Source organism: Salvia splendens, unplaced genomic scaffold, assembly GCF_004379255.2.
Source record: "Salvia splendens isolate huo1 unplaced genomic scaffold, SspV2 ctg183, whole genome shotgun sequence".
Taxonomy (NCBI): Eukaryota; Viridiplantae; Streptophyta; class Magnoliopsida; order Lamiales; family Lamiaceae; genus Salvia; species Salvia splendens.
The window spans coordinates 1-55,626 of NW_024598822.1; the positions used below are offsets into that span (position 1 = coordinate 1).

The window sequence follows — 55,626 nt, forward strand, 5'->3', positions numbered from 1 at the left end:
TAAACTCCTTTAGTGGCACGAATATCTCGTCTTGTGATTGTTGTGGAATTGAGATACAAGTCTTGCCGGGTGAAATTACAATTGAAAATAAAACAAGGAAAATTACACGGAAATAACTGAACAAATTACACGTAAGGGATTGTGGAAAGCGGTAAGCCGAGTCGAGGAGTCCTCTTTCCGCAAGACGAGATACAACCGGTAGTGCTCACGGTTTTGCGCGTGTCGTCCCCAAAGATAAAACGGCTTCGTCTCTGAAGTAGCAGCACTGCTAGCAGCAGAGCTCCGGCGAACGGGAGTGAGGCGGGGGCAGAGCTTCGAAGGGAAGTTTATGCAGAGAGGGAGAGAGCGTGTATGCAAAATGCTTGAGTATGTTGTGTCTAGAATGCAATAGATGCATGCCTATTTATAGGCAAGTCCACCTGCAGGGCATTGATGGAGTCAACAGCCATTATGTGTGCCATGATGGCTTGACTGTAACCGTAGGGGGTTATTGACTGGTGCACTAGCCAGTGGGAGCTGAAGAGACACGATGCACTTGAACATGCTACACGACGGGATACACCATGGACCGACGGGGTCCATCGGGGACCTTTTGTCTCCCGTTATTCGTCGGGGTCCAGCGGGAACCTTTTGACTCCCGTTGTGAGTCGGGGTCCAGTGGGGACCTTTTGTCTCCCGTTGTGCGTCGGGGTCCAGTGGGAACCTTTTGTCTCCCTTTGTGCGTCGGGTCCAGCGGGACTATGACGTGGACTAGGACCCGTCGGGGATAACGTGGAGTTTGGGTTGGTGTAAAAAGAACAAGCGGGGCACGAACCAAGCTCAACGACTAGCTCCAAAGACCAGCCCAAAGACCACCCAAAGACCAATTGTCAAGAACCAAGAACCAAGGTCAAAGGCACCAGGCACCCGGTGCACGGGGCACGGGTCACAGGACACGGGTCACGGGACACGGGTCACGGTGCGCGGCTCATACTATAATTATATACTTAATGTTGTTTGACAATTATATACTCGTACTATAATTATGTGATAATTAATGCGGCATCCAATACAAGATTTTATACAATAATTAATCAACCTTTTTAATTTACTTCATTTTCATGCTATGGGAAATAGAGATTACTTTGTCGCACGTGAATGCATGAAAAGCTGCAGCTGGAATCTCTCTCACTGTATTTCTCTCAGTTAGAGCATCCACCATAGAAATAGTTCAGTCATAGCTTAGTCACAAACTCATCTTGCCACATCAGCAGCACTAAAAACTTTTCCTGCCACATCATCAGGACAAGCAACTGGACAAGCAATAGCCCAGCCATAGCCTAGCCACAATAAACAAAATTATAAAAACAAATACTCCCTCCGTCCCCCAAAATTCGTCACCATTTGACCGGCACGGGTTTTAATAAATGTAATAGAAAGTGGGTTGAAAAAGTTGGTGGCATGTGGGTCCTACTTTTATATATTAGTTTTATAATAAAATGTGAGTGTGAATGAGTTAGTGGAATGTAGGGTCCACTACCAAAAATGGTAAAAGTGAAGGTGACAAATTTTTAGGGACGGACGAAAAGGAAATAGGTGACAAATTTTCAGGGACGGAGGGAGTAATTTACAATCACACAAATACGGAATTAAATGTACGACACAGATACGGGAAAACTCAATAATATATTAAAATTAAAAAAGATTAATAAAAGTACATTAGTTAAATTTTTTTACATAAATCTAAAAAAAACTCCTCCACACTCGAGCCCCCCCGCCTCACTCCTCGCCTTCGTCGCCGCTATCCGGGACCCCCAAATCTGCGGCATCTGAGCCCCCCACCTATGCCGCGCGGTGGTTAAATCGGCCCGCATACTCACGAGCATTGCGTGGAGAAAACTCTTATCCTCGGGGTCAGTTACCGCCCTCCATTCAGCTAAGATCTTGTACATCTGAGCTCGCGTTTGTTGACGCGCGAAGAAGGCGAGCTCAGTTGTCGACCCGCCAACAGGGGGATGCCGACTGGGCCTCCTGGGAGGTATGGCGAGCCCGTTGCGCCCGCCTTTGACCAACCAGGTGAGTGCGGCGAGCAAACGCGGGAGGGGACGGGAACTCCTGTGCATCCTCGGGGAGGTCGTGGGAACCGCCGCTGCATCCGCCGCTGTAATCACCGGTATAGTTCAGGCGCTGCTTCTTCAGCCAGCCAGCGTCGACACCTGCCCGAAACTTCTTGGAGTCCATCAGCACCTCATAGTAGTTCCAGTAGGTAAACTCCTTGTAAAGCCCGGGCACGGGGAAGGCTTTCTTCGCCATCCTCCTGCAGTCCTCGCCAGTTTGGCCACTGGACTGCATACGGAGGGCGTTGGTGTACAAGCCCAAAAATCGGGAGACCCCAGCCCTGATTCGGTCCCACCCCTTCCGGCACTCCTCCCCGTTGCGTGGCCGCCCCTCCGGGCAAAATGCCTTGTAGACTGTTGCTATATTTTAGCCCACAAGTTGACGATCCTCTGATTGTTCGAGGCGAGAGGATCATCGCAAACACTCACCCATGCCTTGGACAGCGCGACGTTCTCCGCGTCCGTCCACTTCTCCGTGCCGGGCTATCGTTACCAGCCGGCTGCGACGACTCGCCGACCACCCTCTTCCCTTCTTCTTCTTGGCGCGCCCCGACCCCGCCCTACTCCCCCGTTTGAAGGGGAGTGTCCGCATCCCCGAGATCTATCCCCAACTCCTCTAGGGAGAAAGTCTCAATCCCAGTGAACTGCGTCCCCGCTGGGGTCGATGTGTGCGAAGAAGAAGCAGTAACAAAATCAAAACTGGGGCGATAGACGTTGTCCCCCCGGCGTCCCCTTCATCCCCAGGTACCCCGGCATCATCTGCATCCCGGGTTGCATCCCTGGTACCCCCTGCCCACCCGGCATCGCCGGCCTGCCCTGCATCGCCGCCCCCGCGAAATCCCCGGATGCCATCCCGGCATACCACCCCCGGATGCCATCCTGGGCATCATTTGCTGCCAAGGGTACATGTTGTAGTACCCGCCCATCGGACCTCATCCACCTCCCACGGGTACCGTGGGAGTTTGAGACCCGCTCGTCCTTGGAGTAGGCTCGTTGTTGTGTTCCATTTCGCCGATTTGCTCTTGTACAGAAATTAAGATAGAGAGAATACTCGTTAAAACAAGTGGTGCAAATGAAAATGACGTGCAAATCGCGTATATATAGTGTTTCGAAAATTAAATAAATAAAAAAATCCGCTGTGACTGATCGCTCGCCGATCGGGAGCCTGCAATGGCGGCCAGCCGATAGGCGAACGCATCGGCCAGCGCTCGGGAATCGGCGTGCGCTCACCGTTTTTCTCGCCGATTGGCGCTCGCCGGCTGCATGCTGCATTGGTTCGGCGAGCCGACCGGCGAGCGCCAGGGATTGGCTAGCCGGTGGGCTCCCAGTTTAAATAATTAACCTTGTTTAGTTACAACTTACTTAGCTTTACAACAACTCATTCTAAAAAAATGAAAACAAATATTTAAATAAAATAAAAACACTTTGCTATCAAAATAGATGCAAATTTAATCTTATAGGTCATAATTACTTCACTTTCTTAATTTGTTCTTTTCCTGCTTAAACAAATGAATGCATTTAATCAGTTGTTAAGAAATGTACTGTTTCACCTCCTATTTAATAAACAAGTGGAATCTCACTTATGTAGATGGTACTCCGTTCGTCATTTTAGAAATAAATTGTATTTCAGCACAAAATTTTATATAGCGTTGTTTCCTGAGTTGATGAAAAAGAAAAAGTAAGAAAGAAAGATAAAAAATAGAAATGATGTTATTTTTATTTTATGAAACATTTTATTTTTAATGGAACATTTTTAAAAAGAAAATATTTAATTTTTAATAGGATAAATAGAATATAATACTACTTAATTTAGTGAATTTGAATTGAACTAAGCCGTGTTTAATTTAATAGAATAAGGGACTATCCTAATACTCCAAGTAGTTCCTATATTATTATTAGCCCACAAACCCCGTGAATAAGGGGAGGCTAAAAATCATGTAGGTGAGTTGATCAAACAATAAAGAGGTTAATGTTTAATATCAAAGGTGTCGGTTCGAATCCTCTTTAGATGACCTATAAATTTAATTCCCCCCAAATATATTAAGCTAGTTTTTTTTGTCTTTTATTTTATTGTTTGTTATTTTGTTCGTTCCTCCTCTCGAGTATCAATGTATTATCCATCCAATATATGAGTCACATAATTAATAAACTACAAGATTTGTATTGGTGCCTTGGTGGAATGATGGTAATTGCAAGCAACATAATATCTAGAATCACAAATCAATCCATTTTTCAACTTCAAATTTGAAGGGACTATGTTTCTGTTTCTGATTGTCTTTCTGATTTGTATAAGTTGGTATTAAATAAAAATGTAATTTCAAATTAAGGATATTGTATTTTATGAAGAGAAGGAATTAAGAATACAAATTAAAGCCCAATCAATTTAATTATTTGAGGCCCAACAAAAGACTTATATGTGAAGGCCCAACAAAACAACTTCTTCTTCTTATCTAGAGGAGTAATAGTATCAGCTCAGACAAAAATTGACAAACCGGGTTAAACATAAGCTAAAAATAGGCGACGGCCACTTAATCACCGCCGTTTATTCCTTGGTCAGTTAATCCGTCTAATATCAGTTTACACATTTCTTAATTTTGCACTAAACCCTTTAATTCACTTTCTCATTCTTTTCCTATAAACTCATTACTTAATCCCCAACTCAATGGTACAGGAGTAGATATTTTCCGTTGTGGGCGATATTAAAGTTGGAGAAAACAAGAAATGGCTCACCACTCCGACGATTTAGACCTACTTCTTGACAGTAAGAGGAATACCCCCCCCCCCCCTTTTTTTAAACACCAGCCAGTTGATTTTGTATTACTTTTTCAAACAATTTTCAGCCGCTTTGGATGATTTTCAGAGCCTTAATCTCGCATCTTCTGCTCAAAGGTACAAACTTTATCTATTTTATGTTCTTTCTTATGTGATTGGATTGTAGAGAAACAATTGGATTGAGCTTTAAGTTTTTTATTGATTAAGGATTATAGGACTATATTATTTATCTAGTTTACTTCTGGAATTCTTTCATGGAGACAGGTATATTGATATTTGTTTTGTGGGATTATAGATGTGTAGATGATAATGGTAATAATGGAGGGAACAAGGTAGAGGGTTGTACATTGACTAGTGGGAATGTTCAAGGGTTAGGAATGGGGTTACCTGATTTGAAGACCAAGAAAAAGGGTAAACAAAAGGTACCACCACCGCCGACGAAGCAAGAATCACACATCACGGATGCACTTGATCAGTTGAGGGAGCAAACTAGGGAGGCGGTGAAAGGCTTGGAATCGGTGTCTGGGCCTCGACCCCCGGTGGCTGGAGATGGCTTCGGTGCAGACCCAATGATGGAGGATTGGGTCAAGCAGTTTGAGGAGCTTGCAGGCACACAGGTTAGTGTGGCTTTCTAGTTTATGGTTTTTAGTTGATGCACTCTGCCGTTTCATAGTGGAGTTTTTTTTATATTTTGGTTCTGTTTAGTGACAATTCTCGAGTTGAATTTGGCTGCATCCTGCTAATGGTTTATGGTGATAGAAAGAACTTAGTCCTTCACTGGAGTTGCATTGAAACTAAGAACATTTTTATTGTTAAAATCAGGATATGCGTAGGTATTAGTTCTTACATAATTTCAAACATTTCATATTTCCTGCCATCAAAGCTCCCAACCTTTTTAGTAACATTTGGTATCTCCTTCACGATAATTGGAAAATGCTGTAAGTTGGCACATTTATGGTTCACACCTTGCCAGGCTTTTACTTGTAATAATGTCAATAATTTGGCAGAAGCATGCTGTTAACTTAATAACTTCTACTAGGACTGATTGGTGTGACCATATTTGATGAATTCAAGCTTTTATGGTTTATATCTCCCTGTTTGACATGGATATCGACTGTGCAAAACATGAATGTTTGTGAGTCACTATGACCTTGTGATTGGAACTGTTGTTCCTAAGGTCAATGGATGGGCTTGGGAAATATGTTTGGTTGTGTAATTCTTACATCTAGTATGCATAATCATTCCCATGATGCCAATTAATTGGGTAAATCTAATCATGTACACTTGGTATTCTTTGGTATGTTGGGGTAGACTATGTAAGGAGGATCTTTTGATGTTCCTTTTCCCATCAATTAAAGAATTTTATTGTTGACTTACATAAACATCATGGGAAACCCCCCCCCCCCCACCCAACTTGAGAGTTTTGCAGGGCTGGCTAATTGTAATCCTGTTGTGTTTTGTGTTGATATGATAACTACACAAACACAATAAAGATAGTGTTCTCGTCAGCAGTACAATAGTTTATCTATTAAATAATTAAAGTAAACTCAAGTACATGGCAATATATTATAACAGCCTAAACACAAACACAATAAGCCTAAGCACTAACACATTAATTTTGGGCCTTTCAGAGTTGTAGTATAAAAATATAATACTGTGTATGCCTAGAGTAGTAGACTGACAGAAGCACCACACATGTCAAATGTTGGCCATGGCGCTATGTCGTGGCGATTTGAAATGAAACCGCCATCGCCACGCCCGTTTATGGCACTTTTTTGTGGCGGCCACCACGGGTGTGGGTCATATGATATGAATCGGGCGTCTTGTACTGATATGATCGTTTCCTGCATAAGTTGCACTAGTAGTTCAGTAGTTTGTTAGGATTTTATTAATTATTAATTGTTAGTTTTTTATTTTGTCAAGAAGTCTATTAGTTTATTAAGATAAGTACTCCCTCCATCCCACTCAAGATGGCCACTAGTATAAATACTTGTCTACTTGATCTTTTTAAAATTTCCTTCTCATTTATGTTTTAGTTCATCTAAGAGTGATACACGTGTACTTTGGCCTCTTATTTGCAGGATATGGAGTCAATTGTAGAAACCATGATGCAACAGCTCCTATCCAAGGAAATCCTGTACGAACCTATGAAAGAAATAGGTGAACGCTACCCAACATGGTTGGAAAAGAATATATCTGAACTGACACATGAAGAGTACACCCGATATTCGAATCAATACAAGTTTATTAAAGATCTGAATCAAGTGTATGAAGCCGAGCCTGAAAACTTCAACAAGATTGTTGAGCTTATTGCAGAAAATGCAAGGAGCTTGCCCCCAGACTTTGATCTATCGAATCTCGGACAATTGTAAGTATATATTAATTTCCTGTTTCTATTCTAAATAATTTAGGAGGAATTCATTAGTTTAGTGTAGCACATCAAGAACATAATATTTCCTCGGGCCAGCTATGTTAATCATTTGACTTCGAGTTACAAAAAAGGCATTTCCATACCTATAACGTTGTAGATTGAGTTAGGATTCTAGCTTTAATTTTGTGAAAAAAAATGTTTGAAGCGATGGCACAGATATTTGGTATGTACCAAAAAGCATATCATAGTGCTGGAGAGAAGAGATTTGAGACGACATGTTCGAGCAAATTCAACTGCACATAATCTGTGCAGTTGTTTGCAATTAATTCTTAAACAGATAAAAGGGAAAATTAGGTGTTCAATTCCTTGTGCTGGTGGATAACAGTATAGAGTTGCGAATGCACGGGCTTGTTGGTCCATACATCTGATGAACCTATTTCGTAATTCCTGAAAATTTTAAATATCGGCTCGTATCTAGTTTTTGACTGTTGTAAAATTCTTTTCCTTCACTTGGAAAATGTTTCTTGATTTTACTTAGGTGATTGAGTTATTGTGTTTTGGTGTTGCAGGTCTCCAGAAATGTTGGAGTCTCAACAGAATTGTCGCATCATGTGAGAGAAGATGCAAGTGTTGAGAAGTTGCAAGTTATGAAATATAGGCATGCCCTCACATTAATGTCTTCTACTGCTCAACCAAGAGTGACCGCACTTTATTTATTCTGTCTCAGTTAGGATACTACAACCACTTGCCCAGCTCACGGGCATCAGTAACACAAACTCCTTTTAAAGCGTGGCGACATCACCAACCCGAGATCTATGTTACCATGCACTATACACTTAGTAATTGTGCGAGTGGGACATTTGTTTTTGACCAAAAGTTGCCTGATCGGGCAGTCGCAACGACACTGCAAACTTAGAGCAATCTAATTGCCTTGGACTGCCAAATCGCATCGAGTCACCTAACTCTCATTTATACTCGAGCTCAAATGAAAAGTTTCTTGGAACTACCGTCATCACTCGTGCCGAGTGGAATTTGTGTCAAAACTCACTTGACCGCCGAAGTGAGGTTCTTTGTATCATTAGGACTCGGCTTGATCGGGCCAAGTGGAGCTTGGATACACAAACTTGGCTGAGTGAGATCTTCTGAATTGGTGAACTTCGGCTAGAATAGGGCCGAGTGGGTTTAGAAGCCAAATACCACTTGACCGAGTGAGATTCTCTTGATCTAACCCGATGTCCATTCTTTGTCCTGTTTGCCCGTTGGCACCTACTATCTCACACATTCTCTATAACTCGTCAAATTCATGAATTGCATAATTGGTTGAGAACTTGGAATCTCATTATTTAGGTTATATAAGAGCATCCACAATAGCGGACTAGCTGACGCCCTAGCCATCGGCGTGCAGCTAGGGCGCTCGGCTAGTCTGCTATTGAGGTAGGCCAGCCGAGTGGACGAAAAACCAACGCCCTAGAGCTAGGGCGCGGGCTAGCACAGTTAGCCGATTGCTAGTCCACTATTGTATGAACGAGCGATCGGTTAGTAGATTTTTAAAATTTTTTCTAAAATATCCTGTTCTCATTTCATTTTTTTTCTATGTTTTTTTTTTCTATTCATTTCGTTGTTGTTTTTGGTGTTTTTTTTCTCAGGAGGGCTAGGGCATTGGTTAGTTTATTGCTAAGCCTATGCTAGGCTGTTGCTTGGATAGGGTAGTGGTCAGGCTATGAGAAGAGCATGATGATTTGGTAGGATGAGTTTTTGGTTATGTTATTGCTAGCCTATCCTTATTGCAGATGCTCTAAAGTCTAATCCAACCATATGTACATCAAACAACCAATAAATTCTACTCCCTCCGTTCCATAGTAGTAGAGTCATTTTATCATTTTGATACGTTCCATAGTGGTGGAGTCATTTCCTTTTTTAGTAAAAGTCAACATTTTCTTCTCACTTGCTTTTCCCTCTCTCTTTCTTTATTCTCCATACTTTTTCCTCTCTTCTACTTATTATCTTTTTATTTAATACATTACACACTTTTTTTAATCTTCCAACCGAAAAGAAATGCATCCACTACTATGGAACGAATGAAGTATAAAACTACGAGCTTATGAAGATTGAATCATTCCTAGAAAATTGTTGGCTTATACTAGTTGCACCATAATTTACCTACAAAGTGATTAGCAAAGAAGTGAATAACACATGCCAAATTTACTCCCTAAATGGCCAGATCCGTTTTCCAGTCCTCTCTTGCATAGGGTTACTTACAAGTGGGTTAATATGGTATACCGTATACCATATCAAAAATTTGGTATGAGTAAAATCATATATTTACTTTACTAAAATTTTTGGTATACCGAATTTTCAATATGGTCCACACTCAATACCGATAACGTACTACTTTTTTTTGGGCATGTAATACTAAAATTCAGTGTATCGAAATATTTATCGCTTACCGAATTTCGATATGATAACGCAATACCCAGTTGTATAGTGATAATTATAATTTATTTAATATATACTCCCTTCGTCCCCACTCAAGATGGTCACATTCTTGAATGACACAGAGTTTTAGGTGGAATAGTTGTTTGTGATATATTAGGGTAAAAAAAGTGATATGAATATTTTAACGAGAGAGGAGAGAGTGATTTAATTCCAAATATAAAAAGTGGACATCTTGAATGAGATGGAGAAAGTATAAAATATTCATTATTCACACTATGTATTGTTTTTACATTATATATTGATGTCAATATATACAATGGTATACTTAAATTATAACTACAAGTATATACCAATAACTTTGGTATGCCGTCCATTATAAATGTAAATTCATATCGTTACGATACTTAAATCTTTTGGTAAAGTATTGTAACATGCTGAAAAAGAAAATTTGATATTTTTTCAGTACGATAAGTCTGATACATCAATAGTATTTTAGTATTCCCCCACCTTTTTGTTTTGAATCAAGAATCTATTTCCATTGATAGCTTCAAGTACAAAGATAGCGATACAAATTTTCAACTTGCTTCAAGTCTTCCCTTTTTAAACTAACGATCTCTAAGAGTATGTATTGTTACGGAATTTGAGTAAGCATATACTCCCTCCGTCCCGGGCTACTCGCCCTTTTCCTTTTCGGCACGGAGATTAAGGAATGAGTGTATAGGAAAGTCAAAATGACGGTTGTAGGTGAAATTTTTTATTAAAATGGAAAGAGTGCAAGTAACTTGGGACGCCCAAAAAGAAAATAAGTGCGAGTAGTGCGGGACGGAGGAGTAAGTAAATACTATGCTTATTTATTTTAGCGTTAGGATTATTTTAATTAATAATTAAATATACATTGGCTTTATATATTTGATAGAAACTAATAATTTTATTTTATGTAAATTAAATAGATTTATCTATTTTACATGTATATTTATGATTTAAATTTAATATTTGATCTATATTTTAAATACACGTATGAAGTATGTATATATTGTGAGAAAAGAACATGAAATTTGCACATGAAAATTGTATCCACAAATAACCTTATCTACTAACTTCAACTATAGTCTACATATTGTAATTAGCAAGTTATGTCTCAAACCATACAATGTTTTGCACCTTATCCTTCCTTAATAAAATAAAGCAAAAACAAAATAGACGGAGCCGCTCTTCGGCCCATTCTCTCTCCGTTTTTCCCATCAAATTGCTCTTACCAAATCATCTACTTTTCACTTTTCCCATTTACCCCTCCAAATGCTCACTGAATAATAGAGGAAAGGAACTTTTTCTTAAATTCAAAAAAAAATTCACCATCACCTCTGCCGCCATAGATTCTGCCTTGCTTATCACACCGTGTTTATCCCAGTGATTGCCGATTCATCTCAATTTGTAAACTGTGCAAGGTTTGGCGGAAATCGGGGAGTAAATGCTGCCTGCAACGAGTAGAGGTGTCATGGCCGGTTTTCAGCTCATTGTTCGCTTGTAACGCTTCCTGTTAGAGAGCTTTTATTGAAGACGAAAATGGTGAGGCAGAGAGGTGTGTCGAAGGGGGGAGTGGAATTTGTGCGAAGTTTTTGGTACACAGGGGCAATTATGTCATTTCGTGGGGTGCTTGATCTGGCTTAATCAATTATTTGCAGTTACATGAAGACGAGAGAGAAACCGAGACAACATTATTTTTCTTGTTGCTTCGGGTATGTTCTTCCTCTGTTTTTTCTTTGATAACTATTCGATATTCACGATTTTTAATCAATGCTAGGTATTTGTGTTCAATTTTGTGGTTTATTGATGTTTCTCTTCATTCAGAGGAGTGAAAATGGGATGAGCTCCGTTTTTGACGCAGTGTGATTCTGTGTTGTTAGACAGCTCCTGTAATCTTGTATAACTAGCGGGAATTGTTGCTAGATTCATCTTTAAGTAACGGACTTAGAGTGAATTTAACTTCTGATTTACTTGTTTATCGTTATTGAATTGCTGCGAAGAGTGTTTAAGTACTCGATTTTTGAATATGGCAGCAAAAGCCTCTCAAAAGGAAAAATGTCAGGAAAATGAAATTGGATGAATTGAATGTATGACAAGTTATCTATTGAAATAGAATAGTGGGATGATAGTCTCTTCTTAAACGTCAGGAGTCTGCTCTCTGCAAGAGCTGCTTAAGTGGATGCTTATAGAATTGGGTGAAAAGTAGTTGAGCTATGGCATCTTATATTTGTGCTTCAGTCCATTCCAGGTAATAATACATGATAATGGCTCAGTTAAGTTAGTAGCATGTTTTCTTGTATGGGATGCTGAATACTTGTTTTTTTATGCCAGTTACTTAAGCTACCCTTTTCTTGGGGAGCAAAATGGAACACGAATATCTAAAGGTTCTGCTTCTCCGGCTGCTTTTATGAGAAACAGTGCCAAAAGCAAGGAATCAGGACCTGGAAATCCAAAAACAATGGCTTCCTGTCTGACACTAAAAAAAAATAATCAAAGTTTGAAACTTAGGAGCTCCTTAAGACATTTTGCTAGCACATACCCGCACAATATAAATGTTGATAGGGAATATTTTAAATTTCCTGGGACAAGGAAGTCAATGGATGCAAGAACCAGCCGAACGTTGAGTTTATGCAGGTGCATTTTCTTTTCATTCCCTGTGCTACATTATATGCTCTTACTTCCTGATTTCTCCTTAAGTGCATTCTCCTTCATATAGTCTGAAAGATAGAGATGTTAACATAGTATTAGTGATCAACATAATTGGGGTGGTGCCTAACCTAATGTATTGGGAACGATGGCACATCATGGCAGGAATATTGTGGTTGGTTGTAAGTGTTGACAAAGCATTTTAGGCTTTAAGCCCACAAGTCCTTAAGTGACATTTACTAATAAATGGAGTACACAAGTTTATTAGCATGAAACCCATAAGGACAAGACTAGAAAATTATGTTGAACAGGTAAAAAAAATATGTTGAACCAGCATAGAAAATAGGTCTTCATAGAAGACTGCCAAGTTTATATCTAAATTGTGAACATATAGCACCAAATATCACTGTATGCATGTACTAAAATCTCCTTAAGTCCAATTTCTGGGAGTTTGAGAAGCTCTACATGGAACATAATACTTAGAGCTCTATTATGGAAATCTAGTTCCTCACTTAAAATGTTAAAATTGGCCAGGCTATGCATGGTTGGTTTTCACCAGATAAAGTCTTACAAGTTTCTTTTAACAATACGATGAAGCACAACAAGTTATTAGCAATCCTTTCTTTCTTTTACTCACATTTTCTATTATGCTTGGGATGTTTGAAAGAACTCTTGCAAGTTTTTCAGGTTGGGATATTATCTCTCCTGAAACTAATTTTCTAATCATCTTCGTGGAATGGAAACCCCTTTCCTAGAATTTGTTTTATTCCTCTTAATTTCCCATCCTATGTGTACATTGTTTAAAGGGATGTACATATGAATTTTTTATGTTGCATAATGCATACTGTTATGAATATTTCTCTTTGTTGTGACAGGCAACATAACTCCTCAACTGAGTAATGCTATATGCAAACTTGTGGGCTTTGTTCTTAAAATTCTTGTTTCACTGTCAAAATCACGATCTATTGTTCTTAAAAGGTCGTTTGCAACATCTTTATATCATTTAATGCAAGACTTCGTGAATACTTTGAAGGTGCTGGAGGATTTGTAGCTTTTGTTAAATCTTAAATCCGCCTTTCTTAGCAGCTTTCTCATTGTCACTTCCCTGCAAAGAAGCATTTTAATGTCAAGACCTTACTGTGAATTCTGAAAGTGGCGTAATCTGTATAAAGTCATTTCATAAAGTGTAACCTGAATCCCTTGGGTCTTACAGTGATTTGTAGTGAAATTGTTTTGTCCATTGTGTTTTCATTCATGTGTGGTATGGAATAAGTCACTGATTGATAAGCCTTTTGTAGTTGTAATTGAAGTATTCAGTGTCCAAGCATAAAAAATTGTCTTATTACTGCTTGCATAATGAGTTTCTTTCTTTTTGGTTCTGGTGGCTTGTTAACCCACCCTTCTTATGATATCATATATGACTTGTGAGTCTATAATTGTGCTGCCTATTATGTATGTAGACAGATAGTCTATCGCCTCAGTTTACTACTTAACAAACCTGACTCCTAAAACTTACTATTTCTTGTCGTTACTGAAAATTGAGGGCTTTTGCATTCAGATATTCTATTCTTTAAAAACTAATTAACCAAAAAATGTTTGGACATGTTCAGCTAGTTAAATATAACATGTGTTCTAATATCTATGTTAACCTTCTTTTATCATGTTATTCATGTAAATGAATGTCGAAATGCCACTTCAAAGTAAGTTGAAATTTCTTTTGTCCCATGGCAACTGTTTGGCTCACATGAGAACTGTCTTTTCTTATTTTCTGATCACTTGATGGAGTTACTAATCTGCAAGTTGTCACAGCATTCTTAGCTTGTTTTTGTTTCTTTATCTTAACTCATCTATCTACACCACTCTTACTTTGTTTATAACTGCAGTAGAAACCCTACATTTTATTGCAAAGCAACCACCTCTGGAGATTTTTCCAACAATACTCCTAGTCAAATGAGCCAATATGAGAAAATAATTGAAACATTGACGACTCTGTTTCCAGTATGGGTATGTCCACACCATTTTGTTGCAGCTAGCAGATGTGATTCTGTTGCTTGTGTTTGTAATATATCTTCAGAAGTAAATATTGTTTCAGAAAAAAATGTTCACATCTCTCAATTCATTGCAGGTTATTTTAGGTACCATTATTGGCATCTACAAGCCTTCGATGGTATGTTTTTTTCAGTTAAGAAGGATGCAATTGGAAAAATAATTAACTGAGTCTTCAACTTTGCAGGTTACTTGGTTGGAAACAGACCTTTTCACTCTTGGATTGGGTTTTCTCATGCTTTCAATGGGGCTGACGCTGACATTTGAGGACTTCAGGCGATGCTTGCGTAATCCATGGACAGTAAGTACTACTTCAATTTGAACCTCAAGAACGGTTTATTAGAAGGAGATAACGACTTACTGTTTTCATCAATTTTCTGTAGCATTAACGTATTCTTTTCAGGTAGGCATAGGATTTTTGGCTCAATACATCATCAAGCCAATGTTGGGCTTTTTAATTGCAATGGTATGTCTTGTTTTCTTACATGTTCTTAATAAACTCTATTATGTTTGTTGTTACTTATAAGTTGTAACAGGAATTCGAGTCAGAAATTTCTCTTAATAACAATATTTTAGCTATGTTTGTTACACTTATGTCTGTACTTGTCATAATTGGCCACAAGATGTGGTGTTATTGTAACCCAGATGCAATACATTAAGGGGAACTTGATTGCGAATCTTGATTTTCCTTCACCAACTGATTCTTATCCAATTAATAATGTTATACAGACGCTGAAATTGTCTGCTCCTCTGGCAACTGGACTTATTTTGGTTTCTTGCTGCCCTGGAGGCCAGGCATCAAATGTTGCTACATACATATCTAAGGGCAACGTTGCACTCTCAGTTCTCATGACAACGTAAGCTTTAATTATGATTCCTCTACATTTTCCTATCACAATGCAATTAGGGATGCCCTTTAGCTGCTTACATAACAAAGAGCACTTAATATCCATCATATCCTAAAATCAATGGTCAAGATTTCATATCCTGTATGTCAATAGAAGCCATCTAGAATAGCCATATAAGGGTAATTTATTAACACGAAATAGTTAGTTCAAATTAACCACTTTCTCTCTCCTAAAAATATCTGAAAACGTTTGAACTTAATATAACTCTCTCAATTGAAATTATATTTTCACAAAACATATAGTATCAAATTAAAGGTAATTTAATAAGGATTCTAATGACATTCCAATTATATGTTTGGATGAATAAATTTGATATGTTGTTTTCTCATAAAGGCATCTTTAATTTTTTACATATATTGATTTTTTATAAATCGAGAGAGTTATGTTAATTTAAAATCCATGAACACAAGAGATGAATAAACACATAAAATCTATGAACAACCAGATTAGTTGATTTGTGATTGTGTATGTGTTACATTTGTTCATTTATCTCGAGATCATGGATTTTATGTGTTTGTTCGTAAATTTGTAGTCTCATTTTCCATTCTAATTTCATTCTAACTCATGCCATATTCCTATTTCCTATACGCCCAGACCCAGTCACAATGTTGGACATTGTTTAAGAATCAATTCTAGCTTAAAAAATAGTTTTGAACACTGCTAAGCTGGGTGCCTGCTTGTGGGTGCCTGCTTGTTGTATGATGGCATCTAAAGGTAAAAAGTGATGTTATATAGCCGGATTAAACACAGTTTTGTTTTGGTATTGCAGCTGTTCAACCATTGGTGCTATTATCATGACTCCACTATTGACGAAGCTTCTGGCTGGTCAACTTGTGCCAGTCGATGCAGCTGTAAGCTTCTCTATCTTGGTGATTACATCTAGAAAATCCTGCTATCCGGCTTATGAAACAACTGCTATCAAATCTGCTAGTCTATGACAAGAGTAAGACTGTTAGAATAACCATACATATAATAAAGTAATTGGTCGTGGATTTGCATCTTCATCCTGTTTATGATATTATAATGTTAGTTGATGAAAAATTGTGATCCAAATGCCATATGATGCATTTGAATGAAACTTGCCATATGATGCATTTGAATGAAACTTACTCTGCCTGCTTAATTTTTGTTAATCTAACCATGCAGGGCCTAGCTATCAGCACTTTTCAGGTTGTGCTAGTACCAACTATTATTGGGGGTAATCTGCTTATGTTAAAATATTCAGCATCATTATATGGCAAAATCTGCTTGATCTCCTCACCTTTCTAGATAGATGTTGTTTTTTAACATTGAATGAAACTTGTTCTCTGTTTTGCAGTTCTAGCGAACGAGTTTTTCCAAAGTTCACCTCGAAAATAGTTACTGTTACACCTTTAATTGGAGTTATCTTGACCACCCTTCTCTGCGCAAGCCCGGTAAGTTCACAAGTTAAAAACCAATGATAAGACTCTCATATTACTTGGTAAACAATCCTTTTGAAACCCCTCTGCATCATTTTTTAGCTTCCTTCTCCTTTTACGTGTATCTTCGTTTTCTTAGTGTGCAACAACTATTTCTTTTGTCAGATCGGGCAAGTTGCGGAAGTCCTGAAAAGTCAGGGAGCACAATTAATATTGCCAGTGGCCTTCTTGCATGCTGCAGCATTTTTCCTTGGTTATTTGGTGTCAAAAATATCATTTGGTGAATCAACTTCCAGGACCATTTCTATAGAATGTGGAATGCAGGTATGCGTCACATTGAATACGTACTTATCTACTGTAAAATTGTGGCAACTTTTTTTATATGGGGGTGAACTTGCATAATATTTTGGTCTAAAAATGAAACTAAAGAGACCATATTCCTCTAACATGGTATTGATCATAAAAACAGAGTTCTGCACTTGGATTTCTGTTGGCCCAGAAGCACTTTACGAACCCCCTCGTCGCTGTTCCTTCAGCCGTGAGCGTTGTTTGCATGGCGGTGGGGTCTTGTGTCAACCACCTATACTATTTTGGCCGTCAAAAGTGTGTTTTAACAGAGCTTGTTTTTTTTGGCATATTACAGTTAGGTGGGAGTGCTCTTGCAGTGTATTGGAGGAACCAGCCAATTCCAGTTGATGACAAAGACGATTTCAAGGAATAGGCAATCATGATTTGTATCATTCAATTAGGAACTGCAAACGCGTTTTCCTTTTTTATGATCATCATCCCACTTCATTTTTGTTAATTTGCCCTAATTGCTTACTTGCTCTACTTTTATTGTCTTCTTAAATTTTAGTGGTATTTACTTTGGGCTGCTGCAGTTTTGACATGCTTTAATGGTTAATTTTGTGTCAGTTTGGTGATCTTATCCTTCAAAGTTTTAATCGTAAGTGAACTAAAAGGCTCAAATCATGTGTTTCTAAATGTAAATAAGTAACTCAATTATCATTTGATTTTTCTTACTCTGTATCATTGCATTGTGATTAGTTCTATGTATTGGTAAGATTAATTGGGTGACAATTCTAACGCAGAAGATGCATGCCACATTTTCATTTCTTTAGACTTCAAACATGCATCATTTGATGTCTCCTTCTTCCCCTTACCTTTCACTACCTTCAGTCACGTTCCATGTCGGAGTCTTCGTATTATTCAACATTTACCCCCGACAACTTAAATGAATCGTTGTTGACCTAACGCAACAATTGAAGCTGAATTAAGACATCCACGGTAGTGGACATAAAATCATCCCAACAACTCATTTTTCACTTGCCATGTCAGCATTTTAAATTTTAGCCCCAACACATGCAATAGTGTCAGCCCTAAAATTGCCACTACTTATTTCATTTTTCATATTTTGTTATCTTATTTTTTTATTTAGAAAACAAGTAACATAGATTAATATACTACTCCTACAATAATAGAAGAAGAATGAAGATATTTATACATAGAATAATGTATTAAAAAATTCCGCTCCGCGGAAACAGTCCGCAATAGCGCCTCGGAATCCGTCGATTGCTGGGCGGACCGCTGCATGTGCCCGGCGCCTTCTTGTCGCCCCACTTGTATACCCCTCCATCCTATAAAAAAAAAAGAAATTTGCGACGGCACAATTTTAATGCATAATTGGTAATATCGGATTTATTAGTTATGGAAGGTCGAATGTTATTTCATTAAAAAAAACAAAAACAAGTGGGGATCTCTCCCTCACTCCAGTCTAATTATCATTCAAAGCAACCACCAACCTCTTAGTCTCCATTACTTTTTCCTTTGATGAACCAATGAGATGGAGGGAATGTTTGGATTGAGATGACATAGGGAATTGTTGCAGTCCTTTTGAGATAATAAAATTGAAATAATGCAAATGAGTATGAGTTGAGATAAAATGGAATGTGAATTGTAGATGTATTTATACACAAAATTCAAAATAGCCACCCACAGCAGTGCAATCCAGTGGGCTGCAACAGACCGCCAATCAAGTGCGGGTTCGCACTGCGCGGCTCCGTACCCAATCTGACCCCTCCAACCTCTCTTGCAATGTGTCGAGCTATATTGAATCGCCATTTTTTGCGCGGTCTAGTCCCATTTCCTCTCGCTGAGGAGGATGCTCTAACCCTACCATGACTTAAGCACACGAGGAACACAATTGATTTTCGACAACTGTGCTTATTTGTAAAGTAGAGATTATTCAACTTGGTGAGTTTATTAAATACTCTTTACAAGCTTTCGCGTGAAGCTTGGTGAGTTTATGAAATACGTGACACATTTTTTTGGACATATCTCACTTACAATCACATACCTTGTTTTTCATAAGTTGTTCACTCTTCAGCTAACAAACTCAACAACACCAACACTTCATAAAATCATATGTGGAAAAGACATGTTTCAGTTTGAATGAGACAACAGAGTAATCACTCTTGGATTAAACGAAAGTTCAGCCGCAAGAGGAAAATAATAAATTGTTGGAGATTTGGATCTGGAGAGAGAGATGGAATAGTGAAGAAAAGTGGAACCACCAATTCTTCACTATACATACGAGAGTAATGTGTGTTAATGTTTTACTACTTAACCGACAGTTTTGAACTAGTGTATAACTGTCAATTGCCATTCCTGATTTCTATTCGATATTGGTTCCGAATTGTTGTTCAAAAATGCGGCAAAAAATCGAACATCATTATTTTAGCACAAAAATTAGTTATACTCTCCAAATTGAAGCCAATATCATTCGTATGGTACCCAGGCCAGGAGGGCCAACTCGGAATAGATGGAATGAACCGATGGGTTGGCTTCAGCTGCGACTATTGTCTATTATTCCTCTATGTTTGGGAACCGATTCAATTCTTTAATGATGATTTTAATAAAATGAATAACTCCATAATTTGTTGTACGACGGATATGTTGATGGCAACTGATTAAACAGTTTAGAGTATATGTCACAAACTCATATTTTTATAGGTTTAATTGGTCTGTTAAAGTGCTGAATGCTGAGTTTATCACTCGAAATTGTTTTTGTCTAGCCAATTATTTTATCTTTTGAAGTTTTATGTGTTTGTTGAGTGTTTTAGGAAAAACAGATGGAAATGGAGGCAAAATACGATTGTGGGCGAAAAGGAGGCAGAATGGCTTTAAAATGCATCACCCGGCCGGGTGAATTAACAGTACAATAATTCCACCCGGCTATTTATGACGTGAACTGGTGATGCTCTCCCTCCTCACTATCTTTCTGTTGATGATGAACTTCTGGAATGGTTGATGATTTGTTGAACTATTTTGATTTTGATTTTTATTTGATTTGTGTACGTCCCTCCTGTGGGACTTGAATATGGGGATGTAATGATCGTATATTTATTCATATTGTGAGGTGTTTATTTTCGGGCGCTTGTGATGATTTCTTGTGTCGTCTGAAAAATGCTTTGTGAAAAATGGCGGAAATATGCTTTATTGGTTATGATTTGCTTTTGAGTGAAATGCTTGTTTGCTTGTTCAATGCCGATTAACAGTGAGATTTGAGCCAAATCTTCGTTTCTGTGTGATTTTATCAAATGCTTGTTCTTGTTTCTAGAACTTTCTTCTACTCATATTAAGTCTACATAGTGAATGTGAATCTAGGAGATGACGTTAGGCATTCTTTGTTTTCCCCTACACAAGTGTATATATTTTTGTCTTAATCCCTAGTCAGCCATCCTAGCCTAAAAAGTGTCCAATGCTAATTAACTGTTAAGTCTGTAGAAATCATGGAGTAAATATGCCCGGTCAATGGATTTTGACCAAATAATAAATGTGACGAGACATCTAATTTTGTGAAATTAAATGATATAGCGTCGATCTACATTTTACATAGATAAATGTAGTATATTCACTTTCTCAAATCCGATTTCCTGTGAGTGAGAAATAGTGGATTAAAGTTGGGCATAATTAGCTTTTAATTAAAGCTTGGAGTTGGAGCTTAGGGAATAATTAACTAGTGTTAATTATCCCACATTGGAGAAGTGACACATCTTTTAATGTGTTTAAATTAAGTGACTTTATGTTACTTAATAATTATAGTGGACCAAGATGGGTGAAAGAGCCCACAAACGCGCGCCGCCGCCGCCGCCTGCCCGCCCATGCCCGTGCCCGTGGCCGCGGCCGCGGGCCTCGGTCTCGGACTTGGACTTGGATCTTGGCAATTGGTCTTTGGGTGGTCTTTGGGCTCGGGTCTGGACCTGAATCGCGCAAGCGTGCAAGGCCCGATCCAAAGGATACAGTACTAAGACGTGGTACTAGAGTCAGAACACCAAAAACATTTGGTCCTGACTACATTACTTTTATGTTAGATGAAGAACCAACATCTATAAAAGTAGCCTTCAATAGCCCAGACGGGCTACATTGGAGAGAAGCTGTTCGAAGCGAAATTGACTCAATTTTGCTAAATCATACTTGGGTATTGGTAGATCTACCTGAAGGTGCGAAACCTCTAGGTTGCAAATGGGTACTTAATAGGAAATTTAAGGCTAATGGAACAGTGGATAAGTATAAAGCCCGACTAATAGTAAAGGGTTTTAAACAAAAGGAAGGACATGACTTCTTCGATACCTATTCACCTGTAACAAGGATTACATCTATTCGAGTGCTTCTCGCTATTGCTGCATTGCACAATCTTGAGATTCATCAAATGGATGTAAAGACCGCGTTTCTAAATGGTGAACTAGAAGATGAAATCTATATGGGACAACCCGAAGGGTTTGTAGTACATGGACACGAGAAAAATGTATGCAAGCTCGTAAAGTCTCTATATGGATTGAAACCATTGCAATGGCACTTGAAGTTTGATAATGTGATGTTATCAAATGGGTTCAAAATCAACGAGTGCGACAAATGTGTCTACATCAAGAGCACCAATAACGACCACGTTATAGTGTGTCTATACGTTGATGATATATTAATCTTGGGTAGCAACACTCAAGTAATTAACGATACAAAGACCATGTTAAAGAGAAACTTTGACATGAAAGACATGGGTCTAGCCGATGTAATTCTTGGAATGAAGATTCTAAGAACGTCTGATGGAATCATCTTAACACAATCTCATTATGTTGAGAAGATATTGAATAAATTCAAAGCCTATGATGGCGCGCCGGTTAAGACTTAAATTGAACTCGATGTTCACTTGAGCAAGAACAAAGGCGAGCCCGTTGCACAAGAAGAGTATGCACGGGTCATCGGATGCATCATGTACTTGACTAATTGCACTCGACCTGACATTGCTTGTGCCGTGAACAAGTTAAGTCGTTACACGAGCAATCCAAGCAAGGAGCATTGGAGAGCTCTTGTGAGGGTTTTGAGATATTTAAAACATACTCAAAATCATGGGCTACACTTCTCGAGATACCCCCCGATACTTGAAGGGTACTGTGATGCAAATTGGATATCCGATAATAGAGACTCACTTTCAATAAGTGGATACGTCTTTACCATTGGGGGTGGTGTTGTATCGTGGAAATCCACAAAACAGACATGTATAGCCCGATCAACAACGGAATCGGAGTTCATTGCATTAGATAAGGCTGGTGAGGAAGCCGAGTGGCTTAAGAACTTTCTTGAAGATATTCCATGTTGGTCTAAGCCAGTGTCACCAGTGCTGATCCACTGCGATAGTCAAGCGGCTATTGGAAGGGCAGACAATGGCTTCTATAACGGTAAGTCTCGACATATACGTCGACAACATAACACCGTGAGACATTTGATCACAACAGGGGTGGTTACAATTGACTATGTGAAGTCAATAGATAATCTAGCGGATCCGCTAACCAAAGGGTTAAACCGTGATCAAATGAATAAGTTGCTAGAGGGAATGAGTTTGAAATCCACAAACTAAGAACTGTCATAGTGGTAACCCAACCATGATGACTGGAGATCTCAAGAACTTGGTTCAAAGGGATAACTAAGCTATGGGAGTTCATGAGAAACACTCAACTATATCTATTCCCTAGAGAGCAATAGAGTGTTGGAGAATTTGTCTAGTGGTAAAGACTAAGTCTATGACTTTTAATGGTTCTTAAGGATCTCAAAGAGAAGGAGTTCTCAAAGAGACCAAGTATGACAATGTACTTGACTAAGAATCACCTATGTAAGTGCGAAGTGTGGTCGCTTCATAAAACGCACTTATGAATCCAAAGTGGTGTCCAAGACCGCAATGGACACAAAATGTGAGAACGGATGAGGTTGATGTGTTTAAGCGTTAACACCATTATCTCGGTGCACGCCGTGGGGGATTAGTTCAAAGCATCGCGCTACTAAGCCGCCTGTGTATCCGATGGTGTTGACTATGGAGGGTTCAAAGCCAACAACTACCAATCCTTATGCTTATATACCTCTCGAGGGTTGAGCTTGTGTCTGCATGCATATGCATTCGGCTATTTCCACTCATGTGGGGGATTGTAGAAATCATGGAGTAAATATGCCCGGTCAATGGATTTTGACCAAATAATAAATGTGATGAGACATCTAATTTTGTGAAATTAAATGATATAGCGTCGATCTACATTTTACGTAGATAAATGTAGTATATTAACTTTCTCAAATCCGATTTCCGGTGAGTGAGAAATAGTGGATTAAAGTTGGGCATAATTAGCTTTTAATTAAAGCTTGGAGTTGGAGCTTAGGGAATAATTAACTAGTGTTAATTATCCCACATTGGAGAAGTGACACATCTTTTAATGTGTTTAAATTAAGTGACTTTATGTTACTTTATAATTATAGTGGACCAAGATGGGTGAAAGAGCCCACACGCGCGCGCGCCGCCGCCGCCGCCGCCTGCCCACTCGAGCCCAATCCCGTGCCCGTGCCCGTGCTCGTGCTCGGGCCCAGGCCCGGGCCCGGGCCCGGGCCCGGTCTCGGTCTTGGATCTTGGCAATTGGTCTTTGGGCTCGGGTCTGGACCCGTAGTAATCTTTTTAGACCACCGCTGAGTCAGCAATCCAAGTGGCTTGACACATCGTCAAGCGTGGCACAGTCAAAGCCTACAAGGCTGCCACGTGAGAAATCCACACGCTCCACACGCGAAAGGCACACTCCTGCCACACGATTGTAACCGCCGACGGTTACGAATCTATCATGATGAGCCTTCATGGTTTGGTTGACCCTGCATGGTGGCTTGGCCTATAAATAGGCTAGCCATTCCACTGCATTAGACACAATATTCACAAGCATTTGCATCATAAGCTCTCTCTCTCTCTCTGCATTATTTTTATGTCGAAAGCTCTGCCCTCTCCTTCATCCAGTTCGCCGAGCTCTATTGATTGTGGTGCTGCTTCACCAGAGACATAGCCGTTTTATCTTTGGGGATGAAACGCCAATCCGAAGAGCACCACCGGGGCGTATCTCGTCTTGCGGAAAGAGGACTCCTCGACTCGGCTAACAAATTTCACGGTTTAGTTGTTTCGATTTTCAGTTGTAATTTCAGTTCAGTTTTCATTTGTATTCCTTGTTTTGGGTTGTATTACGCCCGGTTGTATCTCTTGTAATCCCAGAAACCAACAAAGTCAACCTCAAAAGTGATAAGCCTACAAACTTGGAAGCACATATAGGGCGTTGTTAAAAAATAATGGAGGTATAAGCTAGACGAAGTCTAGAGAAAAAAAAATAATAAATTAATGGAGGTATAAGCTAGAAGAAGTATAGAAGTGTTTTTGGTTGGATCTCTAAATAAGTGGGGACAGGATGAGAGGAAGAAGTTCGACAAAGTCTTACATATCTGAGATTTGTTTTGGTAAATGGTCTTTTGTTGGGAATTGTAATATGTGGGTACTTGTGCTTCTTATTCTTTTCAACCACTTTAGCCTAAATATTCCCTACCATCCAAAGAGCCACATTACAACCTTAATAAAGTCCTTTTTTATTTTAAATTCACTTTCACGTTCTAGTCGAAGAGATGTTTGATTTTGAGCAAACACTACTTGTATTTTGATTTGAGTGATCATTATTGAGCCTCTATACACTTGAGAGTGAGTGAAGCATGAAAAATTACACTTCATGAACCCGTGAAGGCGTTGAAACCAAGTGATACACGAGAAGTAGCTCAAGGTAATGTTTGAGTGATCTTGTATGTTTCCATGCCATTGTCTTTTAAAATCTTTATCTGAAGCAAAGCCCAATTTCACCTCTTGTTTGAGTTTATTTTCGCGATCTTCTTATTTGAGGACAAACAAGGTTTTAAGTTTGAGGGAGTTGACAAACTCATATTTTTATCGATTTAATTGGTCTGTTGAAGTGCTAAATGCCGAGTTTATCACTCGAAATTGTCTTTGTCCAGTCAATTAATCTATTTTTTGGAGTTTTATGTGTTTGTTGAGTGTTTTATGAAAATCACATGGAAAAGGAGGCAAAATACGTCTTTCCCTCCGATTCATTTATTTCGAAGTGGAGCAATTCTTATTCACGTAATTTTATATAATATTTTATCCGATTCATTTCGAAGTGGAGCAATTCTTATTTATGTAATTTTATATAATATTTTTATAAGTTGAGTAGAGAAATAATAAAGTAAATGAGAGAAAAAAGGAGAGAAAATAATGTTTGTATTTAAAAAACATGTCATTCAGACTGTGAGTTGTGACAAGCAGAAAAAAGAATGGAGAAGTATTTATTTGCGATATTCAGTTAATTTATTTTAGAAATATGTTGTGGTCCGACTTGTAGTAATTCGGCCCATTAATAATGGATCGAGGCCCTACAGCCCCCTACCATTTAGATGGATTTCTTCCTACTCTCTCCGATCGACCGGCAACTCAGCTCCCCGCCGCTGCCCGCCGTCGACTGTGCTCGCCGCCCTCTCTATCTAGTTAACTTCTCGTTCTTCTTTTACTTCTTTCCATCTTATTTGTTTTGACATCTGCAAATTTGTTAACATTTTTCAAATTGGAATTCAATTTAAAAATTGGGAGAGTAAGATTTGTTAGATGTTGATTTGAATGTCAAACTGTTTGATTTTTTTTATTTTACTGATTAATGGATGTTGCATGATGTACAGAATTTGACTAGAATGAACCTATGCTTGTCTATAGCGGAAAAAAGGGTAATGCGCATAAATTAGTGAGAGACTAATATACTCCAGCTGTTTGGTGAAATGTCTCAACCAAGACTGACTTCATACTTGATATGTCTCAATCAAAACTGTAGAGTATTCATTTCTGTTCTTTGCAAAAAAATTTTCGTTTTAATGCCCAAATGAAAGAGATATTGTATATCACAAATGAATTTATTTCTATGGACAAGTTATTGTCTTCCCTTAGCTATGAATAATTTTTAGTAAGGGCTGAGCTAAGTTAAGTATTTTTTTTCACATTTTTGAAGTGTCTTTTACATTATTGATTGAATTACAATTTACATGAATCAGATCAAAATAACCGTGCCGCCAATTGAGATAATGTTTATTAGAGGGATTTCATGGAATAAATTCAGGTGCAGTTCTCTGCTGCTCCACCGTTCCTATCTGGTTTTTGCATCTCATTACTCGACAGAGCAACTTGTTGTAAGAGCGTCCACTATAAGGTGGACGCGGCGGTCGCCACGAGCGGGGCGATGGCGGGGCGGAAGGCGCGGCGATTATAGTGGATGGGGTGTCCGCCGCGAGGGGTGGACGCGGCGGGTGGGGTGGAGGGTGGCGGACGAGGCTTCGCCGCGAGTGGGGCGAGGACGCGGCGTGTAGTGTATAGGCGCGACTATAGCCGCGGCTATTATAGTGGCGGAAATCCGCCGCGGCTATAGCCGCATTGTTCGAAATTTTCCCCATATCAATTCGCAGTCCTAGTGATGTAGATTCATCTTGCAATCTATTGGATGTTAGGGCTGCCGATGTTTTTTCAGTCCGCAGCCCTAGTGAAGTGGATTCATCTTGCAATCAATTGGATATTAGGGCCGCCGATGATTTTCTGCCGCCTGAAGATAAGCTGCGGGGAGTTTTCCTGCAGAAACTCCCCAGCAAAATCGCGATTCATAGCGCATTGAGCGGGGTTGGTGTAGAATTAAATAATTAAGTATTTTTTAAAGTATTGAACATGGGAGACTTAAGTGGTGAGGCGATGTTAGTGTTTTTCAATTGGGCAATTGAGCAGCCAAATTTGTCAAAAGGCGTTGGTGCCTTCCATATAGTGCTTAAAGCGTTGGGTAGGAGGAAATCATTTGTGCATATGATGGAAAAGGTGAAGGATATGGGGAACAGAGGGGTAACCGTGAATTCGGAGACCCTTTTCATTGTTATTTATAGTTATCTTCGCGCACATCGTGTTTCTAAAGCTACAACAGTTTTTGGGGAATTGGAGAAGTATGGGTTAGAATGCAATAAGGAAACTTTGAGTGTTGCGTTGAGTTGCTTGTCACAGCGATCACATGTAGGAACAGCGTGTTTGTTGTTTAATAGAATGAAAGAGAAGGTGCAGTGTGATAGTTCGATGTATAATATTATCATAGGAGGATGGTCAAAGCTTGGTAAAGTTACTGAAGTTGAGAAGTTTTTGAAGTTGATGGTGGATGATGGAGTTGAGCCTAATTGTGTAACTCATAGCTATGTCATTGAGGAGTTTGGCAGAGCTGGTAGATTCGATGATGCGATCAGAATTTTCAACTACTTGGAGGAGAAAGGGAGTGCACTGAGTAGTGAGGTTTCCAATGCCATGATCTTCAACTGTATTGCTAATCATGACATCGGTGGGGCGTTGAAATACCACAAGAGGATGGTGCACGATGGTTTTGAACCAAGCGTGGATACTTATGTCAGGATAATACTGTATTTCCTCAAAAGAAGAAGAGTTTCAGATGCCATCGAATTGCTCGATGTGATGCTTGGTCGAGGCGTGATTCCTTCAACGGGGGCTTTGACCGAGATCTTGAAGCCATTGTGTAGCTACGGTCCGCCATATGCTGCATTGATGGTGTACAACAAGACAAGGAAGGCAGGTTGTAAAGTATCGCTGACGGGCTATAAGCTGCTACTCATGAGGCTATCTAGGTTTGGAAAGTGTGGAATGCTGCTGAAAATGTGGGAGGAAATGCAAGAGAGTGGGTATGGTTGTGATATGCAGGTTTATGAGTATCTCATAAATGGTCTGTGCAACACAGGGAGGCTTGAATCTGCAGTGCTGGTTATGGAGGAATATATTAGCAAGGGATTATTCCCTAGCAAAATCATTTCTAGCAAATTATATAATAGGTTGATGGATTCAAATAAGTGGATGTGGCTTACAAGCTATTTCTCAAGTTGAGAAATGCTAGGCTAAATGAAAATGCCCAAAGGTATTGGAGAGCTAAAGGTTGGCATTTTTAATTTATTGTTGTGTAATCTTCTGGATTTGATTGTTCAAGGTAAATAGGATGAAGTCAAAGCTTTGGTAATGCCATATTTAGGAATTATTCTCAATCACATTAGTTCTATATTTTCATACTAGCTCCTCTTGAGCATAATTTACACATTATCAACTAACAATGAAGACAACTCTCTCACAACCCATTCCATTGTTGGTCTACTTAGTGGATCATCGTTGGTGCAATCCAAAGCCATTTTTATGAGCCCAGCGCCCTCACTTTCACTATACTTCCCCTCAAGTTTCACGTCCATGAGCTCTCCCACATCCCCGGATTCCGCTGCTGCTCTCACGGCCGTGGAGAGCACTGTCTTGCCGGAGAGCACCTGGAGGATGATGACACCGTAGGCATAGACGTCGCTCTTCTCTGTGAACCGCCCCGTGCTAATGTACTCCGGCGCCATGTACCCCAGCGCCGCACTCACTTTCAGCGCCGAGTAGACCACGTCGTCGGCCAGCAGCTTCAGAAGGCCGCAGTCCACAATCAAAGGACTCATCTGCTCGTCCAACACCACTTTCTCCACAGATATGTTTTGGTGGATGATGCCACCCTTGTTCCACTCATTTCTATGCAAATACTCCATACCTGAAATTCAAATTTTGTGGTTAAAAACAATGAGTAAGATTTACATTATATGGTAGATCAAATCTTGAATATCTTTTCCCTTTAGTAAGTGGACCAACATCTCTCATCAATGCTACATTTATAGCTACCGTTATGATGGTGTGGTGCCCCTCCTCCCAAGCAAGATACTATGTAATAATTTAACAACTTTCTTGAACATCAAACATTAAAATATGCAATAACAGTAAACCAATTAGTTACCTTTTGCAATGCCATGGATGATTGAGACTCTCTTTGGCCAATCAAGGATGCTATGATCATCTTCCCCATCAAGATAGTGAGACAAGTTCCCTCCCGGCACGAATTCGTATATCAAGAAACATTCCCCTCTAGCCTTGGAAGAGCAATAGCCCTTCAACTTGACAACATTCTCATGGCTAAGAGAACTGAGCAAGCTCATCCCCTTGAAGAACTCGTCCTCATCCGTCTTGCAGCTCGACTTGCTGATGCTCTTGATCGCCACAACCACTCCATCCTTGAGCGTTCCCCTGTAGACCGCGGAGAACTTGCTCCTCCCCAGCAGATTCGCCTCCGAGAAATGGTGCGTAGCTGATTCCACCTCTTCAAGATTGAACTTGCTACAAGGAGATGCTTCCTCATGGCCATATTCTTGAGGAGAGGGATGGCTCATAACCTTGTGCAACTGATCTTTAGACTTATCTTCGGAGGTTTCGGATTTGTGCCCAACTTTCTGCTTTGCACGACGATATTTAACAGCACAGAGCAACGCCACCACGGTTAAGGCCAGGGTCGCTGCAATGGCTCCTCCAACAATGCCTATCTGTGGGAGACGCGACGAGGAGCCAGAGCAGTGCGAGCAGTTCAACGGGAGAGGCGCTGACCGCGGTATGCTCGCTGCAGGGACTGTGCTCGCCTGGTTCGCGTTGTCCCAAGCAGTGCAAGCTCGAAGAGAAGGGAAACCCGAGCCGCACAAACCAGGATTGTTTTCGAAACGAAATTCTTCATTCAAATGTCTCAGAGCTTCAGAAATTGCAGAAAGAAATTAACAAAAACATGATTTTGACACAACAAAAAAAATTGGGATTTGAAACAGAGCAGCTCATTCTCACCAAGAGGGACAACTCCAGAGAGAGTGTTGTTTCGAACATCAAGCACTTGCAACGAAACGAGATTCGCTAATGGGATCGGAATTGAGCCGGAGAGACGATTGGAGTTCAAATACAATCTTCTCAACATCCCCAAATTTCCCAAGCTGGAAGGGATCTGCCTTGTTATTCCGTTATTCTCTAGCGCAAGCACGCTTAACTTTTTCAACAGCCCCATCTCCGCGGGTATGTTTCCGGTCAGATTGTTGCAGCACAGCTGCACCACTGCAAAATCATCAAAACCTCGTGATGAAAAAATTAATTCGAAAAAGTACAAAATTCAAAACTAAAATTTGTCGAACCTTGAAGAGAAGCCATGCTTCCGATCTGAGGCGGAATTTCGCCAGTTAAACGATTGACGTTGAGATAGAGATCGGTGAGCTCGGTGAGATTAGCAATCTCCGGCGGAATTTGGCCGGTCAGGGAATTGTAATGGAGGTAGAGACCGGACAAGCACTTGAGCTCCGACAGAGCCGCCGGCACTTTTCCGGCGAGCAATTTCCCCTGGAGCGAGATGTTGGCGACCTTGCGGTGCTCGTTGCAGGCGACTCCCACGAACGAACCGCCGCACGGGTCGCCGTCGGCCGTCCAAGACGACAACCGCTTGTTTCCTGGATCCAAGGAAGCTTTTATCTCCATCAGCGCTCTCAGCTCTGCATTTCCTCTAACGAGATTTATGCAAACAGAGCTGCTGCTGAGAAGAAGAAGGAGAATGAAGAGCATGTGCATTTTTTTTGGGTTTGATTTTTTTGGGTTTGATGAAGAAAATGTGAGGCTATTTTGAGAGAGTGGGGAAAGAGAAAGAGAGAGAGAGATTTGGACTTTGGAGTGTATTCACACATGCATGCACATTCTACACTACAGTTGTATTTTTGAAATACTACCATTGAGCTTTTTTCTGCATTTGTCTTTATTTCTATATTTTCTAATCTGTTTTGACATGTAAAAGTATGGACCCAATTTTATATTTTCTTTTTTTAGATATGCTATATAGTAAGACAAATATTGATTTTGAAGGAAGACACCAAATAAATTTAAAAGTCAAGAAAAAGTGTTGAGATTAGGAAATATAATATGATCTGCGACTGAATTCTTTGACCAATTTAGACCTAACTTCAACAACTTAATATGAGTAATACCTCTATCCTACAATAGGAGTCACATTTGATGTGGACACAGATTTTAAAATATGTAAAGATAAGTGAGTTGGATAAGTTAGTAGATTATGTGACCTACTTACCACTTATATATTTTATAATAAAATGTGAGTGAAATAAGATGGTCGAATGTAGAACCTACTTACTATTTATGATAAAAGTGAAATGTGATTTTTAATGTGAAACGGACTGAAATAGTAAATATGACTCTTATTGTCCCTTTGTCCCACTTAATTAAGACACTTCTTTAAAGAACTGTCTTAATTACGTGGGACAAAGGGAGGATGTGTTTAAGAAATTAAATAGTTAAAATTTGTTTAGTATGTTTAACGTTTTTTCAAGTGGAAATTCGTATATCCTCCTTAGCAAGAAATAAATTAAGAGATGACATATCATTCGTTCAAAGAGCGTGAAGCAACTTACAGATATTTGTCTAATCTCCTGGTGATTTTGTCTTTAGTTTAATTTCGAAATCTTTAGCTATGAAATCCTTTTTATTAAACTAAATTTTAATCGAGTTAAATAAATACGTCCCGCACTATCCTTATTATTAATTAACTAAAATTTGAGTGCATGTTTACATGTTAACATGTCCTAATTTTACACGATCATGTGTCTATGTAGCAATATTGTAAATATGAGTCACAGAGGGCAGAGTGTGTTGGGGAAAAAAAGAAAGAAAAAAGAAGTCACGGAAATTTTTTTCCACGCGAAGTCTTTGCATCAAGTCCTAGTTGGTTAATGTAGGAAAGAAATCAGTATATTGATACATAATTGATATGCAAGCCTAGCTTACCATAGATAGATAATTGATATGCAATCCTAGTTTACCATAGATAGATTGATATGTAATGAATGTAATTTAGGGTTACTTTAATTTGTGATATTGTAGCCTATATAAAGGTATATAACCTTGTACATTGAAGAATGAATAAGAATGAACGATTGTACCCAATTCTTCATGGTACCAGAGCAGCAAAACCGATCCTAGGCTCATAAAATTTTCATCACAGCCAAATACCAATTCTCGACCCTGTTTTAGCCAAGATCAAATCCAGAAATCAAACCCTACAACCAAAACAATGCCAGACACAGATACAGAGGATGCGAAGAAAATCACCCCAGACGAAACCAAAAGCTTGTGGAACAGTAAGAGTATCACGATGGCGTTCAAATTAAACGGGAGGAACTACCCGTTGTGGTCACGGCTGATGAAAGTGAAGATAGGCGACAGGGGAGCCTATACTTACATCCGGAATGAACCTCCAAACCCCGGGAGTAAGGGGTTTGAGGAGTGGGAAGAAAACGATCTCATCGTATTCTCGTGGATCGTAGACAACATCGAAAACGACATCATCTCCGACTTTGCGCAACACCAAACATCAAAGGCGTTGTGGGAGAGCCTCGCCGTGACATACGAAAACAAGGCAGATAAGTATCTAATTTATGATTTGGAAGAGAAAGTTATTTCAATCAGACATGGATTTAGAAACGTATTACCGAAGGATCCACGGATTATGGATCAACATCGACCGCTGCCAGAAACAGCCCGTGACATGCTGCGACAAGGGGATCGACCAGCAAAGAGTGCACTCAAATGAGAAACGTTTGATCAAGTTCTTGACAGGATTGAATCAAGAATACGAACCAATAAGGTGAGAGATACTAAAGGAAGAGCCATACCCATCAGTAGAAGCGGCCTACGGGTGGGTGAAGATGGAGGCGGCTCGACGTCGGATCATGCCACCAAAATCCGGCATACCCACCGTAGATACCGACGGCGAAAAAGCCAATTCATCATTTGGGGAAATTGGCCATGGATTGGCCGCTCAGAACAGTCGACCACCGCACCGCACAGAATGGAACGGGCCACCATAGCGCCCCGCAGCCACCACAGCCACCGGCCGACAGGGGAGTCTCCGACCCGACACCTCCAAACTATGGTGTTCCCACTGTGGCAAACAAAAACACACATGAGAAACCTGTTTCAAGCGGCTGGGGTATCCAAAGTGGTGAGAGGAGCGGCAAAAATTGAGGGTGGCGGTGCCGGCACAGGCGAAGTTCGCCGCTGCAATGAGCTGTGAGGGACAGCACCGACAGATGGAGGTCGGAAATCAGAGGGAACAACGAGTGGCGGATCAGGAAACCACCAAGAGGGTCAGAACGGTGGTGGCGGTGTACGAGGCGCCGGAAACCTCGCTGAAAGAACCGGGAGCGGCACGGCGTAGTCTAAAGGAGGTAAACGGTTTGGTTTTAAACCAAACCATAATAAATCCCACATATCCCTTTTTAATCCCTAAAAGTTTGCAAAATCAGAAATAGAGCCCCATCATATTAAACACCGGCCCCCAGACTTGTTGAAATACAAAATTGACCCCAAATACTCCCAGAAAATACAAATAAACCCCAATACATGTGATTTTGTGTCAAAAAACCCCTTTGCAACCCTTACGAGATATTTCTGCTGCATTTCATGTTAATAGTAGGGATGGTACACATACTAAGGGATGGATTTTTGATTGTGGGGCAATCGACACAATGACTCCAGAAAAAGATGACTTTATTAATCTCAGTCGGGAAGTTGATAAGTCCTATATTAAAACTGCAAATGGGGAATTAATTACAGTTGTAGGATCTGGAACTATTGAGATATCTTCTACTCTTCGTCTCACAAACTGCCTATATGTCCCTACCTTGTCTCAAAGGCTAATGTCTATTAGTCATGTCACCAAGGATTTAAACGGCACACTCCTAATGCATCCTGATTTTTGCATCTTGCAGGATATTCAGACGAGGAGGATTCTTGGTCGTGGTACTGAGAAGCAAGGACTCTATTACGTGGATGAGATAGCTCAACATGGTAGTGCGATGCTGGCTCACGGATCTACGAAACAAGAAACTTGGCTTTGGCACCGAAGACTAGGGCACCATTCCCCTGGTTATTTTAAACTTCTTTATTCGAACCTTTCTATTCCTGCTGATTTTTCTTGTGTAACTTGTGTTTTGGCCAAAAGCCATAGACAATCTTTTAAACCTACAAATACTCGAATGAATTCCATATTTTCTTTAGTACACTCTGATGTATGGGGTCCTGCTCCTTTTTTGGGTGGAAATGGTTTTAGATATTTTGTGATATTTGTCGATGATTTTACTAGGATGACATGTTATTTCTTGAAACATAAATCTGAAGTATTTGATAGATTTGTCTTCTTTCTGAAACTTATCCAAACACAATACCACACCACTGTTAAAACCCTCAGATCTGATAATGGGAGGAAATTTGTGAATACTGCCATGACCCAATTCTGTAAGGAAAGGGTGTCATCCACCAGACTTCTTGCCCCTATACACCCGAGCAAAATGGGGTAGCCGAAAGAAAGAACAGAACGATCCTATAAATGACCCGAGCCTTAATGATTGAATCCAAGGTCCCAAAGTTCTTCTGGCCTGAGGCCGTTTCCACTTCTATCTTCCTCATGATCCGACTCCATACAAAAATCCTTCGCATGAAAACTACTCTTGACACCTTATCCAAGATAGCCAAAATTCTCGAGTACCTAAACCTCCCACCAAAAGTCTTCGGCTGCACCGTTTATGTCCATATCCCAAAACATGAAAGAACCAAAATTTTCTCATGTGCTACTAAATGTGTCTTTGTAGGGTATGGGCAAAACCAAAAGGGTTATTGATGCTTCGATCCTCACACCAAAAAGATCGTTACCACTATGAAGTGTAACTTTCTGGAAACTGAGTTCTTTTACCAAACCCACCTTAGTAGTCAGGGGGAGAGTGATCCAAGTAGTACCATCGACTACCTAAGTTGGGTTTGTGCCATCGTCAAGCTCTTCGATTGAGGATCTAACAGAACCAGTTGTCACTACCGCCGAGTAGGTCTCACCGCTAGAGTCATCTCAACCACCAACCCAAGTGTCCCCTCCGATGATATCCGAGGTAATTCACGTCTCAGAACCCTCGTCTATACCTATTTCCAGTGACAGTACTGAAACAGGATCCCTAGATGAGCAAAATGGCATCGATGGAGACACTGGACGATATGTACCTCCACCTCGGAGTACAAGGGGGATACCGCCAAAGAGATACTCGCCAGAGAATATAGGAAAGAAGAGCCAGTATGGGGTGGCAAACTTCGTGCAAGGAAACCTGACAAAAATGGCTAGAGCTTTTGCATCCGCTTTATATGAGGAGGAAGAAATTCCACAGTCAGCCGAAGAAGCAATGAGACATAAACACTGGAAAGAGGCCATGATTACTGAAATGAAGGCTTTAATGAAGAACAACACGTGGGTGAAGGGTAAGTTGCCTGAAGGAGTAAGGACTGTTGGGTGCAGATGGGTATTCACGATCAAAAGAAGGCCAGACGGTACGATAGAAAGATACAAGGCTCGACTCGTGGCAAAAGGGTACACTCAGACATATGGAGTGGATTACGCTGAAACATTCTCCCCCGTGGCCAAGATCAACACTGTAAGTGTACTATTTTCTATTGCAGCCAACAAGGATTGGCCACTGCATCAGTTTGATATGACCAATGCCTTTCTTCATGGAGAATTATCAAAACCTGTCTTTATGGAACCTCCACCTGGGTTCACAGAAGAATTTCAAGATAGTGAAGTCTATCAATTGAAGAAGACTCTCTACGGATTGAAACAATCCCCACGAGCATGGTTTGGAAGGTTCGCAGAAGTAATGAAAAAGTATGGGTACATCCAAAGCAATTCAGACCACACTTGTTTCTCAAGAAAAAGGATGGCAAGATCACGTGTCTTATCATATGTGTAGATGACATGATCATTACAGGAGATGACGAAGAGGAAATTAGCGAGTTGAGGAAGAACCTGTTCAGAGAATTTGAGATGAAAGATTTGGGGCTACTTAAGTACTTTCTGGGAATAGAGGTACTCCGATAAAAAAAGGGAATCTTCATAAATCAGAGGAAGTACATACTAGACCTATTGGCCGAAATTGGAATGATAGACTGCAAGCCAGCAGATACCCCGATAATTCAGAATCATGGGTTACAATTGAAGGAAGGAGGAAAGTTGACCGATAGGGGGAGATATCAGAGATTAGAAGGAAAACTGATCTACTTATCTCACACAAGACCGGACATTGCCTATGCCGTGGGAATAGTAAGTCAGTTCATGCATGCACCTCAAGAAGAACATTGGTAGGCAGCTTTGCGGATAGTACGCTACTTGAAGGGGACAACTGAACACGGACATATGTTTGAGAAGCATGGGCATATGGAGATTCATGGCTTCACTGATGCTGATTGGGCCGTGATAGAGGGAAAAGATGAGACTATGACTCTGTGTGTGTGTGTGTCAACTGGCCAGGAGGGTACCTAGACCTAGCTGTGTCGTTGGGTCTGTGTCTATCTTCCCTATCAACAAAAAAATACGTCAACCCACTTCTACTGGCTAGTATAGTGGAGTAAGGGTCGAATCCCACAGAGATGGACGTAGGCGAGATACACTTGCGATGATATTCTGGGAGCGGTTGGTTAGCTACCACGCTTTTTTGGGGTTGAGTTTTACCTAGTCGGAAAATGAAATGGAACCTATACCCCTCCTGACCAGTAGGTCAGGGTGGGCTCTAAATGCTGCTTGCTAAAAGAAATTAAAATGCGTGTGTAAACTAAGGTGCGAGTGTGCATGTGAGAAGCTACTAGACGAAACTTACTAAAAATGGCTAGACAAAAGGTAAAGGAAATCAAAGGACATGCTGGCAGACTGTCTACTGGGTGTGCAGAAAAGCAGAAAAAGTGCAAATACAAAAGCATAAAGCAACAAAAGCAACACAAGTGGTCTCATTCTTTGATTGTGGCATTTTCTTCTTCACCAAGCTAAACTAACAAGATCTGACAAGCTCCATTGATGAATGCTCAAGCTTGAAAATTTGTGAATGCAATATTTAACTTGAAATCAAGAACGAAAGCTAAGAACACTGAGATCTACGCAAACTGGTCAGCGGAACAGGGTGACAAAAACAAGCAGAAACGAATTCCATGCATTTTTTAGGAACTTAACCTGATTAAAACTTGTAAGCACTTGAGGAAAAACTAGATATAACTAAGCAAAGCAGATTCAAGTACTTAAACAATAGAAATCAACGTATAACTACCAGATCTAGCTACTAGGCAAAAAGAGATAATAAGCAAGCTGAAACACAAAATAAAACCACAATAAACTTCATTGCATTCCAGATTATCACCCAAAAGATGTTCCAACTAAGTAGGTATTGGAATCCAAGTCAAAGGCAAGCAAAAACTAGTACTTAAACTAAGAAATCTTAAAAACAAAGCAAGTAAAAGATTATTTGGCTCATCGGAAACTGAAACTGGAGGAATTTCTGGAACTACGGCAGCTGGAATGAATCAGGCATGATGCTCCACACCGGCAGGTGGCCGGAATCTTCAAGTCAGGCTGCTGGATTTAGATGGAACTAAGAGCTAGTGGAGCTATTCTCCTCAAAAGTGATGTAGTAGTGATGATAAGTCCTAAGTGAAGTGGTGTCAAAATTCCTCCATTTTCTTTATGTTCACCTCCTATTTATAGGGTGGCTTGCCCTAATTTCTAAGGATTTCTCTTCATGTGGAATGACAATTTTGCCTTTCTTTAGATAGGTGATTATTCCAAGCAAGTCCTGCTGGGGTTTGGAGCCCCTTGCACAGCGGAAGTCATGCATACATAAATAAATCATACATACAGATCTATTTGACCGATTATGGGATTAATTAACTACATGTTAAACACAGAATTGCATCCAAGAACGCACATAATTCATGTAAAAGGAATTAACACCTAAAACATGAATTCCTACGGTTTAGAATTACCGATCTGATTCTCCAAAGAATCGTCGATTGCTTGCGCCTTCTCCACGTGATGTTCTTCGTACTCAACCACGAACCTTCTAATCTGTATCCCGAACTCATAAATCGACCTTTGGGTGGGCAAAGCTTGTCAGAATCGAAAGGACTTAACTAGGCAGAAGACTGAACTTCAGTTCCGTAAAACTGAAAATTTCGTCCACTCCCTGGAGAGAGGGAGCACGAATTTTAATCATTAAAATCAATCAAAATAGTCTTATATCTAGTCTCCTTTATATAGAGTTATAATGGGCCAGATTAGGGATCCATAGAGGTTGGACTTGGGCCAAACCTGTTGGACTTTTACTAATTAAATTGAGCCTCAATTTAATACAAGTCCAACAGAATATTATTATCATCCACTATAGTATAATAATATTGACTGCCCGTCCAATCCTAAATTACGAGTAATCCGGGCTTTACCTCTTTAATTTATTATTTTCCGTGTTTAAGATATAAATATCCATTAATTAATTTAAGTATGCTATTTGACTTTAATTAATTAATATCTTTTTCCAAGAGTTGTCTAGTTCAAAATCTTTATTTATTATTCTGGAATAAATTCCAAACGGCCGGATTTCTGAATAATAAAACCTTTTTCGAACACCTCTTGAGGATATTATCAAACTGGACTCACCCAGCACACGATTCATTGCAATAACAATACTAGCACCTCTAGACATTAATCACCACTACCCAAGATATTAGGATTCTTGGATTGCGAAAAATCCTCACCATTTGATAAATCAAAGTAGTGCATAATCAATATCGTATGCTCAATGTTATATCAACAATGATTAAGAAATAACAATCACCGAGACCTCGTCTTTCAGTAAATAGCAAGAAAGACTTATCTCAACTGTTAGATCCTTCAATGCTATACCACACCAGTGTCGTTTATTTCCTAAGGTAAGGAAACATGCGGACTGACACTGCAACCTTTCACGATAGGTAGCCAAAGCCTATCTAGGTTGTGAAATTCTATTTCTCTTCTACAAAGGACCGACTGCGTCACCTTCTGTGAACGTCGTTCACGACCAGTCTACTATGCAGAAGAATTAGACTTATTTTCTTCTTATACATTTAAATTTTTGAGAAACATCTTATAAATGCATAAGCAAACACCAATGAGATAAAATTACTTGTTCTCGCCTTGGGTTAAAAGTGGATTGTAGAGTTTATTGTATACAAGCAATTCTATCCGTGCAACATGTTCGAAATATGCTTTTCAGTATACCAATCCTAACAATCTACCACTTATACTCAAAATCATGCTTTCGAGTATACCCACTGCCAAAACTCTCCCACTTATACTCTAAGTAGGTCTCGGGCCATGATACATCGAACTACCATACTTTTCACCTCATGTGTAAAACATGTTGCCATATAGGCATTTTGTGAAAAGAATTCTGCCTGGTTGTTCTCTGATGATATCTTGGTACTCATAATGTCTCGCTGCGCACTTTTCCTTAATTAATTTCATACTTCCGCTATATGTGATTGTTTAGCTTCATCAGCTCGTGTTTCCCTTGAGTTAGACATATGACTAGAGTAATTATAACAAAATATAATACTCATACACATACTCGAAATCACTGTCAAAACTATTAGGAAGTTACTGAGATTAACAACTACCTTAGTAGTTTCTGATAAAATCACACTTGTAATTTTCATGATAGAGTCTGCGATGTAATCACACTCCTTCATGACTCAGTTTTCAACTCCTAACGTTAACACATAGTCAGAGGATAACTCGATCATCAATCAATTATAAAATCGAGTCGATGTAACCTAAAGGACATAACATGGATGTCTGGTAAACTAGAGCACACCGTTTAGTCTTCTTCAAGTACTATAGTATATTCTTTACCCAATCCAATGTCCTTGGCCATGGTTAAAATGATATCATGCTTCTATGCCAACGGGGCAAAGCTAATATCTAACTTAATACACATCATAGCATATATGAGACTTCCAATTAAGGAACTTGTCTCATTCTTCTTGATCTCATTCAATGTCGAAAAACACTTTACTAGAGACAAAATAATTCCGTCTAGAAAAAGAAAAACCTTTTCTTGGAATTTTCAATGCTAAAGTGTCTAAGTATTGTGTGGATGTAGGATTCTTTAAGAAAACATACATTCTTTTTCTAGCAATCTACTGACACAGATGCTTAGAATGTAACTAGATTATCTTAAATCCATCATCCTTAAACTGGGTAGACGACCAGTTTCCTACGCTAGATAACCCTCTTAGTTGTTTATTAACTTTTATAGATGTCATCATCGTAGAGTACCAAGAATACCAAATATAGTGCACTTTCAACTTTCTTGCCCTGTCTTACATAACGATTAAGATGTTCCATGCAGATGATCTCCTCAAGACTTCTACTTAAAGAAAACTGTCTTGACAATCATAGTACACACATCCTAATTTATGTAGGCTACAATAGACAATATACAGATCGACTTAGGAAAAAATGGCAGGCGAGAATATAATTCTCTCTGGGTATAACCCTTTGCCATTATTCTAGCCTTTTGAGATCCATGCTTACACTTACAGGTCCACTAGCTCCCACTGACTGAAATAGTCTATGAGTAGTATCGCAAGTCTTGCAAACATTCTTGTCTATTTAAGATTGTTATTCAGAATCTATCATCTTATCAAGAATAATTATCTGAATAAGTCATTGAGTCCTTGTAGTTACATGGATTATGTTCAAGTTGATCTAAGACTGAGTCTTAAGACTCTTTTAGACCCATGAACTTATTATGTTCGCAAAGAACGCTCCCACTACGACACGACTCTTACAATCTTAGGTACAAACGTTGATTTTCTTAGTGCATAAGTTTCTAATGGTATGACTTCTTGGTTAAGATGGAAATAGATATTCTCGTTATCTTGAGAATTATCATACTTGTTAGGCTTGTAGTTCTTCTTATAATCTTCATCAAAGAATCTAGTATTCGTGTAAACAAACACATATCTTGCCGTGAAGATTATAGAACCTGTACCTTTTCTATCATTTGGGACAACCTTAAAACATACCTCAGTACACAATTCCAATTACTTTGATACCTTTTCCGAAACATGTGTTGGAATAACTTCACACCTTGAGATGTGCTGGACTAAACTTTCCTCTAGTCCACAACTCGTGTGTTGTAGAAGGTACTGATGTTATGGTAGTTTCTTTAAGTTATAACTCGTTGTTTCCAACGTATATCCCATCAATGATAAGGTGTTATTGAGTAAAACTGTTCACCTATCGAACTTGTCTTCAAGAGACTTCGATATCTTCTTATATGACTATCCCATTCTTTAAAAGAATGCTTGGAGTAGTCAACTAGGATTTAGCTCCCACTACTGATCTTAACTCATTTGCTCGTCTCCTATGGTGTAAACCGTTGAGACTTACTAGTCTTTCTATGTTGCATCTCTATAAGTATTCTGAATCCCTTGAACCACCAAAGGATTCTAACTTATAGTGCATCAACCAGACTTACTTGACCTTTAAGCTATTTAACAAACAAGTTGTTAAAATCTTGATAGTCACTTGAGTTAGACAAAATTAGTTTGAACAATTACTAAGTATTTTCTTGGCCTTATGTTTAAGTACCATAAATACTTTAACATTCATTGTTTAAGAAGTTGAACTGTCGTGTTAAACTCAATCTTTTTGCAATTATATTGTTTAGATACTATAATGTATAATTTGTTTTTCTATGGTACTATGATAGATATTCGATCCACATTTCTCAATAATGCACGCATTATCAAATGACATCGAACATCATTTAATCATTAACAAGTTTAGAAACTGAAACTGAATTCTTTCCAAACTAAACTGTACCAATAAAACAATCTTATACATCAAAACAAAACAATAAAGTGAGCATAAAAAATAGCTCCCACTGCAACAACTGCCCAACTGGATCTAGATCTCTTTTTTAGAAATTGCATTGTTATCTAAGTCATTGTCCTTCTGTAGAAGAGGTCAATCCGACTCACAATGCATCTTCTCTTTTGCCTTTTCACCTAATTTTCGGGCCTTTATAGCTTTCATTGATGACAATTCAGCTCTTCTCTCTTTCCATTGCTAGTCTTCTGTTCGATTGAACTAAGACATAGGAAAGATGCGGCCTTAATGAATTCGTCAACTATCATGTTTTCTTCCTCCAATAGTAATAAAGTGAATATAATGCCAAAGGTTTCCAACTTTTCAGTAACAACCTTCATATAATCACTTCTTATTACATTTGGCGATGAACTGAGTGTAGAAACTATTTGAGTAACTGAATCAGAAGATTCATCAAAACTTTCTATCTCTTTTGGATGTTCCAATAGAATCTGGACAACGTCCTCATTGGATATTCCTTTATCATCGGTTTAAACCAAGACTTGTCTCACTACTTAAAAGAAAGTAGTTTGACCTTCTTCCTCAAAGAACTTATCGAGTACATGCATAAAATGCATTCTCAAACTTTCTTTGTAGAATTTTGTCGAGGAAATGGATGACATGAATTAGTGAGTACACACTTTAAGTTTTCAGCAATGAGAATCTTATCTATTTAATATTTCCAGTCTACATAATTTTGGCCTTCGAGTTTGATTTCTTTAAGGTTCGCAGACATTATTAAGAATTTGGCTAAGAAGAAATAAAACTATTTATCACATACTATGCTTGATACATAATTGCAAACAACCACAAAACAATTTATGTATCTCGCAACTGCCAAAACCAAAATAAGTACGCCTCTAGGTAGGTCATACAAATTCGGATTCCAACAATTTCCCGGTCACAATATCGAGAAATAGTCCAGAGACCACTAAGGTGGCATGGCCGCCAAATACTGCCTAAGCTTTATCCATAAATATTAGCATCTAGGAATTTCGTTTCTGTTTTGATACTCCTTCTAGGGAAGGTCGCACGCCACTAACAAAATTCCATAGCTATCTTATAAATATGTTTAAACACATGAACTTGCAATTTCGTAGGATTATGGCTCCCACTAGGGTGGGTCGCGATAATATTAGAAACATGCTTCCAATTTAAACAATTTACCATTAAGAAGTCTACTCTTATGAACTTGCTATTTCATAGGATTATTGCTCCCACTAAGGTGGGTCGCGATAATATTAGAAACTGCTTCATATATAGACCAATTTATGGAGACCATATACAATGCACTGTTGTAATTATCTCTTAGTCATTTTAAACATGGTTTTTGCATAATTATCACATAAGTAGATAAGGCATACAATCCACTTAAAACAGATAATCACCAAATAAACAGATAAATCCATTTAATAATATGATAATTAATCTTACTGGATAATTATTGAAATTATTTAATAAATCTAGGGAGATTTAATTAAATAATTAATTCCTTATCTTATCCAAAATAGGAATTTCAGATTTGATACGATTTATTTGGATAATGACTATCCAAATTAATTTAGGATTTATCTAGATAGAATGGAATCTATCTAAATCTTCTTAGGATTATTCTAGATTTTACAGGGATAAAATCAAATCCTAAAATTCAAGATAAAACTGACCTTGGATTATCATTATCTAAATCTTACCAGGATATTTCAAGATAAAAATAAATTTCTCCAAATCCATAAGACGAAGATAAAATCCAATCATTCTAAGATTTAAACAATCTTAGATTATTTAGAATAAGAAACTAAAATATATCATATCTATTAGGATTTATTCTAGATAAAATTAACTTTATCAAAATCCAAATCTTGTATTATCTTTATCCAAATTTATCTACAATATTTTCTAAATACAAAATAAATCTATTTATATCCATAAAATTAGGATAAACTAGAATTAATATTAATTAATTCAACTAGGATTTAACTAGATAGAACTAAATCTATCTTAAATCCAAAAGATAATTACAATACTGGATTAACAATTATCTAAATTTTCTAAGATATATTCTAGATAGATATAAATCTATCAATATCTATAAGATAGAGATACATTTAATTATTTAAATCTACTAGGATATTTTCTAAATAGAATTAATTCTATAAATATCCACAAGATAAAGATAAACATGGATTTTAATTATCCAAATCTACTAAGATATATTCTAGATAGATATAGATCTATCAATATCTACAAGATATGGATAAACTTAATTAATATTTATCTTAGTCAATCAAGAATTCAACAAGATAGAATAAAATTTATCTAAATCCATATGACAAAAATAAATTTAATTATTCATCCAAATTTCTCTAGGATTTCTCTAGATATAATTAAATATATCTAAATCCATAAAATAAGGATAAAATCCAATGTAATTAATTATTTATCTAGTCTATCTAGGATTTATTCATATAGAATTAAATCTAAATAAATCCATAATACAAAATAAGATTAATTATTATCCTAATATATATAGAATTTGTCTAGATAGAATTTAATCTATCCAAATTCATAAAATAAGGATAAATTTCAGCTAACCCATAATTTAATTAAAATTACATTTTAGATAATCCATTTAAGATATGTCAAATCTTATTTTAAATTATATCTTAAAAAATATTCAAAATTAATTTCTAGGGTTTGGGAAACCCTAACTAATTTTGAAATTGACGTTGCCAAGCCTGAGAATTGCCGCAGCACAACTCCCACTCTGATCGCCACAGCTGTTAGACGTCTCCGTCAGCGCCGCTGGACGTCAAAGGCAGGGCAGCCTGCTCGTCGTCCCCATGGCTGCTGTTATCCGACGTCATCTCAGATGCTCCTGCAGCTGCTTCACGCAGCTGCTGCTGCCCTTGATCTTCATATTCACGCCGCCATCTTGGTCAAACAGCCCAGCTCGATAGCTAAGGGCAGTTAGCGTCTTTCTCTCGTCACATCCGGAATGGACGACGCAATCCTCCATGACGCTCAAACAAATTGATTCTCCTATTTGATGTTATCAACAATAATAATATTGTAATTTAATTCATACATCAAATAATCAATATGTAATCATTACGATATAAAAAAAATCAACTTTGATTACATATTTGGGAATCAATTCTCCCAAATAACCGAACGTGTACACCACAGCGAATTACAACTCTTCGTCATTCATTGTTCATTCAATTGTTCATTCAATCAAAATAATTACAACAAACACACCACGAAAGAAAATCATGCATTCAACCAATTCAACCAATTCATAACATGAAATTAATCCACATAATCAGAGCCAAAAATTGGCTCTGATACCAATTGCTGGGGTTTGGAGCTCCTTGCACAGCGGAAGTCATGCATGCATAAATAAATCATACATACAGATCTATTTGACTGATTATGGGATTAATTAACTACATGTTAAACACTGAATTGCATCCAAGAACGCACATAATTCATGTAAAAGGAATTAACACCTAAAACATGAATTCCTACGGTTTAGAATTACCGATTTGATTCTCCAAAGAATCGTCGATTGCTTGCGCCTTCTCCACGTGATGTTCTTCGTACTCAACCACGAACCTTCTAATCTATATCCCAAACTCAGAATTCGACCTTTGGGTGGGCAAAGCTTGTCAGAATCGAAAGGACTTAACTAGGCAGAAGACTGAACTTCAGTTCCGTGAAACTGAAAATTTCGTCCACTCCCTGGAGAGAGGGAGAACGAATTTTAATCATTAAAATCAATCAAAATAGTCTTATATCTAGTCTCCTTTATATAGAGTTATGATGGGTCAGATTAGAGATCTATGGAGGTTGGACTTGGGCCAAACCTGTTGGACTTTTACTAATTAAATTGAGCCTCAATTTAATACAAGTCCAATAGAATATTTTTATCATCCACTATAGTATAATAATATTGACTGCCCGTCCAATCCTAAATTACGAGTAATCCGGCCTTTACCTCTTTAATTTATTATTTCCCGTGTTTAAGATATAAATATCCATTAATTAATTTAAGTCTGCTATTTGACTTTAATTAATTAATATCTTTTTCCAAGAGTTGTCTAGTTCAAAATCTTTATTTATTATTCTGGAATAAATTCCAACCAGCCGGGTTTCTGAATAATAAAACCTTTTTCGAACACCTCTTGAGGATATTATCAAACTGGACTCACCCAGCACACGATTCATTGCAATAACAATACCAGCACCTCTAGACATTAATCACCACTACCCAAGTTATTAGGATTGGATTGCGGAAAATCCTCACCATTTGATAAATCAAAGTAGTGCATAATCAATATCGTATGCTCAATGTTATGTCAACAATGATTAAGAAATAACAATAACCGAGACCTCGTCTTTCAGTAAATAGCAAGAAAGACTTATCTCAACTGTTAGATCCTTCAGTGCTATACCACACCAGTGTTGTTTATTTCCTAAGGTAAGGAAACATGCGGACTGACACTGCAACCTTTCACGATAGGTAGCCAAAGCCTATTTGGGCTGTGAAATTCTATTTCTCTTCTACAAAGGACCGACTGCGTCACCTTCTGTGAACGTCGTTCACGACCAGTCTACTATGCAGAAGAATTAGACTTATTTGCTTCTTATACGTTTGAATGTTTGAGAAACATCTTATAAATGCATAAGCAAACACCAATGCGATAAAATTAATTCTTCTCGCCTTGAGTTAAAAGTGGATTGTAGAGTTTATTGTATACAAGCAATTCTATCCGTGCAACATGCTCGAAATATGCTTTTCAGTATACCAATCCTAACAAGTCCTTCCTTCTCGTGTCCATTTCTGTAGCATCCATCCTAGCAGTTTGCGTATTTTCTGCTCATACTTACCAGTTTGCACACTTTTCGCAGTTTTTTCATTCGAATTCCTTCTGAACCTTTCCTCCTGATTTAGTACTTCAACCTGCACACTTTAACAACTATTTTACAGATATTATCCGATAAAGCACCTTAAACTGACCAGTAACCAAGGCCGAGAACGAGACTTATCAAACTGCTCACACTTAACACATACTTGTCCTCAAGTATGAAGAAACAAGCTAAATAAAATAACGAGTTGAGTTCGCAGGCCTGGTTACCTCCCCTCACCGACCTAAGACTCTAAAACTTAAAAGACTTTTCAACACATAGATGACTCACAGAAAACAAAATCAAGAAAACGGACAAAAGAAAAAAAAACTCATAAACACATTACACAGGCTATATTTTCAATCAATCCTCCCCTTGGGTTGAATTAATCCGGCTGTAAACAACTTCGAAATTCTGCCGCCCCCCTTTTCCTTCCCAGTCAGTATATCTGCTCGTCAAGATCACCCACACTCTCGGCCAAACACCAGATTCACTGTCGCACATTCCTCACTAGGGATGTTAGGACTGTTTTCTCTCAAAATGCTGAACCATAGATGCTTCGGACTCAGATCTCACGTGCGACTCCTGAAGGGTTTTAAGGCTTGTAACGGGGATATTGGTTTGTAGTGTATGGGGTAGATGTTCCTAAGGCTCTAAGGTTCAAAAACTACTACTTTATTTCGATGTGGGGGAACTGTGTGCATTTGGGCTCTTGGCTGTTGCTTCTCTTCGGCTGGACGTTTTCTGATATTGGACTCCAACTGGTCAGTAGCTTCTTTGTGGCTTCGCCACCCTTATTCCTTCTTCTTTCTTTTTGTGGTCAAGTGTTTTCGACCATTTTCTTCAACATTTCTTTATGTGGCTTCGCCACCCTTATTCCTTCTTATTTTTTTGGACCTGGGATTTTTCCTGGTCGATTTTCTCCTTTCCTCTCGATTTCTTTCTCCAGTTGGTTTTTCTTGTATGTCCTCCTGGCCAATCGCCTTCTTGCCTTATGCCTAGCACTCACACAGTCCCTGTGGTTATTAGGTTATATCTGGGTATAGATTTCGCTAGAAAAAAGGGTTTTAAGGGATGGTTTTTTTAGGGGGGTTTTCTACTGCCTTCAGGACTTGCTACACGCTGTCACTTTACCCTAGGTATCATGTGGCAGCCACTCTTTTCTTTTCTAAATTGGTGGAAAGTAGTTCCACTTAGGCTTATAACTCACCATTTAAGAGGGCTTTTGTATCTGGCTCTAAGGATGGTTTTTCTCTCATACTTGCGTCATCCATACTGACTAGGAGATACTAAGAAAGGTGGTTTCTACTCTTGGTGTGTTTTATTTCCATCGATCATCTCGCCTTAAGATTGGATCAGTTGAGTTTTAAGCCCGTGCTTTAACACATGTCCTAAAAAAACAAAACTTAACCTAAACTGACTTACTAGGGACTGACTCGATACATGACAACACATATATACAATTATACTGGCCATTATCTCCTCCTCCCACTTCATCCTTGCTTGCCTTCACGCAAGTTTAGTGAAGCGGAAAACAGGATGACCAGTATCTAACACATAGAAGCACAAAAAACCAGAAAACACATAACACATGGAAAACATATTATATATGAAACTTCTCACACTTTGACTATGCAATAGGCAAAGTGGGAGAAGAATAACGAACATAGAGAACACATAGACAATGTGGAACAAGAACTAATATGCAAAACATATTATGTCAACAAAAACTTCCCACACTTAGACTATGCAATAGGCTAAGTGGGAGAAGGTATAGGACTCACCTAAAAAAACACAAAACAAAGACAACTTCTAAACATCCTAAACGCATATAACGTTGTAAACCCTCCTCTTCTCACACTTAGACTATGGAATAGGCTAAGTGTTATGAATGAGGGTATATGCATGCTAAAACATGTACAAAAAAAATAGAAACAACACAACTAGAAAAAAACTCAAGTTTACTGAAAATAAAAAGAAAGGTAACTGGTTAGTTTGTAGGGTCGGTCATCTTCTCCTCTGGATCCTCTTTGGTCAGGAGTCTTGTGCAGTTTACTTCTCGTGTTCCTTTATTGGTACACATCAGGGGTGTCACTCTTTTTCTTATGATTCTTGAAAGTCCCCTTGATTTTTCTCTTTTCCATGGGCCGCAGACGATGGTTGCTCGGGACCTTGCTCCCGATCAGTTTGGGCACTTGTCCCAGCTTCTTGATGATAATGGCCGATAGGACCACCCTGGGCTTCTTGGTCTCCTTCTTTTGCTTCGCTGCAGCATTGCCTTTCCTCTTTCTTTCTTGGATGCATTTTCCTTCTTTGTCTTGATTTTCCTGTAAGTCGGTTTCTGGTACTGGTGTCTCTTTCTGGGCAGCAGGGATGGCAAGTGGATTGTCGATGTTGGCCTCTTGTACTGGCTGGGCGAAAGTTGCAGTCGGGTTCTCCCCAGGTTTTGTAGGAGAACCCCCTTCCTGGATAGTAAGGGTCGATGACGGATGTCTAGCAACAACAGGGGTCTCTGACTTGGTTGTAGCATGTTTTGGATCCTTCCCAGCTTTTGTAGGAGGTCCAATATCTTCCAGGCTAGTATCAGTGTCCTTGCTCTTCTTTTTGTTGCAAGGAGTCTTGTCCTCCTCGCTTGAGATCTCTACAAGATCATGAACCTTGTTTGGCCCCTTCTTATTCTCAATCCTACGCCCGATAATTTGCCTCGGTGCGCGCTTCAGCCCTTGTTTTCTCTCTACCTTCTTCTCGGCCAGTTGGTGAGCCCTAGTGGCTCTAGCGAATCTTGACTTCTGACAAATAGTCTCTTCAATATCCTGGTCAATAAGCGTTTGGCTACTGGTTAGATCACACCATCTTGGGTCACTCCTCTTGGGTGGTAGCTTCTTCAAGACCATGGTTGGAGTGTTGCCTTCTGTCACAATCTTTTCTTCCTCCCTTATAATTCCAACTATGTACACCTTTATATTTGTACCGAGTGGAGGTAGCTTTACAGCTTGGATGCAAGGTATGGTCACTTCAAGTTTCCCAAAGATAGACATGTAGTCTACGGGTTCTCCATCCTTCCTCTTTTTTACAAAACAGTAAGGGAATGATTTTCTTCCTTCACCTCTTCATCAGGTTCTTTAGTGGTTTCCCTTGAACTCTCTTTCGGACCTTGATTGATTTGAGGTTCAGCAACTGGCTTAGTTTCATCAGGACCACTCTTCTTGGTCAGTATATCCCCCTTATCCTTCGTCTTGCTTGATTCCCCAAATGACTCCTTCCGTTCAGGCTCCTTGTAGGATGTTCCTGACCACAATGTCACCTTGCTCACATTAGCCTTGTCAGGTATGTGCACCGTAACTGGGAGCCTTTTCGCATTCCCACAAATCTCATTCATCGAACTGGCCAGGTAGGACAGTTGCTTATTCAGCATGTCCATATTTTCCTTATGCTCTTTCTGGGCGTTTTGCATGCCTTGCACCACTTCATTATTCAACTGAAATTCACTCCTCATGGTTTGCTGGTAAGCAAGCATCTCTCCCATCATCTCTTCCATAGATCTTCCTGACTTGTTTTGGTGTAGGAAATGGTTAGGATTTTGCTGATGGTGGGGATTATACTGGGTGTTAGGGTATGGGTGGTAGGTATAGTTTGGCTGATTTTGATGAGAGGGGGTACTGGCCGAATTGGTTAGAGTTATGGGGTTGACTGTGATTGGGATTCAAGTGGTGTAGGTAGGGATTTTGCTGGTGATGGGAGTTATACTGGCCGTTGGGATGCGACTGGTAGATGGGATGGTTTTGATTATAAGGGTAGTTTGGCTGATTTTGGTGTGAAGGGTACTGACTGAACTGGTTGGGGTGGTGATGTTGGTTAGGGTTAGGGCATGGGGTGATTTTGGCAATGTTGGGGTGAGTGGGATTAGTAATTTTGGTTTCCCATCTGATATTATGGCACATAGGTGGTATTTTGATATGGATTTGGTGGGTGCGGATTATGCTGGTTTCTTCCTGACCAGTTCGGCTGTGAATCTTGGGCTGGGGGTCCATCGTATGCATTCTGAGGTGGGTTGGGCTGGTTATAGTTTCTCTCTCCCCATCTAAAGTCCAGGTGTTCTCTCCAAGGCGTGGTCCTCATGCCTTTCAGGATTCCAGTTCCTATTTGAATTCCAAAGCCCAGTCATATTTGGATAGTGATCCTCTTGGGCAGTTACCATGGTGGCATTAACTCGAGGAACTTGCGGTTTACTCTTCTCAATTGCTGACAAAAGTGCCCTCTCGAGCTTGTCAATCCGACTCTCTAATTGATCATTATTTCCTACTGCTGCAGCATTTGCCATACCTCTTCTGGACGGGAGAGTACGTGGATTGTCATAGGCTCTTTTCGCGTAGAGAAGTCTTTCCATAATTCTCTTGGCCTTACTAACTCGTAGTTTGGAAAAACTTCCTCCACTTGATGAGTTCACTAAGTCCTTGCTCTCCGCATTCATCCTCTCATAGAAAATCGAGTAAATTTCTACTTCCAACATATGGTGGTTTGGGCATGCGTCCAACAGACCCATGTATCTTGACCAGTACTGACTCAGGGTCTCATCATAACCTTGTGTAACTCCTCGGATTTTTTCTCTTAGTGCACTTATCCTGGCCGCTGGGAAGAACTGATCCAAGAACATCATCTTGAAGTCAGACCAGGTTCTGATACAATTTGGTGGCAGCCTCTTGAACCAAGTATTCGCCTCCTCTTTAAGGGCAAGGGGAAGGGCCTTCAGTCTGTAGTCGTCTTCGCTCGAACCCCGCTGGCCGCTTTAGAGCCTTGCAGATTTTGCAAAATTCATGCAAGAACTCGTATGGGCTGTCACAAACTCCTTCCCAAGAACACAGGCAAGATGGCCATAATGTGGGGCTCCACGTAGATTGCTTCTTATCCTAGGGTCGTGACGATTGCTTGCGGTGGTTCGCCATCCAAGTGAGCGTACAACGAGCTTATCTCGGGATCATTTTTCTGGTCAGCCATGTTGGCTTTCTCCTCTTCAGTTGCGGATATTGATTCCGGTTCACTCTTGATGGTTGTGCTGCGATCCTCTTCACCGCTCGCATCCAAGTCAACAGGCAAGGCAGTGGTTAATTCTCAATGAGTGGTGACTGGATTTACCCCTTCTTCCCTTGGCCAGTTGGACTCAGTTTCATTTAACTGCGGAACAGAAAAAATAAAGAAAAGTTTATCTACAATATTCACACCAAAGTTCTTAACAAAACTCCTCATAAACTAAGAAACAAAAGAAAAGAAAAACAATTAACAATATGTACACCAAAGTGTCATGCAACAAATGTATGCAAAAACGCCATCCTTCCCATGCAACGGCGCCATTTGATAGAGGGAAAAGATGAGACTATGACTCTGTGTGTGTGTCAACTGGCCAGGAGGGTACCTAGACCTAGCTATGTCGTTGGGTCTGTGTCTATCTTCCCTATCAACAAAAAAATACCTCAACCCACTTCTACTGGCTAGTATAGTGGAGTAAGGGTCGAATCCCACAGAGATGGACGTAGGCGAGATACACTTGCGATGACATTCTGGGAGCGGTTGGTTAGCTACCACGCTTTTTTGGGTTGAGTTTTACCTAGTCGGAAAATGAAATGGAACCTATACCCCTCCTGACCAGTAGGTCAGGGTGGGCTCTAAATACTGCATGCTAAAAGAAATTAAAATGCGTGTGTAAACTAAGGTGCGAGTGTGCATGTGAGAAACTACTAGACGAAACTTACTAAAAATGGCTAGACAAAAGGTAAAGGGAATCAAAGGACATGCTGGCAGACTATCTGCTGGGTGTAGAAAAGCAGAAAAAGTGCAAGTACAAAAGCATAAAGCAACACAAGTGGTCCCATTATTTGATTGTGACATTTTTTTCTTCACCAAGCTAAACTAACAAGATCTGACAAACTCCATTGATGAATGCTCAAGCTTGAAAATTCGTGAATGCAATATTTAACTTGAAATCAAGAACGAAAGCTAAGAACACTAAGATCTATGCAAACTGGTCAGCGGAACAGGGTGACAGAAACAAGCAGAAACGAATTCCATGCATTTTTTAGGAACTTAACCTGATTAAAACTTGTAAGCACTTGAGGAAAAACTAGATATAACTAAGCAAAGCAGATTCAAGCACTTAAACAACAGAAATCAACATAAAACTAGCAGATCTAGCTACTAGGCAGAAAGAGATAATAAGCAGGCTGAAACACAAAATAAAACCACAATAAACTTCATTGCATTCAAGATTATCACCCAAAAGATGTTACAACTAAGTAGCTACTGGAATCCAAGCCAAAGGCAAGCAAAAACAAGTACTTAAACTAAGAAATCTTAAAAACAAAGCAAGTAAAAGATTGTTTGGCTCATCGGAAACTGAAACTGGAGGAATTTCTGGAACTACGACGGCTGGAATAATCAGGCATGATGCTCCTCGCCGGCAGGTGGCCGGAATCTTCAAGTCAGGCTACTGGATTTAGATGGAACTAAGAGCTAGTGGAGCTATTCTCCTCAAAAGTGATGTAGGTAGTGATGATAAGTATTAAGTGAAGTGGTGTCAAAATTCCTCCATTTTCTTTATGTACACCTCCTATTTATAGGGTGGCTTGCCCTAATTTCTAAGGCTTTCTCTTCATGTGGAATGACAATTTTGCCCTTCTTTAGATAGGTGATTATTTCCAATGCAAGTCCTTCCTTCTCGTGTCCATTTTCTGTAGCATCCATCCTAGCCAGTTTGCGTATTTTCTGCTCATACTAACCAGTTTGCACACTTTTCGCAGCTTTTTCACTCGAATCCTTCTGAACCTTTCTCCTGATTTAGTACTTCAACCTGCACACTTTAACAACTATTTTTGCAGATATTATCCGATAAAGCACCTTATACTGACCAGTAAACAAGGAAGAGAACGAGACTTATCAGGCCGGCAACCAGAATGACAGGAAATCAACCGCCGACTATTTTACCTTCATAGGAGGTAATCTTGTAACATGGAGAAGTAAGAAACAGAAGGTGGTCGCACTATCTAGTGCAGAGGCAGAATTCCGAGGAATCTAAAGTGGGCTGACAGAGATATTATGGCTAAGAAGACTTATGACAGAGTTGGACCTTCGTCCCACTCAACCATGTAGGTTGTTCTGCGCTAACAAAGCTGCGATCAGTATATCTGAAAATCCAGTTCAACATGATCGAACCAAAACATGTGGAGGGTAGATAGGCATTTCATCAAGGAGAACATTGAAGCTAAGGTGGTGGAGATGCCATATGTCAAATCTGAAGATCAACTGGCTGACATTCTGACAAAGGCGGTAAACTCAAAGTCATTCCGAGAAGTACTAGGCAAGTTGAGTATTGGGAATCCCGTCACTTAACTTGAGGGGGAGTGTAGGAAAGAAATCAGTAGATTGATGCATAATTGATATGCAATCCTAGCTTACCATAAATAGATTGATATGCAATGAATGTAATTAGGGTTACCTTAATTTGTGATATTGTAGGCTATATAAAGGTATATAACCTTGTACATTGAAGAATGAATAAGAATGAACGATTGTATCCAATTCTTCAATTAAAAAAGTCACAATTATCATGAAGAAAAATAAACTTTATATTTTTCTTCTAAGATATAGTTCTCAAATATACTAAATATAAGTTTTAGTATAAAATTTATAAACTATCTTCTATACATATTAATCTATGATCGAAGAGAGTATCAATTAACCCAATTTAGTAAAATTAGCGATCATATATTGACAAAGTTCAGAGAAGAAACTTGCTTCGAATTGATTTTTTTTTAAATGGCACATAAGATTTCTAAATATTTTTTAATTGCAAAAAATGAAATATTACCACATTTGGAGAGATATGGGCATCAATTCTACGACTCCCATTTTTCCAAGTAATTAGAAAGTAGTATACATTGAAGTATGATATGCTAAAGTAATTACGTATTGTGGGGATGTAAGCAACTAAAAGTGCACTTTCATTCTGTAGCTTTAAATTGAACTCCCCAAATATGCAAAAGTAGAGACCAAGAAGGGGGGACCTTATGTATAAGTCCAAATATAATATTCAATTCTTCTTCACATAGGTTGATCATTTCAAGGGCCATCATATGCCTTTAGAGCATCCACAATGGCGCCTAGCCGAGCCCCGGCGCTAGACGGTGCGCTCGGCGAACCATTGCAACCGCTTAGCAGTTTTCCGAAAAAAAAATCGCCTAGCGCTAGGCGATATACGGGCGCTCGGCGATCCGCTCGGCGCCATTGCAGGGTTCGGATCGCCGAGCGCATCGCCCAGCGGATTTTTTTTTAAATTAATTTTTGAAACACTATATATACGCGTTTTGCACGTCATTTTCATTCACACCACTTGTTTTAACGAGTTTTCTCTCTATCTTAGTTTCTGTACAAGAGCAACAACGCGAAATGGAGAATAACAACGAAGGTACTCCAGTGACGAGCGGGTCTCAAACTCCCCCGGTACCCGTGGGAGGTGGATGGGGTCCGATGCTAGGGTACTACAACATGTACCCGTGGCAGGGGATGATGCCTGGGATGGCAGACGGGGGAATATGCCCGGGATGGCAGCTGGGGGAGTATGCCGGCGTGGCAGGGGTACTGGGGATGTAACCCGGTATGCAGATGATGCCGGGGGGGTGCCCGGGATGCAGATGATGCTGGGGGGGGGGACGGCGATGCAGCCCCCGACAGGAGGGGTACCAGTGACGCAGGGGACGCCGGATTATTGTACTTTTTTTAATTATGTACTTTTTTAAATTTTAAATAGTATTATTAAATTTCCTGTATATGTATCGTAAATTTAATTATGTATGTTGTGTGATTTGTTAATTATTTATTTTATATAATTTTGAGAGATGTGGCTAGGCTATGACTGGGCTATTTTGCTTGTCTTGATGATGTGGCAGGAGGAGTTTGTGGCTA

The 55,626-nt window shown here is 39.3% G+C and overlaps 3 protein-coding genes and 1 pseudogene across 3 annotated transcripts; 3 read left to right on the forward strand and 1 right to left on the reverse strand.

Moving 5' to 3' along the window:
* Positions 1-4,567: 4,567 nt before the first annotated feature.
* On the forward strand, positions 4,568-8,046 carry LOC121789245 (peroxisome biogenesis protein 19-1-like). The gene is made up of 6 exons (XM_042187749.1): positions 4,568-4,648; positions 4,768-4,857; positions 4,937-4,985; positions 5,164-5,485; positions 6,950-7,236; positions 7,809-8,046. The coding sequence occupies exons 2-6, from the start codon at positions 4,818-4,820 to the stop codon at positions 7,852-7,854; spliced, it is 744 nt and encodes a 247-aa protein (XP_042043683.1). The 5' UTR covers positions 4,568-4,648; positions 4,768-4,817; the 3' UTR covers positions 7,855-8,046.
* A 2,918-nt stretch (positions 8,047-10,964) lies between these two features.
* Positions 10,965-17,504, forward strand: LOC121789246 (annotated as a pseudogene).
* A 7,958-nt stretch (positions 17,505-25,462) lies between these two features.
* On the forward strand, positions 25,463-28,003 carry LOC121789244 (putative pentatricopeptide repeat-containing protein At5g43820). The gene is made up of 2 exons (XM_042187748.1): positions 25,463-25,576; positions 25,766-28,003. Exon 2 carries the CDS (start codon positions 26,793-26,795, stop codon positions 27,993-27,995), a length of 1,203 nt encoding a protein of 400 aa, XP_042043682.1. The 5' UTR covers positions 25,463-25,576; positions 25,766-26,792; the 3' UTR covers positions 27,996-28,003.
* A 102-nt stretch (positions 28,004-28,105) lies between these two features.
* LOC121789243 (probable LRR receptor-like serine/threonine-protein kinase At5g37450) lies at positions 28,106-30,653 on the reverse strand. The gene is made up of 4 exons (XM_042187747.1): positions 30,128-30,653; positions 29,790-30,050; positions 28,921-29,700; positions 28,106-28,680 (listed from the first exon to the last, which is right to left on the reverse strand). Exons 1-4 carry the CDS (start codon positions 30,552-30,554, stop codon positions 28,196-28,198), a joined length of 1,953 nt encoding a protein of 650 aa, XP_042043681.1. The 5' UTR covers positions 30,555-30,653; the 3' UTR covers positions 28,106-28,195.
* Positions 30,654-55,626: the final 24,973 nt, after the last annotated feature.

What these genes read in the sequence shown, in the direction of transcription:
- LOC121789245 (XM_042187749.1), top strand. Translation starts at nt 4,818, where the DNA reads ATGGCTCACCACTCCGACGATTTAGACCTACTTCTTGACA. An exon ending in TTTAGACCTACTTCTTGACA is followed by an intron (nt 4,858 to 4,936) that starts GTAAGAGGAATA and finishes AACAATTTTCAG; the next exon opens with CCGCTTTGGATGATTTTCAG. An exon ending in CTATCGAATCTCGGACAATT is followed by an intron (nt 7,237 to 7,808) that starts GTAAGTATATAT and finishes TTGGTGTTGCAG; the next exon opens with GTCTCCAGAAATGTTGGAGT.
- LOC121789244 (XM_042187748.1), top strand. Translation starts at nt 26,793, where the DNA reads ATGGGAGACTTAAGTGGTGAGGCGATGTTAGTGTTTTTCAATTGGGCA.
- LOC121789243 (XM_042187747.1), bottom strand. Translation starts at nt 30,554, where the DNA reads ATGCACATGCTCTTCATTCTCCTTCTTCTTCTCAGCAGCAGCTCTGTT. An exon ending in AAGCATGGCTTCTCTTCAAG is followed by an intron (nt 30,051 to 30,127) that starts GTTCGACAAATT and finishes ATGATTTTGCAG; the next exon opens with TGGTGCAGCTGTGCTGCAAC. An exon ending in CTCTGGAGTTGTCCCTCTTG is followed by an intron (nt 29,701 to 29,789) that starts GTGAGAATGAGC and finishes CAATTTCTGAAG; the next exon opens with CTCTGAGACATTTGAATGAA.